The sequence below is a fragment of the Athene noctua genome, chromosome 9 (assembly GCF_965140245.1).
Source record: "Athene noctua chromosome 9, bAthNoc1.hap1.1, whole genome shotgun sequence".
Classification (NCBI taxonomy): Eukaryota; Metazoa; Chordata; class Aves; order Strigiformes; family Strigidae; genus Athene; species Athene noctua.
In genome coordinates this window covers 7689629-7761717 of record NC_134045.1, presented here as the reverse complement: position 1 = coordinate 7761717, position 72089 = coordinate 7689629, and the positions used below count along the sequence as shown (strand labels likewise).

Below are 72089 nucleotides of genomic sequence, written 5' to 3'. Positions count from 1 at the left end.
GATAATGCACGCTGTGACTGCAACTACTAGCATTGTTCTTACTATAATATAGCAATCCTGCCTCCCAGCTACTGCAAGGCTTGGTTAGTATATGCATGGAGTCTTCACTATCAAAAGAATACAGCATAACTTAGCTTTATCATAATATTTTTGATCCTACCCCGGAGACCTAAATAAGAAAGTTATTTTAAGAGGTGTAAGTTACATTCTTAAAGGCTGAATCTGTCTACAGGGGAAATAAAACATAATCTGTAATAATTCAGGCTAGATTTAACTTCCACATATTTTAAGCTCCATCTCTCTGCTGCTGCTGAAAATCAAAGGGCCAGTTCAGACAGATTTTATTTTATTTTTTTCAGCAAGAACACTTAAGGATAAGAAATATCTATGAAAAAGTTTTAGCAACACAAACCAGATTGTAATCTACTTCCTATTTTAAGACTGACTGACAAGTTTTCAACTAGAGAAACTTTCTCACTAGCGGTGATTTGTTCTTATGCCTCCTGCCTTTCAAACTTGTGAACTGTTATTTGTCATGATGATTAAGCACTTGCTTAAACTTGTGAATGGAATAGATACAATTTTGAAGGTCACTGAAAATAAATAATATGTAGAACTACAACTGAAAAGGTGTACTGTCTGTTTGCAATTATACCAAGAAAACAGACAGAATGTATCTGTAAGAAAATCAGGCATGTAGTGTCCCAGTTCTGCTTCTTTTACTATAATTACCTGACTGATCATCTTGATGTCAATTTACCAGTCACATTTATGACTGACCATTCTTGAAATATTTGCTGCTTTCTAGTGGCTTCCATAGAAATAATAAAGCACATTTCCACATTGAAAAAATGTGAACACAAAATTTTACTTTTCAAAGTAAAGCTTGAAGGAAGGAACTGTCTTGATATTCTGTATTTTCTGTAGCAAAGCCTGTTTGAAGAGTTCCCTGCCCCCATTCTGGGGTTTGGTACAACAGTTCATACGACTGCTGCATGATGAAACATATCAAGTAACTGACCTGTGTTAAAAATAATCCTTTTTCTTAGGATATTAAGGGTTAAGATAACCCTAAGAATAAGGGTTATTTTTAACACAGATAATTTCCCTGATCTATTTAACCATGTAGGCTCACAAACAGTGGTACTATTACCACCAAGGACCATGCATGAGGATAGAGGTACAGGGTGAACAAACTTTGTAAGCTGTCTTTGTCACTGGGAGAAAAAACTGCATCCATGGTCCAAATTCCTGATTTCTTAAACATTTCTGTGGACTGACTGAACAATCAGCTCTTGCTTTGGCAGTAACCAGAACACTACCAAAACTAATCAGAATACGTGCAAAACAAATTTATACACATGTTATGTTTTAAATTATTTCAAAAATGCTGTTAAAATCAGTCGGAGGTTCTGTTAACATCTTTCTGTTTTGCCCCCACCTCACCCTTACGTTTACAGGCCTCAATCAGGCTGGTCCTCCACAGTTGTTTTCGCCTGTCATCCCAATATTTCTGGCTAGATGCCAGTTTTTGCTGTTTGTTTATTTATTTATGGCAAAACCTGTCTTTTACACTAGCCCCTAAACCTAGAAAACCCTGCTCAAAATAATTAGTATTCAACTTAAAATCCAATCTCAAGTCATCTTTCTACTTTGATGTTTACAGTAAACTCCCAGTTGACAGTGGAGAGGAAGACTGTGGAGGGAATTTTGATACTAGAAACACTGTTTACTTCCAGCTTCAGGAAGTCTACTAAGTATGCAAATACTAGATTTGTTGCTCTGTGCTGTTTCTTATTTCTTCCATTAAATTAGTTTGCTACAGCTATTGCAATATACTAAATGAAATAAATATCTGTACATTTTATTAAGAACATGAGACAGAAAGCTGGCGGTGTATCTTTTCTGTTTGATACTGTGGCTGTATTAAGTAATATCCATGTGCCAGGAACAAAGTTGCCTAATTTACATTTATACTCATGGTATTGCTTTGCACAATGCACCTTTTTTTTTTTTTTAATCCTGATTTTAGCTAAATTTAGAAGCAAAGTTGTTCTTTCCTTAAAGCTGTTAGTGAGATATAGTAATAGTAAATTTTATTTTTATCTGCCTAACTTTGGGAAAAGAGTTGAATGCCAGAACAAGCTCTCTTACTTCATATCCCAAGGGAAAAATTCAGTCATCTGTAAAACAGGAAAGGAAATGGAATAGACCAAACTCTATCAGATTAGCTAAGCTTCACCTTAATAAACTGATCTGATTCTATATTATACTGTACAAGAAAGAAAATCACTAATCACAGAATTTTATAAGCAGAAACTCAGTTTATTCCTGATTTCTAATATACTTTCTGTGCACACTCATACACACACACACACTGGAAAAGGGCTGCTCCTCCTGTGAATGTATGCCATTTTTGCATATTTTCAAGGGAATCTATAGACCTGCAGGGTCTAGCATTTTAGCGTATTAAAACTCTTCTGAATGTCAATAGATCAAAACAATCCTTTAGCACTACTATGTTAACGATTAACAGTGGAAGCATTACTTATGTACATTGGCCCAGAAAACATTGGCCCAGAAGAGAACTCTTTATGGCTTGTTACATGAATAAATAGCTTGTTAGGAGGTTTTTTGGAATTCCTGTCTCATTATGCCAGGGATGTACGGGGTCAATAGACATGAAAGCTTCCATAACCTTTCCAAAAGCACTTGTGGTCTACTCAGCAGTTAGTTGAGACATAGCTTATAAATAACAAACATTATTACTGCAGTAGTACCTCACACAGTGTTAGGAGGTGCGAAGGACAATTCACAGAAACAAAGAAGATTCATTTTGTAGAAAGATTATTAAATTTGTGCATGATGTAATGCATTTATGAGGATGAAAGGCAAGGAAATAGACATACAAAATACTGGGCAGAATTAACCATCTCTGTGTCACAGTATAGCCTCTGTTGTCAAATACTATGTGAGTCTGCTTTCATTTGCAGATTCAGGTTATGACAGAAGGAAAATTTATGGATAATTTTACATGACACAGACTTAGCAGGACTAGTATTAATGCTTCACTAGTACAATAGCTCAAACCCATATTTTTTTTATCCCTCTACCAATATTTTATATTGTGAACTTTCTTATGTCAATAGTCCTGTAAAACCTCTTATAGAGGTAAAACCACTCATAGACTTGAGTGACTGAAAGATGTGGCTGAGAAAACAAGAGGATGGATGTAGGAGAAAAAAAAAAAGTTTAAAAACCATTATATATATGTTATAACTGTCAGGAAAGATACATATATATATACACATTGATACAAAGGACAAGTACACCAAAAGTGTCAGTGGAGTAGTACAATGTACATGAGAAAGACAATCTAATGGGAAAAGAGCTTGATTCTACTTCCAAATTACCTACTGTGGTTCTAAAAAATCCTGAAGAGGTTAGTTAATCTACTACATTTCCTGTCTGTAGAGCCAGAAAGAATGCTTATCTGACAGGCAACATGGGAGTATAAAAATCTGTAAGTAATCTTCAGATCTATTAAGTTTCATGCACTGAAATTGAGATTTACACAATTGCTTCCAAATTGCTTCTCATACAGCCAGACCTCCACACATTTGCTGAGCAGTGCTGCAGCTTCCCTTTTCTTCCCTCATCTCACTGCAAGACAGACACATCTCAGTCCCAGTCCCAGCCTGCAACCCATCAGCCTGCAGTCCCAGTACTTCCCCACAACATCTGAATGGAGGCACCTGTGCCGTGTGATCTATGGCACGAGGGCACACTGCTGTTCATTTGAGGGGGTCTCCTGTTTATCAAGCTACAGATGTAAGATGCTACAGAATGGGAGAAATTAAAATCCCTAGGTTGGTGGAAATGTCTCTGGAACCAAATATTTGGCTAGATCTGTAACACCAGGAAAAAGTCAAATCTCTGACTCAGACTATTTAACAAGGGTTAAACAAATGAGTGAACGAGTTTGGCTTGATAAAGTATTGTCTCTTACTTTTCTGGAGGCTTTTTTCCTATTTGCTAGTGACGTTTTGCTCTGTTACAACCTCCTGCATTTTTTTTCTATTAAAAAAGGACTGGGGAAAAAAAAAAATCAGAAAAATACCCCAAATTAAATGTCATACAGAAAATAAGCAACTGTCCAATAGCAAACAGTATTTATAGCAGAAAATTCAAACAGATGTAGCCAAAGTAACTACAGAAGAATGCAAACACAATTATATAGCTAGAAGTGGAGTAATAATAAGAAAAAAAGATATATTGTTAATACAAATGGAGTAGGAAAAATTATAAACAAAAGTCACACACTGAAAGAAAACATCAAAATAAGTATTGAGTTGTCCTGGTTTCAGCTGGGATAGAGCTAATTTTTCTTCTTAGTAGTTAGAATAGTGCTGTGTTTTGGGTTCAGTATGTGTTCAAAGAAAAATAAAATTTAAAAAGCGCCCCACACCTGGAAATGTAAACAAAACGAGTACTGAGAGGAGAAAATGTCATCAGAAAAATGAGAGAGATGCCAAATAGAAAAGATTAACAATGGAAGAAAGTCATTAAGGGCCATAGAGTATTTTCCAGCTTGCTCTGGAGGTTGGATTTGGAATAAGGCAGATGAAGGTGGGGTATTTATACCACATAAAGTCCAACCTTTAGTTTAAGAAGATAAATTGGGGAAGTAAGCACTTTATTTTTTAATGTAGTTGATAGACAAGTAAGATCTTCCTCTAAATTGCTTCAGGAGTTACTTACTTCTTTCTACAGGCTAAAAAAGGTGTCCAGAGGGTGACAACTGCCTGAGTCAAATTAACAGTTCTTGGAGGCAGGGCATCCAGTCCTGTCCCTCCTTCCCAGCTTCATTTTCTCTTCTCCCACATCTTTCTTGTGTTGCCTCTGGAGTATATCTGATTGGTCTCAAGGTCAGGCAACAAAACCCACTAACCTGGCAAAAATGTACACCTTTGGAAGGTGGGCAAGGGCAATTTTTTTGCTGTTTTGTCAGGTTCAACAACCTGCAGTCAGATGAGTCCCAGAGGTGGCTCAAGGTAAGCAGTGGGATCACGTAGCCAAGAGCAGAGAGGGTTATAGAAAGGTGGAGGGAAGAGGGAAGTCCTTTTTGGCAGCATCAAGCTTCTAATTTAATTTAAGACAATTTACATGTTCAGTTTCTCACGTCTTTTCTATTGATGTTAGCTGAATCATGCCCCCAAAAGTTTGAGTAAAGTAGAATTAGCACTGTCCTCAGCCACCAGTCTCTCCTATTTTGCTCCACAGCACTGCTTTTTTATTATAGTACTTGAGGTAGCATGCGCTTTCAAGAGGAAGATTTGCACACTTGTGTTTTTTATTCCAAATATCATTATGCCTGTTGGGTTTTATTTTCAGCCTCAAAACATTACATTATGCAAAGAGATCAGAATCTGCATTTTCAAATTTTCATTTCTCAGTGGTTTTCACCATTTTCTTGTTTATACTTTGGTTATACATTAAAAATTTCCCTGCTTCTTTGATATACCTTATATATACTTTGATATGGCTTAATCAGGAAGGCTTTGTATGGTATTCAGACTAAATTTATCCAATTTAATACAATTTTTTTTCTCTTTCTACTATCCTGACTCTTATTAAATGAAGTTTGAGCAAAAGGTGAAACAAGGATTCTACTGCCTATAGGTACAGATGTATAAACAAGCTACTACAGGGCATGCTGTGAACACGCAGCATATCACATGCTCTGCAGAAGCTGTCTGCAACCTGTTCTTTCTCTAGTTTATTATGTGCTGTTACTACACAAAAGCGGGACTTTATGACATTTTGTTAGCCAACAGGAACTTGTGTACATGTATGTATACATATTCAGGCTAGGGACCATGCTGGGCCCTTCTTTCTTAACACACAAAATAATTTCCTTCTGGAAGTTACAACTTTTAAATATTTTTAGATTGTAGATGCATCTCATATTTCAAACATGTATGCACATGGAAATAGACTACATATGTAAAGAAACTCGTAGATATCAGAAATATAATCAGGCAGATAAAAATACATCTTAGGAAATTCTTCCAAAAGAAAAAATCGTTGGAACTAGCTTTCTGTTTAGGAAGATTTTTATACTTTGGTTCCTCTGAAAATCTAAACAATCAGCACATACTTAATTTTAAACTTGGGAGTGGTCATTTTAAAATCAATGAGAGTAAATAATGCATGCAACAGTTATGCAGGAACAAACTCCTTGAACAATTAGGGATTTTCCTTGCTTTTATAACATATATATTTGATTGACTTATAACTTTAATAAAAACAATTTATTTATCCTGTAAAAACCCATGAAACTCCATATATGCAACCTTTCCCTATATACAACAGTGTATGCGCATGCATAAAGATGTGTGCACACAAACACAAACTGTTGTTGTGCACCCATTGGTTCCTTGTGTTGATTAAGCAAAAGGTAAAATGACAATTCAGTAGCTCATTAAATCTTTTCTGAATATGTAACATCTTCTCCATATTCTAGTGAATATGCGAATATTGTAGGTTATAAAAGAAATAAATGCCAGAGGCAATGAGATAGGTGTGTTACATAAAACTGAAAGCTAAGTGAAAGTCCTGTGTGTCATACGCAGCATACGCCCAGGTCAACATACTGAGCAACAGGGTGAAAAATGGAGAGCTGTGCAGGCATGAATAACACCTCAGCAAAACTAGCTTCCCATTGGACTGTTTTTTCTAAATGCAATGATTCATAATGGGCAGTCCGACTTGGAGACAACATTTAGACTCCTGAAGAAAGCTGTCCATGATAAATACCTAAAACTACATTAATACCTGAGATAAATACATTATACGTGAGAAGAAAATCCATTCTAGATGGATGTATAAAAGATGTGGCCTTCACCTTCTTTGGTTTCCCCGAAGTTGTCCAAAATTAAACTCATCTACAAAAATCTGTCCTGTACTATTGTGCTCATTGCATCTAAATGGAAAATACAGAACCAGTTTGAAACATAATTTTAGAGGTCTGATGTTAAAAAAACAAATAATGACACAGCATGCCAGAAAAAACACTTTCAGAAAGTAAAAATCAGGGACAATACAACAGAGGTCTTAAATATATATATTAAAAAAAAATAAATAAAACTTGTATTATCAGTGAAAAATGCTAGGCTTCAGAGTGCGCTTCTAATTTCTAATTTGTTACAAGTCTGAGTCTACAATGATTTTGTTGATTCTAGTTTAAAACCAGAATAAAAAACACTCCTTTTTTTCTATGGGCTTCTATGGCATCTTAAGGTAGCCTCTGAGTTTTCTAAAAGGAGGGATTATATGTGATGGACATAAACAACTATTTATGTATGAACTTCTCTAGAAATGTAAGAAATAACAACCTGGGATTCCATACTGACCTCTGAGACATGTTGAAATCAAACACCTAAAGAGTACAGTTTACTCTGGAGACTGTTATGTTTCAGTTTCTGCAAAATTTTTTTTTTCATATAAAAATTGCTGTTTGAGATTGCTTTGTGACTATACATTCCTTGCTGTTGTTTAAAACTTCTTTAGAGACTTTTGCAATCAAAACTTAAAACTTCTACTTTAAACAAGATGTGAGAAGCTTTTTCTGTAAAAGCAATTATTTATATACTTAATATATACTTTATATATGTAACTGTTCATTCTAACTACTCTGAGAAAATGTTAAATTTTAATGTAACTTTCTCTGTTATTATTTCTCCCTTATTCTCGATCCAGGAAGCCATTTGCAAAACCCTACTAAGTTTAATTCCATACTAGTTTAAGAAGTCTACCTTCCTGAAATACCAATTCTATAAAAAGCCAGCAAAGTCTTTTAATAATAAAATTTTTGAAGTATTTTGCCTACCTGTGCTGTATGTATGTTGATCATTTTGTTAGACTTATACTTAACTGTGTCAATATATTACTCCACCTTCCTAACTCTTACCCTGACACCTCTTGTGTAGCTTTGGGTACCTCCCTTCACCTTCCATTTTCCTACCTGTAAACAGGGAGTAATAATAGCATGGACTAGTATCACAAATAGCACAACCTCTGTCAGTTGTGTAGAGGGGTTTTGCTTGCATGCAGGTCATCAAGGTAACATCTGTAATCCATTCTGACCTTTGGTTTGCATTTTGAGGTATGATGGAATTTTTACAGAAATGTTTTCTATTAAATACAAAACTAAAGTCTCTTTGTCCCAAATTGTTAACCATCTAAGTTTCTAGGAATGTCAATTCTACTCAGAAAAAGCACAAACAAAAATCTTCTGAGATACATGTAATGTTGGGGCATTAAAAGGAGTGCCCTCCTGACCCCCAGCTTATACCCTGAGGCAGTAGATAGGGTTACTTCGTATCATTGCCTTAGCTTGTATAACTGGTCATAAAATTAAAGTGGTTTAAAATTCCTGCAACACTACTTATTTCCATGAATGCCTGCAGCCCTGGTTTCCATAGGCCAGTTACAAATTTAGTCGAGAAGCATTTCTTTCGTTTTGCTGCCTTCCTTACTATGGCATCCCTCTATTTTCTTGTTGATTGAATGGAGTCCCCTCAATTCTGTTAATCACTGCAAAGAGGCTATTTTCCATTTCCTGAGCCTCTTTTTATACATGTTAAAATCCTTCTTCCTTACAGAAATTTTTATGTTGTATTGGTTTATTTGCCATCAAGTAATTATTAATTATACATCCAGAGTTAGTGTTTAAACAACAGATTTTAGAGATAGATAATTAACTGTTCAAAGCAGTTCATGATGTTATAGAAAAAGAGGTAAATCCTTAGGTTTTCCTGCCCTTGGAATTTCTAGTAATTATTATTCCTTAAATACAGCTCTTTGAAGAATTGAATAAACTATATTAATAAAAACATGGGAAATTGCTAGCTTAAGAGGCTAATCTTTATTTTCTGATTCAGATAAATCAAATTGGGTTTCCCTTTTTTTTGTGGTCCACTTTACAGAAAAATACTGATCTGAGTCATGTTTCCACATCACAGTTACAGCCTATCCCAGGGATCAGACATCCCATCATACTTCTCTTTAAACAGGAATGATGGTGAGCTACTTTGCATGTGGAAAGGGGAAGAAGTAGAAAGAAACGGAAGTGGTTTCGGCTAAGGTGAAAAGTAAGCCTGTATTTACACTTAGCCTGAGAGTATGAAACTTCATTTCCCATGCTTATCAATGTCACAATCTGTGTTTAATTTTGACTGTACGTGTAGAAAACTAAAGTAATGGCAAGGTGGGACATTTGGGGGTGTATCTATTCTATATCTGTCTCACTATGCCACTCCGACATGCTGAAAAAGAGCTAGAAACGAGTACACCTGAAATCAAACTCACCACTGCAGAGCTGGGAGGTCTGGCACAGGGTGGAGCCACACGGGCAGCTCCCTGGCCTGGGGTAGCAGGATCCCAGCTCCTTCAGAAATGCTGTTTCCAAGCTGTTGTAAACATTTAGGAACTAAGCAACTATAATAGCAGCTGAAGCACAGAAAGGGTGTTATCTCCCCTGATGTAAGGAGGAATTTCTGTGAGGAAAGTGTAAAACAGACTGCGCTGTCAGGTCCACTCGGGCTAGAGGCCTGCTCCCCTCCTGCAGTTCCCTCACCTATTGGTAAAAAAGGCAGGAAAATGCTCTTAAACAGTTTCATTCCCTTTGACGTAGCTTAATACTTGTGAATAACACCAGTAATTTAAAACATTAAAATAACATCACTACCTCTCTCTGAAACTATCAGTGTGCCTAAAACTATTTATGTGTATAAAATTATATAGCAACAAGGAAACAAGTATTTTATAGCTAATGCAATATGAATTTGATGCTTAGGAAATGCATCATCATGTTTTTAAACACATACCAAGCATTTTTTCTGTTTGCTATTGTGCTCAGGATGCTAAATATTTAACTTTATTCAATCAATGGCATTCACCTAAATGAAATGAAAGATCATATCACATGGCCAATCCAACAGTTATACCGGGCTATTTAATCGTCTGGTTAACTCCAGTCAAAGTTCAGTGATCCAAAGCAGGTGAAATTCTCAGTGATACCATCTTTGTGATCAGAACAGTGTATGCTTTCCTAGCTCCTTTGCTCATAGAATTTCCATGTATTTCCAGTGGTGAAAAGTTAAGACTTAGTTTTCTATATCTTGGAGGAAGCAAAATATCTACCTGTGTTTCAAACACAGAGAAACTGTGATAAGACTTGAAGGCTTAAGAAAAGGGTTAGATGTAATAAAAAGACTCCAAAGTTCTTACAATGAAATTCTTCTTCGGATGTAATACTTAATTTACAAGGAACATAAGTATCAGTGAAAAAGTGGCAATTGTGAAAATTTAAAAAGCAAAACCAACATATTTTTTTCTTTGAGGCTCCTCATCTTTATACAAAGTTGCCCAACTTAAGCCACTACATAAAATGGCAATGAGGTTTGTGGGTATTATGCCATGAATAATCTGCATGATCCCGTTCTTTGGTGTTTCCATTGCTGCTGAGAATCTATCAGGCCCCTGAGTGCAGTAATAACCCTTAATGACCCTGATTAGCTCCACCTGAGGTCCTCACTCCACAGACACTGCCCGTAGGTCCTGGAGTTCCTATAAACTCAGCCTGAAGCAGCAGCCCTTACGTGAGCTATGCTGTTGAGGTGCCTGTTTTGATTTCTGCCGCAGCCGTGATCAGCCATGTACCTTGTTGATCCAGGCCCTGACCTACAGACTGATTTCCTGGCATGACCTTGGCCCCGATTAACTGCTGCGGTCCTGCTTACTGATCACTGGGCTGTATCTGATGCTGGTAATTCTTAATGGACCCTATCCTGACCCTGACATACAGGTTGACTTCTTGGCCTGACTTTTGGACCAGCACTGTCTGCATAACAACAATAGGAGCCCTGAGTGAACTCACAGAGAAAGAAAATTACTTTAGTCATCACAGAGCAAAGTAAGGTGTGTAATGTAAAATGGCTGGGTTTTAGTGTAATAGACAATGCAAGTCTTAGGGTAGAAGGGATATTTAAGGGAAGACCGGTAGCACACTCTAATTCATGAGCTCTTCTTCCTAGAAGTACTTAGAAAAAGTTTTTCGCAAAATCAGTTTTCTTCTGATTCTGATCTTTTTAAAAGCGGGATTAATCAATTAGTGTAATGCTATTCAATGTGACAAATATAAGAGGATTAAGCAAAGCCTTGTTCATAGAGACTCTAAAAGCATTACATGCAGAAATTGCATGTAATAAACACTGCAATAGAGTAAAAAGGGAATAAAATCTCTTTGACTCTGTTTTCTGCTTTACTCTTAACACTTCTCCTTTTATCTTAAAGGCAAAGCTTTAGAGTTTTTCTTACCATGGACATCTTTAAGACTTTAAAAACTGTTCCCAATTTTATCACAATGAAGTCAGGTCCTTTTGGAACTTTTTGAGAGCACCTCCAAACTTCCAAGAGCCTAGAAATCAATACTATCACCTGGGATGAGACATGAGCTACTCAAGTTCAAGAGTCAGGGTCTAGCTCAACATACCTACTGATGGCTTTGTTGGGGGGGCAGGGGTGAAAGTAATTTTCAGCATAGACTTTTCACAAACTGGCACGAGGTAATTATATTGCCGAAACTTCTCAGCCTGCCTAATTTATGCAATGTTTTAAATAATGTGGGCTTGGGTTCCTGAAGGGTAAGAAAAGAACCAACTAGAACCCTCTGAAATGAATAGAAATTGGATGCTTAATATACTGTTGTGGTTTTTTGTGAACCTTTCTGTGACCTGAACCTTAAAATATCGTTTGCAACTGAAACAATGAACAAAGTACCTCACCAGTAGTTTCAGTGACTTTGAGTATTATAATTAGGCCTAACTTTAAAAAATGCAATAGCCACATGGTGGCAGGAGAGAACAAGGCATGTAAGAAGATTGCTATCTAACTGCTTCCTTCAGTTTTAACTACATAATGCTCTCTTTTACAGCATAGCTGAAGGTTCATGGCTGTATTTTATATCTAATGGACACAAACACAATTAATTAGTTATGATGTTTAAAAAAATGTCCATAACTTCTAAGCTTCTGATCCTACTCACCAAGTTCAATAGGGAATTACATAGCGAATGTTATAGTAACTGTTGAAGTTATGTAGTACAGTTAGGATACAGACTGTGCAACATGTTTTTAATTGTCTGCGCTGCCACATTTTACCGTAGTATAAGGTGTCAATGATTAGAAGTGATCTTCACATAGCTAACTGCCACTTTTATGGTGACAGTACCAGGTTAATGACAGGCCATAAATGATGCTTCAAATTCATAAATCTCTGAAAATTAAATATTTAGCCTTCATTTTTTATGTAATGTGCTACATGACGAACAGGTCTGCTATACAAAAGCAAAGAGTCGGAATTTGCACTTTAAGATCTACCAAGAGCAGTCCAACCTACCAATCCTCTATTCAGGTCCATCCGGACATACACTTCACTTCATTGTAATTATGGATGTCCGTAATGTTTCTAGATGTCTCAGTCCTGTTAGCATTGTTTTCTAGTTAATAGACAATGGAAATAGTGATGCACTTGGTTTTACACAATTGCAGCCAAAACTTGAGTGTAACCAGTTACCTTTGCAATCAAAATGCATTTCAGGTAGCTAATTTCAATTAAATTAAGAATAAGTAGATTTTGCAGTTGTAGCAGATGTATAATCCTAATGTAAGAGCTATGACTGTTTAGCCTGTACTGGAAGACTTTATAGCATCCTTTCCATTAATTCCATCACTTAAATCATTGACTTCACACATTCCATAAAAAGAATTTTCTTCTAATCTTAACCTTTTTTCCAACTCGAATGCATCTAGTTTAAAAACGTTGGATCCTTACTAAGAACCACCAGCATGACTTTTAAAATAATTAAGGGGAAAGAAGATAGGAGGGAATCAAATAGTATATTGTTCCATTATCTCCATACCTATCAGTGCAAGAATTTTCTTAGTTCTGTAAACAGTGTTGTAAAGTCTCTGAACTCCTAGTGGCCACCATCATAGCCCTGGTCACACCCAGCTCTTAATGCTAACAGGAGCAATATAAGCTACTCACCCTTTCAGAGGACAGTCTTAAGTCTCTCTAAACTGTGTTTTATTGGATTTTTTTCTTTAACCTATTAACAACCAATGGAGATCTATCTGAGTTTTCTAATAAAGAACTCTTTTTAGTGATTAACTGATCTGACAATAAAGCATTTGAAAAAACCTGAAACTGCCTTGCAATAGAATAGTTCTCACTTCCCTCTCTGTTCTCTTTGTATACTCAGCTTTCAGAACTGAACTTCCCAATTTCATTCTATGGCCATATTTTTCTTAATGATCTTAACTGATTTATTTCTCATTTGCTTTTCTACTCCAATCAAATATAAATTTTTTCCTTTCTCTTCCCTTTTTGCTATACATGCAGAAAAGGGAGTAATACAAGAGTCCTAACATATAAAACCAGATAAAAATGTCACCATTGTTAATATTTGCCAATTCTGCATCTTCTAAACTATTTATTATGGATTAGACTCTTGCTTGAATGTGAAAGAATTTGCATGCCTGTGTGGTCTCCAGGTTATCTGTTAGCTTCCAGGTTCTTTTAGTCATTTCACCCAAGTCTTGCATGAAAATCTTTCTTTTAGTCCTGTTGATAGTAATCCTAAGAGTTCCATAACTGCAGTCTTTAAAATATCTCTTAACTTTTGTTCTACCTTCTCCTACACAATGTTCTGCTGATTTTTTTCAATTAAAAAAGTTTAGTATAATGAAGTTGCCCTGTTTCTGCCTGTCAATAAGTACCTGTGATTGCTCTTGTGTTACCTCTTAAATTACAAGCTGCCTCTAAATATCCACAAAGTTCCGCTGTTTTAATCCAGACTTCTGTAATAATTCTTTTACCATGATGTTTACAGAAAACTTCAGAAGTCAGCAGGCAACAAAAGGTGTAATGTAAGACTGATACTTTTTCTTTGTGTTCTTTTTTATCCTTCTTGTATATTGGCTGTGCATGGACTGTGCATGAAGGCTCTCCTTCAATCTGTTAATACAGCATGAATTCACTTTATGCAGCGTGATCCTGCTACAGTAAATGAGATAAATTCCTGATGTATACCTATGGAACATTCACAGCAAGTTTCAGGCTGGGTAATCTAGAAGATTATTAATTTTTACAAACATGAGAAATTCAAACCACCTGGTCACCTCCTAGTACTCAGTGTTCTAAGCAATGTTGCATTGATTCCACACAATGTTCCCTGTACTTCAGTGTAATATGAGGTGATTTGACTCAGGTGACTGAAGCGGCCCTCTCTTAGCTCAGCCTTCTTCCTTTGCTGTGTCATGAGAAATAGCTGGACACTGAAACCACAGAGACAGACTTCATAAACAAGAACAGAAAAGTTAGGAAGTAAGAAAAATAAGAGGAACTAAAATGAGTTGAAACCTCATTTTTCTCAGAATAGTCTGAGTGTCTCAAGAGTTGTAAGATTGCTCTCATCTGCAAGTCACTGCTCTGAAGTAGGTTGAACAATCAAGAAAAGTCTTTGCTTTTTATCATTCTTCCAGTATAATCTATAAGATGTATATGTAATGTAGTCAGCAAGAAGCATTAAGTAACACTACCATAAGATGCAGCATGTTGGACCAAATCTATGCTAGGTCTTAGGTTTGTCTGGGACTCAGTACTTTAGGACACAAGAATATCCACTGTCTATTGTCTGAATGGGCCTACTGGAATCCCTGTAGTTTTGTGATAGAGCATGTTAGCGTTACAGAAGTGGTAAATCTCCCTACATTGATACGCCTGATGGCTACCTGCTAAAGAAAGAACCAGTCAGCCATGTCATCAGCTTATGCTTCTACACTGACTCTTACACACCCAGTTACATCATGGCTGTGTTGCCAAAATCAGTGGTTTTTTATCTGTGCATACTAACATTTGCAAGAATTAACTGTATTTGCTCTGTAGAAAAGTAAAATTAGTTAAGCTTGCTGTTTTAGCATCTTTTACAACTCCTCAAACAGCCTTCAAAAGAAACAGTTCTCGAAGACGACTGACTACTGGAGGCAGCTGTCCAAGGCCACAAATATGAACACAAAAGGACAGTTCTAGTTCCTTGGTGGACTGTATGTTTTACAAGTACTTTAGTACTGAACTAGTGAGTAAAAAGCACTGGAGAAAATGTGTGAACTGAATATTGATGCAGAAAATTCATACTATCTACTGTCAAAGCTCAGAAGTAGAATATTGCTAATGGGCTGCTTTTTGGTTTAATTTTAGTGAAGGAATTCTATTGATGGAAAGCCCTCCGTGGTGTGGACTTTTCTCCTATTGAGTAGAAAAAATCACTTTTTCATAACAAGCAGAAATACATATGCAAAGTTTAGAGAAATATTCTTCCATTAACAGGTAAGGATTTTACTTCCCCAGGTTTATTTCAATTTATAAGCTAAATTAATACAACTCAAATCCCCTTGGTGGTTATATAAACAGAATTTGAAAATTTAAGTTCTAGTTAATATTCATAATTTCTTTGTAAAGATGAGTAACATAGCTATTTAGCAGCTGTTCAGAGCAATGCACAGGGACTTACAATAAATTTCACAGTAATCAGCAGTTATCTTGATCTTATTACAGCTTAAAAATAAGCAAGAGTAAGCACAAAAAATTTGAGGCATAATTTTCTTACCCATAAAAAATAGTATCAAGGATGTCTCCTTCCCTCCCACCAGAGCCTGATCCAGTTCCTCCATAATTTAATAGGCATCTTGGAAGATTAATGGAATCGAATGTTTAGAGGATACTCATAGCATGTGTATTTAATATATCAATAGTTTAATTGCTACTGAAGTGTGCAATGTATTCGACATCAAATATAGCCTGTAATAATGTTTGCCATACAACACAAAATTCTCGTACCTCCTAGTTTTTTCTGGAGGCATGTCACACTTCACATTTTATTTGTTAAAACCTATTAACACAAGCCAGTTCAGTAAATGAGCTTGCCTGTGTAACCAACCCTTATTACTTTCAAACCTAAATAAAGCAATGAATAAACATAACTTTATATTTTTCATCTACCCCAAAGAATTTTGTGTTGTTAATATATTTTAAAACCATTACCTGTATCAAGAATTTAACTATGCTCTCTTAAAACTTTAGATTACGTAAGGACTTTTGAGCATCTAACATTTTTTTCTGAAGGAAAACTTAGTTTTAAACTTTCAAAGCTTCTGTTTTCCACACATGGTCCTTTTCTGTTTTCTGCACACGTATTTTCTAGAAACGACAAATAATTTTAAAGGAAAATAAAAATGCTGTAGTCCTTGCACTTTGAGCTTCTAGCCACCTTGCTGAGATTCTCAGCACCAGTGAAATAGTGCTGATTTCATGATGTGGATAGTAACTCAGGAACCGGACTAGGTTATCAATGCCAATTCTTTTGTAACATGCAAAACAAAACCGAAAAACATTTACCTGTCTCTAGCTTTACTTGGACTGCTTAATAAATGAAACCGAGAGCATGAGGAGAAAGAACTACTGAAGGAATGACACAGAATCACATTATTCACATTATTCCCTAAAGCTATGTTTGTTAGAGATTTTCTGTGTTTACTAATGTATCTTCTTGTTTGGTTACAACCAAACTTTTTTTCTTGTCTTCCTCTGTTACAGTCTGACTCATCTGTTCAAACAGCTTCGATATCTTGGCAAATCTCAGGTGATTCTGAAATCTTCGTGCAGCAAACGCATAAAGTAGAGGGTTAATACAGCTACTGATGAATACAAGTGCTCCAGAGATGTACACTCCTCTGCCTACAATTTCATCCAATGTCAAAGACATTTCCTCGTTAGAGAGCTCTATCTGAATTGAAATAATATCTAGGATGTTAAAGAGATGATGAGGGAACCAGCATAAAATGAATGCCACCACAATGCTGGCGATGAGCCGTTCTGATCGCTGCTTAGACTGGTAACTCATTCTGCTTATTCTTCTTGCAACACACATGTAACAAGTGCAAATAATTAAAAAAGGGATTACGAACCCTGCAAGAGTCTCCAGCAAAAGATATGACACTTTCTGTCTATTAGAAGAGTAGTTGCGACATGTGCATAGTAGTCTGCCGTTCATTTCTTCTGTCTCTTGAAATGGAATGACAGAAATGCCGAAAGTAATAGACAGGAACCAAATGAGGAACATGACCAAAGAAATCTTTTCTTTTGTTTTGTATCTTTGTATTGTGAAAGGGTAAAACACAGCCATTAACCGCTCCAAGCTCAGTGCTGTAATTAGAAATATACTAGCATACATGCTGCAGTAAATAATGAAAACCAGTATTTTGCAGAAGATGACTCCAAAAACCCATGAATCGGCGAAGGAGTAAATCCAAATTGGTAAGGTAATCAGTACAAGGACATCTGCAATGGCCAGGTTCAGGATCAGCAGGACTGAAGGAGATACTTGTTTCATTTTTGTACAAACAGTCCAGATGACAATGCAATTTCCAGGGGTCCCAATAATAAATGACAAGCTCAGTATTATGCAGACTACTGACCTCACAATATTCCATGTTGAGTGGATGCTGCTTTCCTCAGCTTGACTCATTCTGGAAATTTTTCAGTTCTTCTTGGCTGCCAGTATCCTCAGTGCTTTGCACTCTGCTTTTATTTGAAGATGACTACTCGAGAGAAAGTTCTCTGATATTCTGTAGACTAGTATGTCATATGAGCTCACAGCCTAAAGCTCTCTTTTACAAACATCTGACCACATATGGCAGTTCCTGTTGTTTAGGAAGACAGCGTGCATTTCTGCATACAAAGCAAAAATAAAAACACAGTGCAGCACCTGACTTTGCTTTTAGTTATACAGATGTATGTACTTCAGTAGCTTTTAAAGCATGTTGGTGGTCTTTCAAAAGTGTCCCTATTCAAAGCTTTGCTACTTTGTTAAAGTCACTGATCTAATGAACATCTATGAGGAGAAAGAAACCCGCTTTATGCTTTTCTACTCTTGCTTGTATGAATAAATCAGCATTTTATATAAGCCAAAAAAAGAAGGGTGGCAGATAAACCACAAATGTGCATGATGTATTTGACATGAAATTCCATTTCAAAGCATAAAAAACTGTGCTTACTGCTTTCAGGTCATCTTTTTTAATTCAGCAGAAAACAGTCAATCATGCCTTAGAAATACACTGGCATAACAGAAATCAACATTTGTCCTATAGTGAGACTGTACTGGTACAATAAAGCAGGTGGGAGTTGTATTTCTAATGCTCTGGGAAATTACAGTCCTTTAGCCAAACAATAAGCATCAGAATAATCTGAATATAGGGTTATAGGAGAAAATGCTCAGTGCCAGACAAAATATACATTTTTACATTGTCTTCCTGCTGCACCAGCAGCTTTATCTCCTTTATCTTCTAGGAAACTTGGTAGTCCGTGCAGTATTCAAATCCTGTGTGAATCCTAAATTCTTCAGTGTCTGGCCAAAGAATATGAAAATATTTTGTTATCCTGATGTCAAATCATCTTTTGAAGTTCATTTTAGAAAAGTTAAAAGAGGAACTAAACCGGCAGCACGAACAGAAATGTTCGAGTCACAGAAGTGAAACTGGAAGGGTATTTTCCATAAAAAAGATGCACAGAAAAAAGGAGTTATACATACGCTCTCTCTTAAATTTAAGACTGTGATACAGATTATGTCCCTAAGCGTTGAGGTAAATTTTACAAACCAGGCAAATGTAGTGCATAATATTAAGTTGAAAAGTACCTTTCACCATGGAGAAAGGATTGCAACACCACCTTCCCCAAATCAGCTTAGCTGGTTTTGATCTCATAAGAGTATAATGAGATCGAAAGCAAGTCCAGAATAACTCTACTGAAGTCAAGTATTATATCTTCAAAATACTATTTGTGTAGCAAAGATTTTAATTTGGATTTAATCTGCTACATGATTCTAGTTCCTTTTATTTTTAACTACATTTAGGACAGATTGGGTCGGGGAAAAACCCAAACCAGTTGTTTGTATTCTAAAGGGAATTTTTGAAAACCGCTTGTGAAAATCAACTAATAAAAGGAAGTGCTGGGCAATGTCTCTTCTTCTAATGAAATCACCTTTATACACATCATTATTTCTCCAGAAGCAACTTTGGAAGGGCTCTTTAGTGATTTGTTGCCAGTGGCATATCTAGATTGAATGAAGTTGCAGGTTTTTATTGGGGTGCGGGAAATCAAGGAAAGAGGCCCAGTACCTCTTGTCACCCAATGCCACAGGTACAGGCAAGTTCTTTTAGGTAAAGTCTGAATCTAGATTATGATTATTGCATCATACTCTGATTATTAAGAATTTGAACTGATCTGCAGAGGACCCAGGTGACCAAAAGCCTAGGTAACTACAGACTCTAAATAATAAGAAAGCTATACTGATTACTAGAAATTCTGCTTAACTGAAAGCTACGATAATTGCTAAAAATTCCATGTACCAATAAGCTATGCTGACTTCTAGAAATTGTAGATAATAAGCTATGCTGATACTAAAAATTTTAATGTCATAATAAAGCTCTAGTCGTAACTATAACCCTGTGGCCAGTCTTCATTCTACCAAGGATCCCTAACAAAACCCCTATGTTCCTGTAGCACTGGGTGACACTTCTGTAAGATTTTCCTCTTTAAAACTTTACTTTTGGTGGCAAAGAGCAACTGCCTGTACAACTATTGGTATCAGCATTAGCATAGTCCTGATCCAGTGGTGTATGGATCTGGTTGAATTTCCGAAGTGTCTGCCCCTACATTTTTCAGAAACATATTTCTCCACTTCAGTCAAAGTTTACTTGCCAGATGGCCTCTGCCTCTGGCTTTATCTTTCATTTAAACAAGAAAACAAATTAATCTTAGAAATGCAGCAACAGTCTGGGATTTCTGTTTCAAAAAAGATCCCAGACAGGTGTTGAAATGCTAAGACTTCCTTGAGTAAGACTCTGAAGACAGGCTATTAGACTTAATATTACAGATATTAGAGTTAACATTAGCTAGGGAGCATGTTTCTGAAGAGCTCTGTGTGACTGCTGGATTACCGTGTAAACTTCAGATTATTAGTTGTCTTTAATAGTCTCTAATAGTAACTGTAATTTGTCGAATTTACACTAGTACACAAACTAGATGGGAAATTTAACAAATATACTCATTAACAAGGGGAGCAGTGTAGTATGTTCAATAGCATGCTAAACACAACAGTGGCTAAACAACTCAGTATCTTACTCATTCTCGTGACCAGTTGTGGGTGGGGCTTTTAATGTAGGAACACGCAGTTGGACTTCTGACCACATAAGCTTTGGTCTAATTCTATTAGCAGCAGTGAAATTAGGCTGCATTTCTGTGTTTAAAAAAACCAATCAATCTAAACCTGTGAAGTTTTTTGTGTGTATGTAGAGCAACAGTTCAGGCATTAACACAGGAAACTTTGTTACCTTTAGATTGGCAAATAATTTCCAAGCTCAAGAAGTCTATGCTACTGCTAAGAAACATTTTGAGTAGAATTTGCTTTGGCTTGAATATTAGGGTGGTGTTTCATTCACCCTTTGAATTATTTATTTTTCTTTGTATGCAAGTATGAGCTTCCCTCTGGTGGGTGATCTCTTAATTTACCACTGAGTATTTTCAGACAGCTGTGTTAAGACCACAAAATGTAAATCGTAATTGATATTTCCAGCTTTTCATATTTATTTTGAGAATCAGAATTTCACCTCAAGATGCTGAGAGCCTTTGGGCTTACAGCCTCTGCTCAAAGTGCATCTATCCCTCCACGCTGTAAAGAACATGCCTGCAACAATTTACAGCGTAGCCGATGCATGGGAAATCTGTATAGCATAACTTGAATGAATAGCTGTACCAAAAAAGACTTTTAAAATCCTAATTTTTGTCTTCAGAAGGATCCCCTGGATGTCTGTCTGCTAAGTGATTGTAGAATAATGATCACCAAGTATCATATATCTGCTGAGATGCTGGAAACTGATGTTAGTAACCTTGTGTGCCTGCTGATGCTGAAGGGAGGAAGTTCCTAGTCTAAACCCCTTAGTCCTTCAGCCATGGCAACAAGGTAGTATTTGCAGGACTGCTATAGCTGTTTTACAACAAACTCAGTCCAATGGCACTAACAGTGTGAAAGTGGCACACTTTGCCTTGGTCAGAGAATTATGGGCTAGTTCATAGCTGATTTAAATGTTGCTTTCTGGATTACAGAAGGGTCTCCTATATAATGGGATCTTGCGGTGGCGTGCAGCAGCTTATCACGTCTCTGCTCTGCAACTACAGCAGAGGGAAGTGCAGTGTAGGAGTAGACACGTACCAGACATGTCTAAGCTCTTTCAAAACACTGTTTGTGACAGCAGCCCTTGAGGTAGCAAGTACAAATGAGAACGCTCTCAGTGCTTCATTATCACCAGAGAAAATAGCTTAGTGAAGAGCTACCCTGGGATGAGTTCCAGAATGTAATAAAAGATGTGTACCTTGCACTATAAATAGAAAGTCTGAAATATTCTGTGCTGTGTGCATTGTTGTTAGTCAGTCTTCTAGTAATATCACAAAATTCTATCCCTTACCCAGCTCAGTAGCAAATAACAATAGTTTTATATGACTGGCCAGAGAAAAGATTTCCTGTTTGTTATGTTCAGGGAAAACTGCTTTTAAACTTGTGACAGGAGGAGTGCTTACAAGGCACCTGTTGTACGTGCACTGATAGTGTTGGTACCTTTCTTACCCTAACAGAATGATCACAGACAATCAGAACATGTTTTCAGCAGTTGTGAAATTATTTAAGTATATGGTGAAATATTTCCCTTGTACAGACAGGTTCATGAGAGTAGAGGTGCTAATTAAGATAGTGGAGAACTATAATTCTGACTACAAGCAGGAATATGAGTAACAATTACACAGAGATTATGGAAAAACTTAAAAATATTTTTTCTCAACATTATTATGTATGTATATAGTTTTAATTTCCTGTTATTCATAGTACAAGCTTTCAAAGAGTAAATGTATAGATTTGTTACAATTTAAGGTGAGACTTTGGCCTGTTCTAAATCAGTTATCACTAAGTTGCTGTTTGTATGTACACAAACCGTTGCTAGCCAGAATCCTTATCTACACAAGCATATCTGGCACCACAATTGCTACTGAGTAAATCAAATACATTGTTTACATACTCTTCCTTTTGAGTAATTAATTACTGATGACAAATACTGCTTCGATGATTTGCTGACAAATGTTATTTGTTTTTTCTTTATTGTTTAGCTAAACCTACTGCCATTCCTACCTCGTTTGCTGGGATTGCATGTAAATATTATATAACTGTAGCATCAGTCTCTTTTTGTTATTCAGCAGTGTAATGAAAGTCTTGAGCAGTGCACCTCTTAGTGAAGGACCTGTGATTAAAAAAACCCCAAACCCATACTTCGTTGTGCACGTGCTGCAGATGGTAACTGTTGTTTTGCACATAAACCGGTCATACACTATTTCCTATAGCGTACACTTAAGTAAAAGGATCTGTCCGTGTAGTTACGTATTTTCAACACAGGGTGGCCCTGCCGAACCATCGGTTGGCTTTCTGGCTAAGACTGCAGGGCAGAGAGGCCCAGCCTCGCTCCGCACGTGGTGCACAGCGTGCCAGGCTGAGACCCATTGAACTGATGCTTTTGTGTAAGAAGGTTAGATGATTGTGACTTAGAGTTCAATATTGTTTCTACTTTATTGATAACTTTATAGATAAAAATCACAGCGTCTTTTCTGTCTTGCAGATAATGTTATTTTCTAAATACTCCTATTTCCAGCTCTCTTAGTTCTGTTTTGCTATATGTCCAATCCTAATGATACATTCTGCTGGAATTAATACAATAAGGGCAGCTCCCTCCACTACAAAAATAACTTGGAAGCTGATTTAAATTTTTATGCCTCTGAAGTAACAAAGTTCAGAAAGTTTGGTAATGATACTAGCAATTGTTCCTTCAGTGTCATTTCCATTGGTGTGTTCTTGTAGTCTCTTTGAAAAGCAGATCAAATTGTGATCTCATGATGTGAACTAACCCTGCTCAGCAGATTTGAGCAGCTTCCGAGTCTTCTTTAATTCCTTTAATACACAAGCATTGAGACACTAGCTTGGGCCCTCGTGTGACATGAAGTCTTGTTTTGTGGCCTTACATCAGGAGGCTGGTTAACTGTGCTAAAAGTAGAAAGATTGTACTAATTTTATGAGGAATACAAGGATTTTTTTCCTGCTCTATAGCCACCATAGGTGTGTTAGCTAAAGAAACTTGCAGATGAACACTGATGCCCTCAGATACTTAGTAATTAGCATACCCGGTATGTTGTTCTGCATAGCTAGAGAAACTAGCACATTGTACCATGCTGATCTTCAGAATTATCTTCTCCAAGCATTCTTAATCTGAAATAAAAAGTAGCCAGGATTAATTCTGAGATGCCACACACAGCTAGAGTAACAGCTATTTACTAAACACACATACACACACACACAAGATATTGTGTGGAAAAACTGTAAGATATGCCATCTTCAGGCACAGATAATTTTCTATCATCCTGAAATTTGATTTATTTCTTCTGTAGAATTTTTATTTAATATTAGAAATGGCTGTGAATAATGATAACTTCTCCATTAAATGAAGCAAGTGTTTTCACTGGCAGAAAATGATAGAACCATTTTCTTAGTTAAAAATCTAATTACCTATGGATTTTAATAGAATGTAATACTAATAGACTCTAAAGTCATCTGATCTCATATTATTCTTGTATTTGACTCTTGACCCTAGTAATATGATCTGGGTTTAGGCATTCTTATGTTCTAGTGTTGAGTCAGACCAAAAAATCCTTTTAGCCCAGTATCTTGCCTCTGACGGCAGCCAAAACCAGGTGCCTACGGAAGAATGTCAGAAGAAGCCACATGTGACTATACTTGCCCCACATATTCTTTGGCATTTAGTCAATTACAGCTGAGGAGTTTCTTGAGCCAGGTATGGTTTCTGTGTGTTTAATAAAGCTTTGTGGAGATTTACTCTGTAGACTTCCTACATCTGCCCTTGAACTCAGGTAAACTTTCAGCTTTGATATATGCTGTGTGAAGAATCACCTCCTTTTGTTTGTTTGCTGGTCTCCTCTTAGCTTCATCTGGCTTCCCACAGTTCATACGTTGGAAGAAACAGTGAAGAGTTAATCTCTGTTCATCCTTTCCATAGTCCTTATTTGACTAAACCCTACATGTCAGTCACTCATTTCCAGACTGAAGAGTTCTTGTATGCATGACCAATCCCTATATAGAAACCGTTCCACACTTTTCATCATCTCTGTTGCCTTCGCTCTTCATTCAGTTCTTTTATACCCTCTAGGAGGCAGAGGAACAGAACAGTTCTGAAGTTCAAGAGTTCAAATAAACTCCAGTGTGCTGCAGAGGAAGAATTAAAAAAAACAAGGTACACGGAGGTCTAAAATCCCTAATCTCAAATTCATTTCACCCTGCTAGTGTAAAAAGGGGATTAGCTTGGCTGTCTATACTTAAACTACTGTCAAAAATGTCTTCTTTTTTTTTTTTTTTTTTTTAAGTTGGGGATTAGTTTAGTTTAAATTCAAACTACAAAAATAATAATTAGTGCTTTTTTCTTTTTCCCTCTCTTTCCTCAATGCCAGTCTGTGCTCTAGCATTTAGAAGACTTTGTTCCAAAGGTCACTGTGTCATTCTTCCTTCATTTACTCCAGATGCTCCACGATCATAGAAATCCTCATGTGATGCAATTACCTTGTAATCCTTAAACCATAGGTTGTCCTCTGTCCGGTAGAGCTTTGTATCTCTGTTTGCTGTGTGTCCTATTCTGTGCTTAATACATTAAAGTCAAGTATGATTTAAATATGTCATTATTTGTTAGTGTATGAAAGACAGTTTTAATTGCGTACATTATTTTTTCTTGGTAGATTTCTGTCTTGTTATGCCTATCTGTGTGGGAAGCATTTAGTCCTCAATGGTATTGAATGGTATCTCTTTAATATCCATTCTTTCCCTACACAGCCAATATGTGACTACTTTTCCCATGATTGCTGTCTTCCTGTCTTTTGAGTTGCTACGTATTAACCAAGTTGTGGGGTATCTGACCGTGATATTACTGAAACTATTGCTATAGCTCTGCTGCCTTGGTTCCCCCCCATATTACCTGGATGTACTTCATGTTGGTGTAGCAAAATGTTTGCTATGTGCAATATAGCCTGATCCAGAGTGCTCGTGTTTGGCACATTTTGAGGAAAAACAGACTACATAGTAGGGGAACATGGCTAGGGCTCTTGCTAGACACTGCTGCTGAGTATCAGTTGATCAAATTATTGAGGGTTATCCTGCCTGACAAATCATGGATCCAGTCACAAATTGTATCCAACTTCTAGTTCTCTGATTCAGGTTTTAAACAATGTTAGGCTGCATTTATAGTTTAGGCAGTTTGCTAAGTTATTGTTTATCATCATGTAATATTACCATCTATACAAGGTTATACAGATATCAAGAAGACAACTCTAAAGCATATAAAACCAGAATTTAAACTGTCATTTAAACGGAACTTAATTTTTGAAAATTGTTAGCCTATGTTATCTGAGAACAGTAATCTGTAAGCACAACAGAAAAAATCAATACTCTCTAGCAGCTTGCCAAAATGAGGAAATATCCAACAAAATCAAGTCAGATAGATGCTTTGAGACAAATGCTTTCTCCAGCTAATCAAGACATCTTTTCAGCCCACAAACACAGCAAAACTGTTTTCACAAGTTATGTTAGGATGAGGTCCAAGTAGAAGAGTTGAAATTGTCTCATAATGGTATATCCTTTAACAGGAAATCATGAGACCAATTTATCTGCCACATGAAAGCTCATGTATTTCTTGCTTTCAGCAGAAAATTTTTGTGTCACATGATAGCAGTATGCCTTTTCTACCACTTCTGCAGCTTGCAATCTGAGTAGCTTCACTTCCAGCTGCCAAACACAAATGATTTTCAGCATAGCATGAAGAAACTCTTAAGAGTGTTACTCTAGTACCATACTGATAATGTAGCATGGTAGCAATATTTAAAGTATCTCAAGCTGTTTATAGCATGTTAGTTTAACAAAAAAGTTGTTCCATTAAATCAATTTTCTCACAGGCAGTCCTTGGCAAGCTTCCTCTTTCTAACAAGTGCACAAATGTCTCTAAAGTATCATTTTGCCGTTCAAAACATGACAGGTTAGTTCACTGTTGCCTGTTCAAAATGCATTTCAGGCAGTGATAATCCCAGAAGTGGATTAAAACAAATGGTGGAATTTTATTTGAATTGTCATTTGATATTCTCCTTGTATTATTTGCCCAGTAGAACTATCAGAATAACTGTCCTGATCTAAGTTTGAGTCTATCTATGATTTGAACAAAAGTATCAGAATAATGACCTTCAAAAGTATCTTCCAACCTTAATTTTCCTACAATTATATTTCTGCACTGGCATGTTTGACACAGCCTGCCACAATGCTACTCACGATGCTGCTGATTAAACCATTTTCCCATGATTAACCATTCCCAACTGCCTGTGCCCCTCAGCCTAGAAGGGAACAATGTCCTTACAGAAATCATCAAACAATACTTTTTAACTTAACATGCCCAAGGAATGGGATAGTAAGTGTCTGTGCACACTACAGAAGCATCTGTAGGCTATCTATCTCTTTCTTTGGAAAGTGGTATCAGCCAAACAGCAGATCAGGCATTTATTTTTACATGCACTGACAGTTGAAACTCAGATCTCAACGATTTGTTAATCCTGTTACTTAATTTTGTTTGATTTTTAAATTTTATTAAGGAACCTTGCTAAAATTTGCGTCTTTCTTAGTTGGTTCTTAACTGTAGTCAGTTTTCCTACTCATACCTAGTTTTTAGTGTGACAATCTGGATTTAAAGGATAGTAAATAAATGGGTGGACTATCTACATTATATCTCCACATCTAAGATGACTGTTTGCTTTATAGATGCATCTTTTAGTGGGTTTTCATACACATTTCAGATCCAAAGAGCCATAATTATAAAATGAAGGAAAAAAAATATTTACATTTCCCTTAAACTCATTTAAACTCTCATTGGTTCATTTTTTAATGCAGCCATCAAAGAGGACCTCTCAGATTGTTTCTTATAGGCTGAAGTGAAGTTTCTCTACAGATCAGTCAGACATTTTTCTATCCTTTGATGTTTGAACAATTTAGCACTAAAAATGAGTGAGTGAAACCTTAATGAGACTAGATAAAGACCAACATTCCCCTAAATAAGTTACTAAATGACTGACAAGAGTTTCAGTTCTTCCAGACACACGTGTTTCCAGAAATGAGTTCCCTTTTGTCAGAATCGGTTGGATCTAGTAGTAGCAGTGTTGTGTCTTTTTGGAAGTAACTTTGAGCTAGCAAATTTCCTAAGCCCTGTATTTCTCAGCCACTTCCCTGACACCCTGCCCAACTGGCATACCAAACAAGGTGTGACACTGGATGAAATTGCTTATTAGACAGAACAGTGGTCTCCTTGCCTTTTCATTATATGTGGGCTAGAATCCTGAAATGCTGCTGTTTGACTCATGCCACATGACAACTAAGATTTCTTTTGCTTTCTTTGACAAGTATGTCACTGTGCCCTAGCCACTCTTACAGTCTTGTGAGATTTACAATGACATAAATAGCCTTACAATAACAGCATGCTGACTTGTGTTTTTTCTCCACATCTTCTCTTCACCTGAAAAGTGTCCTGCCTGCAGATCAAAACCACCTTGTTAGCTTTCTACCTCAGAGGGTGCAAACAGTTTCTCTGCACAGCAAAAAATGTCAGGTTCTGCCACTCATGCAACATGCTGGGAAGTTGTTGTAATTTATGGGAACTTGTGCAAGACATAAGCTGTCCCTGAGGGTTCAACCTACTCAGTTTTCATCACAACATAATTATATTTTCAACTCTTTTCCTCCTATATTCATCCTACACACAGTTGTATCTCCCCTTTCCATCTTCCTGCACCACTTTTTCTTATTTTTTTTTAATTCCATGTTTTGCCTATCTTAAAGTTCTTCAGTGGTCTAACCCAGAACACCAACTCTGAGTAAATCTTGAGTAAACTCCCAGTACCTTAAGTCTCAGCATTCTTGCTAAGAATCTCTCACTCCCAGATTCTAACAAATATCTCTTTGAGCAGGAATTGTGCAATTCAGCTTGTTAGTCATTAGATCCTCACAATTTACTATGAAGCTCTATTAGGTGGATGGTTTACAAGGATGAATTGATTTGCTTTAGCAAAATGTGAGCCAAAAGAGTAATATGATCTCTATTACACAGATTAAAGATTTGAAGATAGGAAAGATGACAGTGACAGGATCTATTAATTGTGGATATCCTACCCTGGCGAATGGCTAGGCTTTGTTGTTCTAGGCTGATAATCATGTAAGCCTGCATTTCTGTACTCCCTGTTCCCTTCTTTCAGGACCTGGTCTGCACAGTAACCAAATTTAGCCTGAGACACACTGAGGAACTTATTTCAAGTCTTGTTTACTGTCCTAATGTTATTGAGCAGCAGCATGGGGAACAATGTGGAAGTGAATGTGAAGTGCTGAGGAAGCAGATAGACAGGAAAGGAAGGGAAAGTATCTTTGCACCCCGGGTTCAAATGCATGTCAGATTGTGTTCTGGGACTATGCTACTGCGGTTATGTGCACGTACAGCTTGAGTTTAACAAGTGTTGTTTAACAAGCACTAAGAAGTCTGCTAACTCGTCCAAGAGTGGATTTAAAAAAAAAATTTTTAAAAATCTTTGCTAAAGGTAAGAAATCAATACCCTCTTCAGGCAGTCCAGAAGTGGAACCCTTGTTTGGCTAACTTAACAAGACTGAGCTATAAATTGAACTGGATGTCTGGCATATTTATGCAATCCTCTATATTTAAAGTTTTACTCTGAAGAAATACGATTACATAACCCAGTAGTGCTATTTAAAAAAAAAAAAAAAAGCCTCCTTCAAATGCACACTCAGCTCCTCAGATAAATACATGTTTATGACTGTCCACCTTTCAGGTCAGCTGCAACATGTAAGTATTATTACAGGTCAGTCACAACTGTACTAAAACCAAAATACATTGTACAGGTATGACTGACTTCAACTGGGCCTCAAACCATTCTTGAGAAGGAAAGGATTAAACTTGCTTTTTGCCTCCTGAGTGGAGTTTTGAGGGCTAATGTTTGTTTAAAAAAAACATAAACAACTATCTTGATCTGTAGACAGTGTGAAAAACAATCATATTGGTGTTGTATTTTATTTTAGTGCTACTTTTTCAAAATAAATTCAAGTTTAAACAATGGCCAGGATTCCTACTGAGGTAGGAAAACTTAGATAGGTAAATCTGTTGTGTCAAGGAGCACTGGAAATCCTTGTGGTATAGATAGAAGAATTATTAGGGGAAAAAAAAATTCCCAGCTTCTTAAAAAAAATCTGTATTCTCTAATGAAGCTTAGAACTGAACAAGCGTGCTGTTCTGAATGTGAACTTTATGTAATCAGACCCCTTGTGGCAAACTAAAACAAAATGTATCACTCTCATTTTCCTAAATTCCTTATACCTCCGTATCTGTTAGTTTTTATCAACGCATTGGCTTATGTAGGTTTCTGGGTAGGCCTGACTACACATCAGTTGATTCCTTCCTGGCTTTAGGCAAAAGTTCAAAATTGTGCAGCTGAACATAACTTATTTAAAGCTGAATACCTAGTCTGATCTGTGATGTTTGGGGGTTGGAAGGAAAGAAATGTCACAGACCTGTATTATAATATTTTCCAAAGACAATTTTGGGGAATTTAAGAAGAGATGTCATGCTAACATCTGCAGGAAAAAATGAAGTGGGCAGCAGATACTGTCTGTACACTCAGTAACAAGGAAGATGACTAAAGCAAATCACTGAAAATTGACCCAAATTTTATTTTTGTATACATGATAATAAGCATCTTATTAAATGTTTTACCTTCTTTCTTCTGCAAGTGTCTGTATTTCACTTCTCACTTTTATTAAGGATGGATTCCAGGTCTCAGTGATAATTTGTATTGGTGCAAATACAGATGCAAAAATTAGGATGGCTAGTAAAATTCTGTGAGGTGGTAAAGTTAAGATAGCATGTTTCTGAACTATATGACTGACGATGATTGTGTTAACGTATTCTGAAATCGGTAAATTCCTGAATGAAACAAATTAACAATGGGGAAAGTGCTGACATGGGCTTCTGCCTGCAGTGAGATCTGTGCCAACACTTTGTTTGTCTTCCCATCTTTCTTTGAAACTTGCTGGTTTTCTACTAGTGTGTCTAGCCTCAGCACAATCGTGTTTGGGGGTATTTGAGCCAATACAAACACTTCTTAGATGGCAAGGATCAGAAGCAAACAGAGAATTCTGTTCAATCAAATAAAAGATGTTTAAGTAAATATTAGATTTCTGGAAAGGATTGTTTCTCTTAAATAACCAGTGTGCAAACTCATATCCAATTAATGGGTTTTGTCAGGTTGCCAGTGCAAGCCCTCAAGGAGTCTTAAACAAAGATAATGCTACTGATATTGTAGTTTCTGGGGTTTAATATAGTTTATTCCTAGTGGGTTTTTTTGAAAGAAGTAACAAACATTTCTTAAAAGACTGATTATGTTTAGTAAGAAAATTCTCTACAGTGGTACCAGACTGGCTCGTTTGAGCATGAATAATGATTTTTTTTCACCTTGTGTAAGTGAAAAAGGTGCTGTACTGCTTTTAACAGTAGTTTCAACTGTAACAACTTCCTTTTTCATTTCTAGCCAGTTTTGGATACAAAATGTGAAGAAAGCAGGTATATAGCATGTACTTTGTATCTTAACAAACTTGCTGGCATTTTACCGGCTGTTCAGACTTATAGTTGGTTCTGTTTCTTGAATTTGCCTTGGATGATGACTAGCAGAATTCTGTCGTGCGGCTACAGCATGGTGGTCATGTTCCCGAATTGCTGTTAATCTGCAAATGTCCTATTGTCAAGTCATTCTTTGTGGAGAAAGAGCTGGATTGCCCTTCTACCAAAACAGCACTTAGAAATAGTTACACCAACTGGATTAATAGCAGGGTATCATCAACTGTAATGCAATGCTAAGGGGCTCTTCAGTGTGTCATGGTTCCTCGTGTTTGTTGGTGTGACAGTAGGACCAGGCACTCAATGTGAAAACCACCTTGCAAAGGCAAAGAGTTCAATTTACTTTTGGTTTTGGCCCTGATCTCCGAAAAGGAGACAACAAAAGAAGTAACTAACATACACTACTTGATTCATTAGCTGATAGTCCATTATCTAAAGAGCCTGGGCTTGCAAAGCAGGAGGAATAGCAATTATGTGCTTTAGCAGGCTTTCCCTGGAGAAGAGTAAGTTGGAAAGGTTTTCAGTGAAGTGTGAAGATATTCCCAGATGCCAGCACGGCACAGAGATTTGGAAAAGAAATAAGATTGGCTTGAATTGCATACGGAAACATCTCAAGTAAAATCAATAAGGCAATGGTTACAAAATGACACATATGTGTCAATCAAGGGCACAAATAAGAGCAATCAAACCGGCAGTGCAGACTACAAGACCAAAAGGCCTGTGCTCTGAGACACCTGCAGCAGAAATGCCTTATCAGCAGAAGACCTGCCTTCTGGTAGGTAACAGGAAGGTGGCAACAAGTTTACAGTAAGTCATACAGGCCATTCCTCTTTCTGTTAGCTCAGCAGGTAGCTGATCGCTCAGTATCTATCTTGATACTTCAAAAGAAGGGAACAATGACAACAGACAGTGAGCTTGTCCAAAAATTTACAGAGTGAAATAAAAGACTGAGACAAAAAAAATATCACATCGTAATAACTCACTCCTAAAGGGCATAGAAAATCTGTCAAAAATCCACTTTGATGCTACCCAAGGGAACCCAAGAGAGGTAGTGAGGACTTGACAGCTGTCATTCCTTGAGCCTCGTGTCATTGCACAAGTGATTCTGGCCTGACTTTTTGGACATGTGCATTTTAGGGCCTTTGAGTACAAGGGTATGAGAGTGGCTGTGAGTGACTGAAATCAGTTGTCTTTAAATAACGTTTTATGCTTCCATAAGGTCTTTTGTTGACTTTTGTAACATTTAATTCCTACACCAGGATCAATGTTGCAATCATTTTTACAGTCAGTCACCCTTGCAAGCCCTTTGCTTTAGTAGGAGGTCATTTCAAGTCAACACTTGCATGGTGACTAAGCACCTGTCTTTGGGACAGCCCTTTGAGTTTCTTGGATGTTGACATCTTTCCACTCATTGTAAATATACAAGGTGTGGCAGGTGCCTTCAAAAAGGCAAGTCTACATTTAGACTTAGCCTTAGCTTCCGTGAGTGATTTGTTGCATTTTCTTCCTCTGTCTTATTTCAGGAGGAAGATGTATCCTCCTCCATGTCAATGCCAAGCCACCCCCATCATTTTCCTAAACTTCTGTCGATAGACTGTGTATCTGTTTTACCAGATTCTTCCTTCATGCACAGATCTTTTAGACATGTCTTTCTGCAGGAATTACAGACTGTTGAATACTGAACTCAGTGAGGCAAAACCAGCTTCAATTTTATACCTTGTAGTGTATATAGCAGTAGGAGTTACCAAGTCAATAAGTAGTTTTCTGCTTCTACTTATCTCTTGCTCCCACGCCTTTGTTTGTGATATATTGTTCATGCTAGTGTATTAACCATTCAAGGCAGGAATACTTCTGTAAATGAGTAGACACACTGAGGGATGTAGGAAGCTGTGAAGCAGACACTTTAGTGTCCTTGATGCAAAGTAATTCTATCAGAAATAATATTCCCAGCGCAGGAATTGATAACACCAGGCTCAGGTGTGCGTCCACAGCAGGAGTAGGTAGATACATGAGTGAACCATGGAAACCTTGTCTTGCTCATCAGTACAGTCATGACTGATCATGAAATGTGATTACACTGGTTTTAAGTGCCATTTTTTTTTTAAATCCATTTAGTTTTTTCTTCTGTGGATACCCTTCTTCCTCCCCTCTCCACAACCAGACACCCACCAAACAACACACACTTCAAACTGAGCACGTAACTCCTACTAACTGGTATTGCCAAAGCACAAATGCTTCTATCCCTTCTGGTTTTAAATTACTGTAATTACGAGTCTAGGCGTTCTTGTTACATGTATAAAGGTCTAATGATTTTTTTTTAGTATTGCCAAACGCCTGACCTCAATGATACTCTGTACCGATTAGCCATCATGTTAGCAGGTGTTGCCTGAAGCACAGCTATGCCCATAAGCTTTTCTATCAGATGCCCAGTCTCTTGGCTGTGTAATACTGAAATTCCCAACTCTGCCAAGTATTTTTGTGTTTCCTTAAACCGTTCTGATCACGCTCCTTATGTGCTATCTATCGTTACGCGTAAATTCTGCGGCAAAGGCCCCTGACTTCGCTTTTAGAAATCGTCACGATCACACCAGTGTCGCTGCAGTAACGTGAGATAAAGGTACACCTGCCAGCGCGTCTCCCTCCGTAACCGCGGGCCCGGAGGCCTCGGCCCGGGCCTGCAGGAGCCCTGCCTGCCCGCTCTGCCGCACACGGGCGGGGCTAGGGCAAGGCCCGCGGGAGCCGCGGAAAGGCGGGGCGGTGCCGCCGCTTTTATAGAGGTTCGGGCGGGCCGGGCACCCGGCGGGGCCGGGCGGCGGCGGGCGCGGAGGGGAGCGCGGGCTCGCCCTCTCCGCAATCGGCTGCTGACGCCTGCGGGGGCGGGGCCGGCCGAGGGGCGGGGCGGGCTGCGCGGGGCGGGCTGCGCGGGGCGGGCGGGCCCTTTTGTGGCGGGGCCGGGCGGCGGGGCCGCACTCCGGTGGCGGCCGCGGCAGCCCCGGCGTAGCGACGCGTCTGGTGCGGGGTGGCGGCGGCGGCTCCCGGCCCGGGGTTATGCGCTGGGGTGATGGTCCCGCCGGCCGGCGCTAGGCTCCTCCCGCGCTGGGGAGGGAGCCCCGTCCTCAGCCTCCCCCTTCTCCTGCTGATGCTGCTCTGCCCCGGCGGCGGGTGCCTGCCGCGCCGCCGGCCCGCGGGGCCGCCCGTGGTGCTGGGTAAGAGCCGGGGGGCGGCGGTGCGTGTGTTTGGCGCCGCGGGACCGGGGCGGCCCTCGGCTGCCTCTGCTGTCGTACCCCTGGCAGGGAGGCGGCGGGAGGCCCGGGCGCGGTGGGCACAGCCGCGGGGGTCTGCGCCCCGCCCGCCCGCCGCCGCTGCCCGGGGTCTCCGGGATGCTTCGCCGAGAGACCCCGCTTGGGAGCGCCCCGGCTGCTGCTGGTACCGGGGGGCTCCGGCGCTGGGCACGGAGCGTCTTCGCTGTAACACTGCCCCGGCACTGACGGCCCGTCCCTGGCCCGGCCGCGACAGCGAAAAATCCAGGCCCGGGTCGGGGGGGGGGGCGGGCACCTCGCACCCCGCAGGGGCGCGGGCCTGCGGAGAACGCTGGGTCGCCGTTCCTTGCCAGTGGGCGTGGGGGAAACAGGGCTCGCTGAAATACACTTCAGCTCATTAACTAAAGCAAGGCTTGCTGAAATACGTTTTTAGCTCACTAACTAAAACTAGACCCTCGCTTGCCAAGTTTTTACTCCGTATGAACCTTTCATAAAAGAGGTTGGAATCGGATGCGGGGAGGGGAGTGACTGGGTTTTACAGCAGTCAAACTACAAGTAGTCAAAAAAATGAGGCTTATTTCATCACACAGCATGAAAAATAAATATTGATTACTGGCTTGTGGTTTCACCTGTTAGCACTGAATAGCTTGTAATAAATATGGGGAAAGTATTCATATAATAGTCACTGAGTAACATATTAGATGCTTTTAGTATCTATTGATAAGAAGAACAGTAAATAAATTTTAAATGCTTTAGTAACTTGCCTACTGAAATTGTAATTCTTAAGCATTCCAATACCCAAAGTGCATTTGGTGATATTAATGTCAGTAGTCAGTCCGTGAATGTACTCACTGTGTTCCATGTTCTTCTTATGCAGTTACCCTTTATGATAAAGAGACAAGGAAAAGTGAGAAAATTGGAAAAATACTGGGAAAAGGATAACCTGTGGCATGTTGTTCAGTTTAAGCTCCATTTATAATAATGTAGGCTCTGCTGTTGACTTTATTACTACTGTTACAAGCTTCTGACATAAAAGGGCAAACACTAAACAAGAACTTTTTTAAAAGATGCTGTGTACCTCGGGACCACCATGTACAAATTTGCAGTTCTTAATAGATGGATGAACTCATGTGAGAGGATGTAGGTTTGGAAGTGGAAACTGCAAAAGGATGGCCTAAGAGGCCGGAGTAGAAACACAAAAAAAAGTTTGTTGAGTTCTGTCTGTGGAGGTTAGAAGTAATCTTTCATCACACTTCTCAGCTCTGTAATGCTGGGTTTTAGCAGTGAGCTTTGGCACTTACTCCAGTGCAAGTTTCTTGATGACAAAGGTGATAGTGTTTTAGTTATTGATCCAATATTCATCTCAAGCTATGAAAGAAAGAAGATTTAAAAGCAATGGGGATAGAGATACTGATTATAAAAGCATGAAGTTACTACTGATGGATCTACTGTAAGTATATACGTTACCTAAGGATGCTTTTAAAAACTATGGCTGACGTACATTTTCTTTTCCTAAGAGACCTTCTGGTAAATACTGCATCGCTGAGTACACACATACATCAGTGAGTAGTTTAAAACACACACTACCTTGCTGTTAAAGTGAATTTTCATCAAATGCTACAGAACTTTCATTGCTTACTATTCTAGTCAGTGTCTGTTTTCAAATGTGCTGTTTTCTGCTGTCCGGTCCTGACCTGTGAAGATTCACTGGGTTTTAACATAAATAATTTTTCTGGGTTATTTGTATGTTTGAGAAAGTAGGCACTCTTAGGGAGTGATTTGCTGAAACTTCTTATTGTAAAATACCATGTTTTTCTGATGTATAGAAATGACTGTCATTGTAAAAACACCTGCACTAAGAGCTTAGCTTCAGTTAGCCATGACATGGGCAGTGAAGGCCAAACAAATAAAGGAGAGGAAGGAGTGATTGTCGGTCACTCACTGATTCTGGATGAAATGTTCTCATCTTGATTCTAGTTAACTTTTCATGACCTTTTCTTCATCCTTCTTGCGTATGTGACATGTTAAGATAAGCTTTTTAGGAATTACTGCGATGAGGATGGTAGAAGGGTGTAGAAGAATCATTTAGGGAGGCATTCTAAGTGCTGGTTTAACACAGGTGTTTGGGAGACAGGAGAAAAACACACATTGCTGCTCTGGAATCACAAATGCTCGAGAGGATTGAGAGGTGTATGTAAGGCTGCATTATACAGGCCTATACAAGCCTGAGATGGTTTTGGAGCCCATGTGAGAGGGGATACAGAGTTGATCTTCCTGACTTAACAGGTTGGCATCTAGACTCTCAATTCCTCACTTGTGTTCAGTTTCATCTCTGAGTAACTGTCTTGTGAGCGTAGCATTCACTCTTAGTCTCTCTGGAAACTAAAACTCTTAAATTGAAAGGGAAGTTCACAAGATTAATCCTGTTCTGTGTATGGCAATTTTGCCATCTGATCTTAAGGAATAAAGAAAGAAGGAATGCTGTTTAAAGGAATGTTGTCAACATAATGATCACTTTGTAAAGGTGTTAGACGGTGTTTAATGGTCACAAGATGCAGGATAACTTGTTCTCAAATTTTTTATGTAATAACCCCACTTGCAGTTGCAACCTGTGCTTACCCAAGTAACGGAGGAGGAAGTAGAGTAGTAGTTTGCAAATATGGGGTGTTGCTTATATATGGGTAACTTCATTGTGCTCCCCAGGTACTAAAAAAATACTGCTTCTAGGAATCTCAAATCTGAAAACAGATGAGCTGCTTGAATACAGCCTTGTAACTACTGGCTGTAGTTGCGACAACAGGCAGAGCCCCTTAACTGGCTCAGGTGAAGTGTGGTTCTGTGACACAGCTAAACCAGTCTTACAGCTCATTAGCGTTCCCCCAGCTTTCCTTGTGCCTGCTTATTGGACACTCTGTGGAGTCATTTGTCTTGCTAGAGCATGAGAAAATTAACCTGTTGAGGAAGAATTGATTCATTTTGTAGTTGAATGACCTTAACAGAGGAGCTGGCACAAGGAATGTGGAGAGTGGCACCACTCCACTTGGATTAGGTTATTTTTTTAAACTGGTTTGTGCATCAGTAAATGGTGCCTTAGTAGCAGGAGCTACTATGCTGAACATCATGTTTATGTGTACCAAGGGACCAGACTGACATGGGTAGTAACTGACAGCAAAATACTGCAATGCAATTGCTCAGTTTTCCCTGAGATTTAAATAACAAAGCATCAAAGGGTATTCTATAATAGTGCTACTAGAAAAGAAGAAACACAAGGTAAAAGTAAAAACCTTATTTCCAGACTCCTGCCTGAAGGCTTGATATCAAAGAGACAATGCTTATTAAAACGTAAGGTCTTGGAGTTCCTCTCTCAAGTATTCCTGGGGAAAAGGAGACTACTTAAGATACTGAATTGCTTTCATGCCTTTTTTTGGAGTTTCCTGTTCAGCCAGGACCTCAGATTCATAACAGGAAAACCTCCTTTAAGAACCAGGACAATTTACTGAATACCTCTAGTGACAATATCTACTAAATATATATTATATATATATTCTGTGTAAGTACTTCTGGATATCTGCTTCACGTTTACAGGCAATTACAATATTTTCGTACTTCTCCTATCAGTTTGGTTATATATTCAACACTTGTCTCTTAATGCTTGCAATACAAAGTTCCTTTATTTTGTGGCTGTTACTCCTCCTTCATTTTCTCATATAGTCCATCAATAATCACTGCGTACTATCTCATGTCTTAACAATTTTGGGAGCTGATAACCTGTCCTTATAAGATCAGCGGCGGATTCACTGAACTCTTTACCTTTTAGAGCTGACTCAACACAATTACTATATCAATGTTCTGATACCTTCTGCAAACAATTTGTTAGGTACTTGGCTAAAGTTTTCTAGAAAGACACCTAAATTAAGTTTGTTAATAATTGATTTACATGCAAACGAGGTTTGTCTGTGAATTCCTGCTCACTGCTAATTGAGGTGTGTGTGTTTGTATGGTCAGCTGGCTAGATATCAGGAGTGATTTAAATGTTTATGCCTCATGTGATCTGAGGTATCTATAAGTATCATGTGAGATGTTGTTTGCTTTCTTGTTCCTAATTTTAAACACAAGCCTTTTCTGTGGCAGTCTGTCATTGAGTCTGTGAGCCATGTTGAGACATTCTCCTTGGTGGTCAGAGTTTAAAATTAATTTTCCAGAAAACTTGGTTCATTTTAAAGGAAGGCTAATTTATAGAACCAAGAAGATGACAAGTATTTAAGGACATTATACCAATTAAAAATTAATGATAGTTGATATATATCCAAAGGTGTTTGCATTTCAGATGAAAGTACTAAAAAAAGGATCAGCTGATGGCTTCTTTGCCACACAAACAATAGCTCCCCCCCCCATTATTATATAGATAGTAATTTTGTTTTCTAAATGAAATTTAAGATCCCTGTATTCATGGCTCTTGAAGATTCTTTTCTCTTTGATTCATGAGCAGTATTAAGGCAAGTCACTTTCCAGGGTGCAATCTGATTAATGTCTTTGGCTGTAAACTGTGAATTGGTCATTAAGGCTTAAGGATAGTGATAGACAGGAGTATCAGTGTATCCTAAAACTGTTGTAGTTCCCAGACTTGAAAAAGTCTGTATCCTCTTTTAAACTCTCAAATGAAATTTGTAACTGCACTTTCCGTAAAGTTTAATCAAACAAGAACACATCCCAGAAGGAGACCTACTAGTTTTGTCAGGTCAGCTGAGACAAAAAACCCACCCAAGGATACCTAACAGTGGAAGTGAATTGGGATTATCGCTGTATTAGAATGAGTTCTGTTGGGATTACCATCTTTGTGAAAAATGAGCATATGCTAGAACTGACAGATCATCAAATTTGATGGAAACACATATTTCCAAATGTTGCAGTTCAAAAGTCAGTACATGTATTGCAGAAGTGCAAGTTAGGGAAGCAAGGGTACTGCTTGAGATTTTTCTTGGACATCCAGTTTTAACTAGTGCAGATATATTCTGCAGAACTTCACTTGCCAGTTAATTTGTACATTTATGGGGCCTCTCTGCAGGGTTTAAAAAGTAAGAACTCTTTATAGTTTCCAGGAAAATGGCTTAGAAACTACAGATCTTGGTAGATGAGAGGATAAGGAGAAAAATTGCTTACAGATTACTCTGCTCAGAGATGCTTTGTGTGTATGGTCTGAAAGCAAAGGGAAATGTGTTTTTTCTACTGCTTTCAAATGCCATCACAGAAAATTCAGAAAGGTATGTCTTTATCTTACAGAATTAATCTTCAGTGTGATCTTTTTTAACCTGTTACTTATCAAAAAGCCACTAAGTAGTTCTCCAGCCAAAATGTAAATCATTAACACTGTTAAATTGTGTGGGGTGAGGACTGAAGATCTTGCATGTTTCTTTCCATAATTTGAAAAATCAAAATTTGCATTTTGTTCCCTATAGCTTCACTGTGAACCCTCTTCAGTTTGCATAATATACTTTAGGAAATAAAACACTAATGATAAATTACAGCGATTAACAGTTTAACTGTTAATTGGAAATGTAAACCTGAAAAAAACCTTTTCTGGTTAATCCCTGCTTTATAAACAAATAGACATCACACCTGTACATGAAACTTTATTTTTCAAGTCCAGTATTATGTCTTGGCACAGGTAAAACTTGCCCTTATCTTTTGTTTAGAATTACATAAAATTACCACTTTTCAACTTGTTCCTTATCATTCTTTAAGTCAAAATTAGTACATAATGTTTCTCATCTTCTGCTCTGAACTGAACACAGGAGCACAGCCTCTATCCTTGAGAAGCTTGAGGATAAAATACCTTAACCAAATGAAACTTGCAGTTAATCTAAGATCACTCCATTAAGTCCAAGTGAGACTTTGTACAGTTCCCTGCTTTCTGTACTCTTCTTGATAAATGTATTTGGATTATAATCTTAAACTTCTTCAGTTCTTCTTCAGTCTTCCTACTCTGAGTGGGAGTCCTTACAGTTATTTGAGTGGTGTTTGGAAACCTCAGTAAATTCTTAAAACCCTGATACTTTAGGTGTTTGTCTAAGTCTTTGAAAAGTGTCTTTGCTGGAATAACTTGATTTTTACCCAAGGAAATGAGATTCCAGGGTAGACCAGAATGTCACATTTTTACTTTGTTTTGCATTGAAACTGAAGACAAAATCAACCTGTTCTGTCCTTGTGAAACTGGCCAGCCACAAATGATTGATATAAATAGAATTACATTCTGTTCCTTTTCTAATTAAAAGCACTGATACAGCACAGGCATGAGACTGTGGAATAAGCTGTTCCTTTGTAGTTCTATAAGCAATAACTAAACAGCATTTTGTGGGGCTTCAGGACTGAACTTCAGTAAACTCTTTCTAGGGTGTGATGCAATACTATAATCTTCCTTACTATGCTTTCCAGTATATCGGAGTCCTTGAAATATGACCTGAAATAAACTGTGGTCAGCTACTGGGTCTTTTAACGTTTCACTTGAGACTACAAAAATAAAACCACTAAAAACCTAATGCGAAAGTAGGGGTAGTTAATAAGGAAATCCTGAGGTATATCTTTTCTGGTGGGGCATAATGTGCAGTGGCTGAAGGTTTTAAGAGTAGTTGTCCAGGTCTATAGTCTGAAGTTCTGTCCCTTTTTTTTTTTTTAGTTTGCAATAAGTGTTTGAAAGCATATCTGGCTTTCCAGTTAAATCAGGTGTTCCACTAAAAGATATTATCTCTTTCTTTAAGCCACTGCTAAGTATCAGTGTTTTACAAAACTTAAACTGTTTTGATGAAATAATTGCCTGAAGTGGCCACAAAAACCCAACAGTAAGAGTAGGCCTGCATTAAAAAACTTCAAAATTAAACATTGACAAGTAAACAGGATACAGTTATACACGCCCCAGAAAGGCGTGTGTGTAGAGCTGGAAGGGGTGGGGGGACCCTTAAGTGCTTGACTCCTATATTTATCTAATACAGAGAAACATTTCAGTTACTTAAGTATCATTGCATTTCTGTTTCTTGAGGGGAAAAATGATTAAATATAACAATGTTAAGCTTCTCTGGAAACTTGGTGCTGAAAAGTGCGAGAGCATTTTTTTAAGCTTAGTTCTAACTCAGAAATAATATTCTTGTCTCCATCTAGTGTTTAAAAGAAGGGAAACTAAAACTTCATCAAAGGAATACTGGCATTTAGTGTGTGCCTTAAGAACAGTGAACTTCAGAGAAGATGCAAATACAAGACCCTTCCTTCCAAGTATTACTGATGTACTGTATCAAAAAAAAGAGTGAAGATAAAACTTATTGCATCCAAACCTGAATGCAAAGCACATGAAACTATGTATTTGGATGGTTATGCTAGCCAACTAAATCCTGTATATCAAAAAGGTAGTTGGAGGTGAAGAAGTGAAAATAAACATAAATGGAGCTGCTTTCACTTTTCACATTTTTTTAAATGTCAGATTGATGGTTTGCGAACAACTGTTTAAAGAGAATAGAAAGACTTGCACGTGCACCTGTGATAATCTGAGGAAAATATTCTTTCAGAAAGATTCAGTTTGCACTTTAAAACACAGATAACTTTGACAACATCTGAGACCATCTGTTTTTCATACGCATGACCTGTTCCTATACAGTCTGCTCTTTGAAGTTATAAATCGTTGATCCAGAATTATTCTACATGGTGGCTCTCCATCTAATGATTTTTGAAAATCCAAATATTTTCAGTGGAAAATGTGCATGCAGTACTTTGTTCTTATGTAATATTTTTTTATCCAGTAACAAAACTTAATGGTATCTCTGGATGCAGTGATACTGCATATGAGGGCTACAGTATTAAGATGTGTATATTCTAATGTAAAATGTTATATGCTTTAATTTTAAGTGTCTCATTTTTATATCTTTCAGTTCCAGGGGATTTAGGTAATCAGTTGGAAGCCAAGTTAGATAAGCCATCAGTAGTGCATTACCTCTGCTCTAAGAAGACAGACAGTTATTTTACACTCTGGCTGAATTTAGAATTACTTCTGCCTGTTATCATTGACTGCTGGATTGATAATATCAGGTGAGCTCTTTGCAGTTATTGCCTTTCCTTAGACTGACATGCTTTGTACAGAATGGCCACCTTAAACTTTCTGTTCTGATTCAAGACCAGTGAGAGAAATGACTTGGAATTTTGCTAGGTAGAATAATGGGATGGATCAGGAGATGTGGTGCTGTTGCATCTGAGGTAGCTGTTCATTTCTGATGGAAAACAGAGGTTCTCTTTCTTCCACTTTGTCTCCTACCAGTTACCTAGTGTTGGTTTGGGCACTTATCAGGCACTTCTGTAAGTTTATCTAAAGCAGAACATCATCTGCTTTTTTGATGAGTTAGTTAAGCTTTGACGAGGTAAGGGGGAAGGAGGTACTTTGAGCACCACGATGGGGGGGACGGGACGGGACAGGGACGACGGGATGGGATGGGACGGGACGGACGGACAGCCAGGAGGAATGTGAGCTTGCCCTTTTGCTGGCAGTGTCATTAGCAAGCAGTCTTACAGGCAGCTGAGACAGATGGGGTCCATCAAGGGCAGTCTGGAAGTCTTTCCAGAATTATTTTGGTTTAAAACATTACCTAATTTAAAGCTTCCAGACTATTTAATCATTCAATCTGCTTCATTAATGTTCCTGTAAAAAGTCATATAAATATCTCTCTGAAAACAATGAAATACTTAGCTTGTGCAGTTAAAAAATATTGTACTGGCATGTTGCTCTTTTATGTGAATATACTGCGCTGTAGTGAAGTTGTACCTCTGCTTTAAGTCTTGCTATATATGCCTTACACAGGTTAGGGAGACTTGGTGTGTGAAGATTTGAGTTATCAGTTAAGATTCTAAGACTTCATCTAGGGTAAAAACTTGCATTCAGAAACAGCAATTGTATTAATATAGTATTAAGAACAAATTAAAAAAACCCCAATAACAATAATTAAAAAACCCAACCCTGACCCAATCCTCCAAATCCTTCATATTTCAAATCGATTTGGAATATGATCTACAAAACACTCAATACCTCAGTGCTTCCTGAGGTTATTAGTCAAGAAATGTCAAGTACTCCCTTAATCTGGTATAGATGTTCTAGTTAAACAGAAATGAATTATTTTTTATCTAGGAGAATTTTTCTGATATCTGATTTTACAGGTATTTTATCTTCTACTCCCGCATTCTTATGTTCTTGATAAGTTTTCTCCATTGTGTGGCTTAATGCAAAGTGAAATGGTTTCGAACTATATAAAGTAGCTTATTCTAAAGCTGAAGTTCAGCCACAATTCTGTATACTTGGTTTTATAGAGAAGATAAGTCTCAGATTCTACATGTAAAGCATTAAACTAATTAGAATAATTGTTTGATTGTGTAAACTTTTAGCCATTAGAGTACTCCTACCATGTCTGCCTTTTTGTGTGTGTGGGGGTTTTTTACCTTCTGGATAATAGTACTTAAAGTTCTTGTTACTGCACTCAGACTATAAGAGTAGTTGAGAGCTGTCATGTGGTAATATGACATGTTTCATGTTTTTCTCTCTCCTTCTTTTTTTCTTTCCCCCCAGGCTAGTATATAATCGAACAAGTAAGATTACAGAACCCCCAGATGGAGTGGATATCAGAGTCCCAGGTTTTGGGCAGACATTTTCCCTGGAATTCCTTGACCCAAGTAAAAGGAGCGTTGGTATGTACAAGCTGTGTCTGAAGTGCTTTGTCACTTGTAGGATTTTTCCAGTGTGTCTTTACACAACAAGCTACTGAAATGTGATTTCAAATTACAATTGTGTTTAGAAGTAGAAGTAGTTTTTGTTTTCATTGTATTGTATTTTGTCTGTTTGGCCTGATACACTGAGCTAATTCCATGTTATTTAGTTTTGTGCCAAATTTAAGTTCTCTGGCTGAAACCTGAAAATGCAGAAAATTCTGTGACTGGAGCTTGACAAGCAAAACTAAAAATACTTAATTTTAGCTTGGTTCTGAGTAAGATGATCTTTGGCCTTAAGAATGAATTAATAAGAGGTTTTAATAATGGTATTCCCTTACTTTTGGGGGACAGCGAGCATAGCTCATGTTTAACATGCAGCTTTCTAGACTGTCAAAGATTAAGACTACAGTTTTAATGTCTGTATATATGGTATCAGAGATAATGCCTCCAGAACTTTCTTTTGTGATCGTGTCTGACAGCTGCTTCTAATGCTAATATTTTCACTGTTCTGTTTCTCTTATTTGATGTCTATAGGCAGTTACTTTTATATGCTGGTGCAGAGTCTAGTAGATTGGGGCTACAAACGTGATGAAGATGTAAGAGGAGCACCTTATGACTGGCGAAAGGCACCAAGTAAATAACATATTGTTACTTGAACAGAACTTTCTCTTCCAACCAACAAATAATGTTTTGGGTCTCTTCTCCCATTCCACCTGTACAATTAAACTTAATTTTGACTAGTTCTTGGAGCCTGAATACCCCCAGACTCAGATGAAAGCTCTGTGGTGTGGTTTGTTTTTTTGCTTTAAACAATTTGCTACTTAAGACTTGCTTAAAAACAGCAACACGCCACCAAAACGCATCCCCATAAAAACACCCACCCCTCCTGTGTAATACTGGAATTTCTAAGCTCTGCATTATTAATTTGACAAATGGTTTGAAAAAAAAAGCGCCTTTTAAAGAATTGTGTTGAAGTTCAGCATTCACAGTCAATAATTATTAACTATGTAACCTGTGTATGTTTACTTTAGATGAGAATGAAGACTATTTTGTGGCCCTCCGCAAGATGATAGAGTTAATGTATGAGCAGTATGGAAGTCCTGTTGTCTTAATTGCCCACAGTATGGGTAATATGTACACCCTCTACTTCCTCAACCATCAGACTCAGGATTGGAAAGACAAGTACATCAAGGATTATGTGTCATTAGGCGCTCCGTGGGGAGGAGTGGCTAAAACTCTGCGTGTGCTGGCTTCAGGTAGGCAATTTGAGACCTTGCAGTGTATTTTGTTAATAGTGCAAGGTCCTAACTAGGCTGTTAACTGTAAGATTGAGGGATGAGAGTTTAAGATACTATGAAGTTCTTATCTTTTCATAAGTGGTGGCAACTTGATGTTTCAAGCCCTGTGACCAGACTGTCATTCTTCGTGTTCATGGGAGTGGACTGAATTTTGTTAGATCCCTTAACCAGGAGCTGTGTCCCCTCTTGACCTTTCCTAACCTCTTTTCAGCAAATTGTTGTGTCATCTGCTGTTTGGCTGGTGTCTTCTATTTCTGTCACTTCAGCCTCCAGCCTGATTGCTCTCTGTTCTGCAAAGCTAATAAGGACTCGAGCATTCTGTAGTTTTCTTTGATTAAAGATCACACAGCTGCTTGAGGTTAACATTAAGGGAAAATTGCAGACATGTGCAGTGGGCACTGCTTCACCACCCAATGCCTGTCTAAAGTTATAACCCTTTTAGTTATAACTTAACTAAAAACTTAGAACTAATCAAAAGTTATAAGGAAAGTGATTCTTGGAGACCTTGGTTTTAGTATACTGGATATGCTTGAGACTAAAAAAACCAAGTAACTGCAAATGACTGATGGAAGAAGTTCATTCACCCTGTCATGTGAGACCATAATTATTTCATGTGCTTTGACACTTATTTCATGATGTTTCTGGCTTGGTTTTTTAGCTTGTTTCTACTTGTTAGCTTCAGATATCACTATTTTCCTAAACAAAGCTGACATCAGAAACAACTTCATCGAAATGTAGAACATGCAGCAAGTGCCAGCCATGCATGGACAGATCAAAGAATGATTTGTTTAGCAAAGGCATTTGATTCTGAATAGTTGTGCACAACTCAGTTACTAATTAGGAAACTTAAACTGGATGTTTGTATTGAGTTATATGTTGTTAAATCTATTGCAATGGCACCTTAAAAATTGATTTATCTTTTCTGACAAGCTTTGACACATTTGTGTGCAGGAAATTAGCAACGTTAATATCACCTTCATAAAATTCCACATGATTACATAAAATTCCAGTCCCAGATTTTTGTTGGATTAAACTTTTGTGCTTCATATATTGTTTATCCTTTATAATGCATCTCATCCAAAGTGGCTAGCTATACAAATGCATAATGAATAGTTCAGTTTCTATACTCTGTTTTGGAGCAGAAACTTAAAAATCATGTAGAAAAGTTAAATGGACAGAACATAATATCAGAATGCACCTTTTAGGCTATTTCTGTCTCAAATATCTGTAGTACATCACCACCATCAGGCATTAACACTTGGATTACATTAGTCAATTAAAGAGTTTCTAAAATTGACGCTATCAGGTTGTTAGTATACAGAGGAATTGTTGCTTTAAAGAAAAATACTGTGTTGCTGCAGGAAAGACAAGGCAAGCTATGAATGCATTCTTTATGCTTTCATTCCTGTTTATAATATGGTAATGGATAGGAACTTCATGTCCCAAATAACAGATGTGTTATCAAAGTGGTAAACAGTACACAGATGGAATTATTTTCTCTAAATCTAAACTTTCTGCTACTTCAGTGCTTTGCAGGATCAGTACTTACATCATTACAGTTCCAGTGCCAATAAAGGGAGGATGTTCTGCCCCCTACAGCAAGCAGACACGAAGTTCACTGTGGTGGTTTGGTTGGTTGGGTTTCTGTCAGTATGAGATGCTAGCTGTGTCTTCCTTAGACCTAATATTTTGTTCACTATTATGTCAGTGTTGCACCTGCTGACTTGAGCATGGTCTTGGCTGTAAAGTACTTCCACACTTCAGAGAAACAAAGGATTTGATAAGCATATTGTAACAGTTCTGTAAGAGAAGGCTGGAATAGTAATGTACTGTGTTTGATTATTCTACTGGAAATTTGTACACATTCCTTTCATTGTTCAATTCAGAACTAGAGCTTTCTTTGCTGAAAACTGCCACGTAGTATTCAGTAGCTTAGTGGTGAGTGTGCACAGTTAAGTATTTATACCACACAACATTAAACACATTTCCCAGGACCTTTGTGATTCTTGCTGTGCTCTTAAGTTTCCTTTTTATCTGTTTCAGTTATATTAGCAATGTCTCCATATAGTTCTCCTAAAGATGGCATTAAAGACTGTGCTTTAGGTCTCCTTGCTGAAGCAATAGTGCCACCTTACGGAATAGACAAATATACTTTGCTATTTCAAGAATAGCGGTTTTCGGCTTGGTATTTCAGTGTTTATGGTGTGATTGATGTGGATCACTACATGCTGTAACCACCTGGACCTAATAATGGAAAATCTGATTCAAGGTTCAGCTGATGAGAATTGAGGTGTGTCAGCCATTGTGATAGTAGGTCTGATCAGATAGTCACCATGAAAATAAACTCAGATCTGTCTCAGGGCGCTTTTTTCCCCAGAAAATTCATTTCTAGTAATCACTGTATCTGCTATTTATGCAAGAACAATGGTTAAAATATGAAGAAAGATGCATAAAAATTATAACTTAGTCATGTGGTAGTTTGAGCCATCTTTGGAACAAAATTACTAAAAAACCAATGGACTTGATGTCTACAAAAAACTCTTGAAATGTTTTGGCCAAACACTAGTTCTGTAATAAGAGTAAGTCTCAATTTGGTAAAATGTAACAATTTTGTCGTTTATTTGGTATCAGATAACTAGAGCTTATTATCAATAAAGGTCTTAAACTCTCTAGATTTATATTATTAAGAAAATGCCTAGGAAAAGCTTGACCAACTGAAACCATTTCCCACATAAAGTAGTTATCAACTGGTCTTTTTAGAATTGTTGGTTTGTTTTTGTCTGTCCATCCATGTGTGTTGTTCACCATTGTTTGTGTGTCCCCTCCACAGAAAAGATGTAGTTTAGTTACCAGAGTTGCAAGAAAATATTAGTGCTACATTAGAGAAAACCTATGCTCTGAGCAACACAAGTATTTAAGCAGTCTTGAAATGCTGACTGGAAGGAAAGATACTGATACTGGCAACTTTTTGTGGTTCCCACCAGAAGCTAACAAGCTCTAACTCTTCTTTTGTTGAAGTACTATGCAAGGAATGACTTGGTCATTGAGTGCAGCATTCTTTCTTGATAGCGTAAGCAGAGACAGTAATACTTGTTTGGCTTCTGTTTCCTTTTATGACAGTTAGCTTTTTCGGTAACTATTAAGAGTCTGCTATTTGCTTTCAATTGTAGGCATGTTCTGGTAGGCTTTGTTATGTATGAAGGAAGTGCATAAACTGGTAAAACACTAGGCCAAATAGTAAATAAACCATATAGTAACCTTTATAACTATACTGAATGAAATACTGCTACTCTGCTTATTTTGAATGTGCAAAACTTTAAACATTTTATTGAGCCTATAAAGTCTCTTCATGAGTTCTTGCATGTGTCTGGATAGTAGCATTTATCTGTTCTTTCAGAAAAACATGATCGAGGTACAAAAATCACTGTAAAACACACTTCCAGAAGTGCATTTAAGACAAAACTTGCAAGTGGTATAAATAATGCCTAATAAGAGCTGATTTCTTACTTTGGTCGTATAGGAAATATTTTCTCCTTTAAAAAGGAACTCATTGGAAAGGAGCAGTGTTCTTGGTTTGTCTGTCATCCATTCAGTAACTTGTATTTAAATTTGTAAGTTATCAGAAGTTAGTTTGCACAAGTTAATCATCAAGACAATCATAAATGATGAAAAATTTCTCAAATTGTCACTGTAAGCAAAGGGAATAATATTTTTATTCACGTTATCACTGTGAGTGGTATTAATTGCGGCTGGTTGAGATTCATGTTTTGCTTTATGTATAATGAAATTCCACTTTTTTTTAAGGTGACAATAATAGAATACCTGTTATCAGCTCACTCAAGATTAGAGACCAGCAGAGATCAGCCGTTTCCACAAATTGGATGCTCCCCTACAACTACACATGGCCTCCAGATAAAGTCTTTGTAAGCACACCTACAGCTAACTACACTCTTCAGGATTACCGAAAATTCTACAGGGACATCAATTTTGAAGATGGCTGGCTCATGAGACAAGACACTGAACCCCTGGTCTACCAGATGACACCACCTGGTGTGCGTATACACTGTCTTTATGGCACTGGCGTGGAAACACCTGATTCCTTCCATTATGAAAGCTTTCCTGACAAAGAACCCAAGATTCTTTACAGTGATGGGGACGGTACAGTAAACTTACAGAGTGCCTTGCAATGTCAGAAGTGGGTGGACATGCAAAAGCAGGAAGTGGTGATATTTGAGCTTTCAGGAAATGAGCATATTCAAATGCTATCCAATGATACTACTATCTCCTATGTGAAAAAGCTGCTTTTTGATTTGTGATACCTTGTGTTGATGGTTATTTTCCTCACCCGTGATGCCTTTCCTTAAATATGGGAAAATGCCTTTTAATCCCTTGATATTTAGATTATTTATTTTTTTTTAAGGCTGTGTTCAAGAAGTTGTTTGATGTCCTAAATGATTGTTTGTCTCTGATTTGTGTTTATGATGCTTCATGGTATCTTCACATTCTGCAGATTTGGTCAGATACGCATTTTGGTGCCTCTGGTGTTGTGTCCAATATTCACACAGACTTTTATTTGGAGATTATGCAGCCCCTTGCACATGCTACATAGAAACATAGATACCTGAGTTCCTTTGTGTGGTCTTTGCAGGGTTTGGAGTGGGAGGGCTAGGAAGTATGGCAATTTCAGGTGCCCATAAAACAAGGGAATGATTAATTTGGGAAACACAGTAAACTTTTTAAGGCGTCTTGCATATTCTGGTCCACAGTTCCCAGTACCTTAATTTGTAAATGTGCATATCTACTAGGCAAGATAGGGAAGAGGTCTGCCTGGTACTGTACTAAGTTTGTTATAATCCAGCCTTTCTTTTATTACAGCTTTTGGGGGAAAAGATAGATGTGTGAATTAATTGAAGCTTCTTATTTGTACCTACCTTTTTGGGCTTTTGTTAGAAGAAGAAGAAATTGTTTGCACATCAACTTCTAGAACCTGATTAACATACAATCTGGAGGCTGAGGAATTCTCAGCTTGTGTGTTATTTATCAATGAGGGGAAGAAGCTAAACAGTGGTTGGTGCTTGCAATAACCATAGCTGTGCTGAGTAGTACATAAATTAAAGCTAATCAAATATTGGCAAACAATCTATACAGTGCAGAATTGCATTTCTGGGTGAAAAATTATCTTCTGTAAGGGAAATGATAATGGATGGTGGGCATTAATTCAAAAAGAAAAGTGAACTTCCTGAAATGGAGTGGGGAATGGAAGCCAGCATAATAGAGTGTAAAGTATAAAGCTTGTTCTCAGTCAAATACTTAGGCTGTGATCCAGTTACTGACCAAATAGTGATTGGAGCAACACTGCATTCAGCTGAAAAGGAACTTTATATTTTAAGACTAAAATTAATTACCCATAGATTACAAGTTTCATTATCGCTGTTCCTTAAATGTTTCTATAAATTGCTGACCATGCAACTCTTAAATTCCTACAGTATTGTTTTACTTGATGTTTTAAAAATTCAACTGAACTCCACAGAAATGATAGTCTAAAGGCCATCATATTTGCAGCCTTGACTACCAAAGTCCCACTGGAGAAATAGTTTCACTTGAAGATTTTTCATTTGCTTGCTTTAAAACAAGTCACCCATTTAGACTGCACTTAGTTTTCTGAAAACACAGTTTTGAATGCTTTCAAAATGCTGGGTCCTCCAAGAAAAATGTTTTAAGAGTTTCAGAAACTCATCAGAACCATTGAGGATTCATTACTTAAGAAACTGATGTTGTCTAAAGGGTAAAGTTTTTAACTGTTTTGGTAGCATGCATAAAATGTTTGTTGGCATTAGATATATCAGTAAGGTGTGTTGAAATTACAGGCTTGAACTGATGTTACTGTAGAATGCAAACATTTTGGAACAGGAGGTAGGCTTAAGGCTTTATGTTTTAATTCAGAAATGCCTAGTAAATCCAGAACAGCTTGAACTAGGGTCATGAATAAGCTAAATATCTTCTTAGGTTTTAACTTCCTTATGTAGCTTCATTTATCCTCCTCCTTTTTCCTATTACTTTTGTTGAGGGTGAGTACACATTTTTCTGATTTTTAAAATGGTACATTTGTCTTGTTCTGGGTTGCCCAGGAACCTACAGTTCAGCAGCAATATTGCCTACACTTTTCCAGAGTTAAATACTGAGTTGCCTCAAGCCACTTGTAATTGGTAACTGTTGGAATGAAAAAAAAACACAACCTCCAGACCCCCGAACTAAAAAACAACAACAAAAAACCCCACAAAAAAAGTCCTTTAGTCAAGGTTTATGCAGGGCTGTCAGTTGGATAAGCTTCAGGCTTGTGTTCCAAGACTGCTCAAAGATGATAAAGCTCTTCCTGTGGTCTGACTCAATTTTTGAATAAATTGCTATGTTACTGGTTTATAACAGAAAGAAATTACAGAAACCAGTTAATCATAATACGTATTTCTTGCTGAAGTAGAATGTCTGTTAATAAGCAATGGAATGAGGGCTGGAGGCTGTATTGCAGGATACCAACATGGGCATCAAGGGCTGAAAAAATGAGAAAATAGTTCTTAACCTGATCTGGAGAATGTTTCTAAGCTTCATTTAGATCCTTACCCATTAATCAGTGGCATTTTCAGGCTCATACCAAGACCAGCTTCAGGGCTTTTTCTGACTTGAAGTTCCAAAATACATGACTTAAATATGCTCTTTCTTTTTTAAATTATTTTTCATTTACTACTTTTAATACTATTTTTGTGCCCCAAAAGGAAAAAAAAAAATCTCTAATTTTGGAAACCTAGTACTGTGTTAGTTGACTATCTTTTAACCTAAAGATTTGTAAGTCAGCTTTCCATTAGTAGACAACCTCTAGAGTGTGTCTCTTTAAATAAATTTGTGTTTAGTTAACCTGGTAAAATGAAGCTGAAAGTTTTTCAGGGCTGCTTTTTGTTTTGTCACTATAAACCCTTGTTGTGCAAGAATGCATGTACCTGAGTTCTAAGTACAGTGCTAGAGCAAGCACAGGGCTTCTGGTGAGATTCTGATTGGATGTGATGGTTCTGCAGGCTGTAGGTCTATTTTTAATGTCTAGAAGTTGTGGTTTGGTTTTTTTTTTCCTACCAAATCATCTTCAGCCCTTTCATTTTCAGCCCCTTGCATATTAGGATGGAGTTCTCATTGAAAAGTGAATGCAGCAAGTAAATTACATTATTCTAGTTGTTGAAACTGAACCACTTCATTCAGCATGTCGAAGTGCTTATTCACTACAGCGTGTTCCTCTGCAAGGCAAGAGGATTTAGCATTACCGTTACAGGCCTGCGAGAGCCATGTGCACTTGAGCGTTCTAGATTCTTGTGGGGAGAGAGGTCTGAAGAAATAAATCTGAGAGGATAATGTGGCATTTCTGTAAGAGGAGTAACTCAGGTGCTTTGCCACACTGCACAGTTGAAATGTTTGAATTTACTGACATATCTTTGTTATACCTGATACATATTGATCCTGTCTCTCTTTCCATAACTTGGTTTTATTCTTCCAGGATATTTTCAGAAACCAAAAACAGTCTTGAGGACCAAATGTGTTTCTTACTTTTGACAAAATGTATAGAAAATGCTGAAGAAGCTTTCAGCTGTCATTGTAATACTTCTGAAGAGGTTCAGAGTCACTATGTGATTCTGTTTAAAAACAGAAGGCTTCAATAACTAGCAATAATTGCAAAGGACTTGCAGACCAAAGGAAGGAATGTTTGGTATTAAGGTAGTTCTTGGAGCACAGTGTGTTCAAGGCCCTCTTAAATTCAGGGAATGTTTGGCAATGACTTTTGCTGCTCTACTTAACAGTATTTTGTATGGAACATATTCTGAGACCTAGCATTTTATATGCTCTTTTTGTGTATGAATGTGTTCAATAGATTTTGAATATTTTATTGTCAAACTTTGATAACATAATAAAGTTGATCTAATACAGCTTGTCTCCTGTTGTGAATAACATGTCTCACTGCTCAGATGGAATGCCAAATTCTTGTTGTTCTTTCCCGTGGATTCTTGGTATCTCACTTTTTCACAGTAATTGCTTCTTTGGTTCATCTTCCAAATGTACCTACTGTCTTGTGGTACATTTGGAGTTCTCTGAGTTCTCAGCCCCACATTTCTATAAATTACAATTTCTTTTGTTTGCTTCTTTCTTGCTCATCTTCTATGGAACAAAAAAATGTTCTTGGGATGCCTCATTCTTCTATTCAGATAATCACTTTGAAATTAGCCCCTCAGTCCTCAGGTGTCCTAAATGCTTGCAGATGCCTTTATACTGTTGGCTTCCAAACTATCCAAAAACCCATGCATGCTGACCATACAGTTTCATGGTTGTATAAAACAATCTTTTGCAATTAAAAATAGTGCATTTGTGGCTCTGAAGAAACTTCAACGGTAGACAATCATTCTGTAGGGCAAAAACCCCTGGGAATTATCTCCCTTATCAAAGTAACCTAAAAGCCTGTTGGGCAAGCATAAGTCCTCTGGTGGCTGGCCTGGGTGCTTCCCTAACCTATAGTACAAATGATTGTTTGTAGCTCTTGAGAGAAAAAAGAAAAAATGATGAGGCTGAAACTTGCCTTGTAGGGGCTTTTTTTTTTTACATGATAAAGATTGTAATACAAGGTAAGTGTTAGTGACTGCTGCTCCTCTCTGCCATGTATCCTCATTAATTGGACATCTTGTCCCAGTAGAGTTCTTGTTCATGCCTTCCTCAAGGTTCATTGACCCCCATATGATTGTAGGAGAAAGGGGAATGTGGCCTTCCTCCAGCTCCCTACTAAAATGAGGAAAGTCCTGCACTAAAGCACTGTGCCAGTTCTTGGAAGGAGCTGGGAAGGCTGAGAGTGCAGAACAGGGGGGACAGAATGATAATGAGGCCTGGCTGGAGTGATGCCAAGCTACGTGAAACACTGGTGTCCTGGGTAATGCTAGAATATTGATGTAACACTGGTACTAGCTTGAGTTGTGCATCTTTCAAATAAAGTTAAAGTTGCATGTTGCCTGATGCTATTTTGCTGTGCTATCTTAAATTCTTACTTTAATGATGGGATTAGTTTTGAGAAATTATGTTGACTTTCTCTCTTGCTTGAATTACAATTTTCCTCTGAAGTTCTAGCTTAATAGTTTCCTTTGTTTTAAGACTAATATACTTTGTGGTCATTCAGAGCAACAAATGAGAGTGAAGTGGAATGTTTAGTTGCCAAATCAGCTTTCTTCAGGCAAAAGTAAAATGTAATATAAGCCCAGGAAATCCAAGAAATTAATATGCAAGGTCTTACTCAAAATATTAATGTTAAGTTTGTCTTAATGGTTTGCCTATATTGATGTGGCTTGCCAACTTCTTGTTCTAAACCATGCAACATCTGAGAAGAATATCCCAATCCTGAACTCTTTTCCTTCTCATGTAAGAGGTGATCACTAATTTTGGGTGAAATAGCTTGGCAAGGTACCTTCATTTCAGGTTTTAGGGATCAGTTATCAAATAGTTGAAGTCTAAGTTATTCCTCCCACCCCAGCAGCTTTGGAAGCAATAGTGGTGTGATACTAGCACTTCTAGCACTTTTGCAGGTTCTGTTCAGTTTGTTACCACTTAAAGCACATCTTACCACTTACAGTATCGCTTGCACTTTCTCACCATTTAAAGGTGCTTGATGTGGATCAGTGTCACTCTCAGCTAGCAAACAGAGAAAATCTGTTATTTATAGAGCAATCTCTGTGTACTGGAGCAAATTCTTAAATTTAGGTTTTAACCAAAGATTGCATAGCATGTTACCAGGGCTGTTAAAGAGCTACTGCTGAAAATCTGGAAAGCGGCAGGTAATTTTAAATGTTAGGGTACAGGAAAGACACATTACATATAAAAAAAAATATTTCTATAGCCTTGTAAACTCTAACCAAGTGGCTAGTGAACAAATGAACCTTTGTACTTGTTACCTGGATATATAAACACTTGGCCCAGTTCTAAAATTATTTTTTTAATGTGATGGCAAACAAATTTTGCAATGCAAAATAGTGAAGTGAGCGGTCTCCTTTTGTAGAAAGAACGTGTAAACAAATAAGGGGTGGGGAAAGGCTTAGAAACTAGAAAACGTGGAAAAGTACAGTAAGCTAAAATAAGATGAACAGCAATAACAAAGTCCCTAATGAAATTTGAAAACTGAATCGCTTTAGTAAATTAAAAAATGCAAATAGATTTTGATGACTTTGACAAAGCAATCCAAGTAGAAACTTTCTCTTACTGACTGATGATTAACAGCCCTATTTATGCAATGACTAGGAAGTCATATGTTATGCACTTGATATATAAGCCTGAGTGACTACTGTGACTTCAACAACTTAAAAATGGAGGCTGTTGAAAAACAGGGCCATCTGACATTGTGTGTACATCTTGCATTTGTGTGTACAGCATTGAGCCTTTCTAGTGAAAAACACTTGATTTTGCTAGTCTTTGCCAACTGAACTAAAAAGCAGCCAAAAACCCCAAACCACAAAACACCACCCTCCCCACAATCCTTCAACAATATCTGACCGCATCTTGAATGTCTCTTGATATGTGTTAAGAGAATTAAGAACAAGTTATAACTTTTCTATCTGTTACACTTCAATGGCATTCTTATCACATGCACCAAAGACTGGCTGCCTCAGTGGAAAATGTTAAAGCCACTTACTCTTTCTTACCCAGGCTTCACAACCACTGTTGAACTTCCCACTTCCTGCAAAGCAAGGAAGATGGTTGAGCCTCTGTGATTGTGCCTAAGAGATCTTTTCTTTATACACAGCTACTTATGTTTCTCATTTTGCCTCAACTAATACCCTGACAGCAAGCTACTCTGTCAAACACGAATATGGAGGTAACTAATGCAGTGGATGTCCAAAGACACAGACTTCCAAGACAAACTGGTTTTATCCATCATCCCCAAAGTGGTAAATATAACAGGACAGCTGTACCCTCTGAGGATATCAATCTGACAGCTATCAAGACAAAATAAAACAGACCTATTTTGAACAATAAAACCAAATCAATGCAATCCTTGATTTTTGTGTGTAATCAAAGCTTAGGGGAGAGAGAATGCAAAATGTTGCTTCTAGCAATTTTCATCATAGTTGTAATCCTGTCTTTCTGGTAATCTGCTGCATTGCCTTGAGCAGAACTTGACTATCAGTTTTACTTTTTCCTGCTTTCTGCTAATTCCAGGGATACATTAAATTTATTCAATGTTTATACAATGCTTTGGAATATGCTAGTATACTCAAACATTAAAAAATCAAACTACCTTTCTTCTTCCCCCAACTTCATGTAATTGTAAAGCTTGTTTACAAATTCTGAATTCATAACAAAAGAAAATGGGATTTTCTTGTGGTCAGTGGCTTTTGAGCTTTTTGTTTGTGTTCATTTTGTAATAAACTGTTGTAACTGATTTGCTAAGTTAAGCAAGGCGGGTATGATAGGTTTGAATGTTCTGTAAATGTTAAACCACACTATCCTGCTGTCTAAAATATTGTAAAAATAGAATATGGTACCCTGTGTGGGTTTTGAAATGATTTGCAGTTACTATAACCTATATTACAATGAATGTTTGAATATATATGGATAAAATATAAAGTATGCCATTCGGTTGGAAAAATGTAACTACTTCTCGGAAACCCCATCACCTAGAGCTGATAGGCAAATCGCTTCTCGGAAAACCCATCACCTAGAGATAACATGTAACTGCTGCTGGAAGAAAAGCCCGCCAAAAGATGGGATCATGAGACTTTCAAAGGATCCAATGGAGAAAGAGCAGGACAATCATCTGACAAGAAGAGGATTGGTTAAGATGGTGGTACAGGAGTATAAAAGATGCTGCTTTTTAGAACTTTGTGTGTGTCTTGGTGGAGTGGAGGCTCCCGGCACGCCCAGCGCTGCTTTGTCTATTGTTTCTCACCCTAAATCAATTGAACCCAATTAAAAAGATATTTATATTTAAAACTGGCTTGTTTGATTATAACAATTTAAATCTTCTGTTTTAAACATGAGGGCTTAGAAAGGCCATGGATTTTTAATGAAAACTCTGTGATCTTGAGGCTGTAACTACTTCATCAGTTTCTCATGGAAATTTTTAGAAAGCAGACATCTAACTTTGTCTGGAAAAACCTGGGAAGTTTGGAATTCAAACATTGGTAACAGTATCTAAAATTCTAGCTTCCCACCTGGGATACACTGCTGCCTGGGTTAAAATTCTGTGTGCCAGGGACTTTCTTTGCCATCGAAATGAGTACTTACTTCACTTCTGGGAAATAGCCGTAGGACTGTAAAGATGAACGGAACTGTTTCATTCAGACTTTGGTTCCGGCTTCACGATACAACTAACAAAGTACCCGCTAGAGGGAGGAGTACCTCAACAAACGCTCAGGTGTGGTGTCCTGGCCATGACTGGCAAAGCTTGGTCATGGCAGCGAAAGCGAAGGGGAAAGAAAAACATTCCCTAGCACGATGGCATCAAGGAAAGTTATTTACCGGACCTTAATCGAATATATTTTAATGACAAATATGCAGCACTGTCTTTCTACTTCAATCTTCCCATTCTCTAGGAGAAAGGAGTGATGCAGAAGTACACAGAATGCTTTGTAAATGTTGGAGGAACTAAGTTAAGTCTGAAGTGCCTCATGTCCTGCAGAAATCTCTTTCTTATACTGAAACAAAACATCAGTTCCCGGGGAACTGAATTAAAAGGATTAACACCTAGTTTGTTCTGATGCCATTTATTCCAAGACGTATCCTGGATTCGAGTCATGTTCAATAATCCATAAACCTCAGTACCTGGAAAAGAAATATGGTTGTGTAGTCTCTTATACTGGTAGACGTCTTTAGCAGTCAGTAGCATTAGAGATTTGTGAACCTCGGGTAATACAAAAGTATCAATAATAGTTATGTATTTCACATTTCCTAAAGGTTTTGGGTTTGTTTTTTTTTTTTTTTCAATTTGCATTTGAGCAGCTAGAACTGACTGGAGGGTGCTTTTAATTCTACAATCACTGTGATGCTGTGTTTTTCATATGTAGTTAGGAGGTGAAAGATGGGAGATTTAATGAATACAACTACACAAATACTTGGGTTTTTTTTTTTTATTCTCCCAGTTCAGACACATTGCAATTTTCTTCCCCCAAACTTTGAATACTTTTTGTTTTATAGCTTTGCTATACAGGTGGGCTGGTGGAACAATGACATGAATGATCCTCATGAACCTGACAAGAACTGTGACTTGTCTGGTTTGAATTGACATGACATATACTTTTATGATCTATATTAAAAATGCAGTAGGGGGCAGTAGTATTTAAGATACAGAGGGGGTTTTGGTAATGTTGAATGGCATCTGTGTTAATTTCACCTGAGAAATCCAGGATTACAGGGAAACGAAGGCCTAAATTTCATATCCATGAAACATTTCCTGTCCTGAAGCAATTGTCCATATGCAGATTCTGCTTTTGAGACAACTTTAAATAGTAACTATAGAAACAGTAGTAGTAAGATTCTTTTCTATAGAAATAGTAATGTTCTTCTCTAACAACTACATGTGTAAATCTACTTGGTGTACAGTACTATGATGTACAAAGCAGATCATGTATTTTTAAAAAAGTGCTGCAAATGCTGCTGGATCTATTTTCTTACTGTACTGCTGAACAAATCTTGTACCTTGAAGCTTTCACTTTGCTTGTAACTACTGACTCACACCTAGTAACCTTTCTGGGAGGTCAGAATTATTGACCAAGCTGCAATTGCATGTATAATTAAAAATGTCACCTTATGTGACTAAAGTGTAAGTATCCACAGAGTCATCAGGCCAGACAGTAAATTCAGCTGCATGAAACTACTGTGCCTACAGGCTAAGCATTCTGACCACTATTATTTTTTTAAAAATTGTGTTGTGTCTCAGGTAGTCAAAGAAGGATTCTAGTACAGGTCTAAGCAATATGATGAAGATGAGCAAGGTATACTGCTGTTATCTTAACTGTCCTAGCAGATTTTTTGTACTGGTATCAAAAAAAAAAAAAAAAAAAAAGGCAAGATAGAATACAGGAAATCTCACTAAATACTTAAATTGTCATGACCAGAGCAAATTAAAGATGACAGTGGAATCTGAAAACAGAGCTGGGAGACAAGGCTGGCAAGGGGCAGTAATAAGCGGTTCCTGCCTACCCATATGGCAAGGGCATACTTCATGGACCAAACCAAAACATGTACCTGTAAGTCCTAAAACATGGATTGGTCACACCCACTTTACAGAGTGCAGGTGTTTAGAAGGATCTTTGGAAGGTGAAATTGTGTAGTGAAGTGTTAAGAGGTTTTAGTGAGGGTAAATGATAAAGCAAAGAATGTAATGATCTCTGGTATGTGTGTGAAATCATCATTTCTGTTGTACCTCTGTGCTTCAGTCTTGAGCTTTTGCAATATTTCTAGATGATGGCAAGTACTGTTGTCCCTGTTTGACACAAAGACGCAGGTAACTTGTTCAAATGCCTTTAGGCAGAATCTAATCACGTACCTTTAACTCCAAAGTTAGTGCTCTTTAAACCATCTTCAGTTCACAGAACAAAATATTTGCTAGAGAGTGATGGCAAAGCTGGAATGCTACCCTTTGATAGAGGAAAGAATACTTGAAAAAACCGTAGTGTGTGAATAAGGCATTTTCTGCCTCACATTTTTTATTAGTATTTTCATCTCGTTGAATTTACTCTAGGTTCCAAAGCAGTTAATCCCATGTGAAGATAATGCATTCTTAATTTTTCATCTACTGGTAAGTTTTGTACTGCAATAGTTACTTATGTCACTGCACATTTTTTATGTTTCCATCACGTCTGTTTGTACTTTTATGCCAGACTATGATACAATGAAGAAAAATATTATATAATAGAGAACATAAAAGATAAAACAAACAAAAAACATTCCATTAAAAATGCCTCAGTCTAGTCTGGCTCCTAATCCGGTAACTGAAACACTCTCCTTCCTGCCTTTGATTCGAGCTGTTCTGACCTGGTTCTTGTCACTGAGCCCAAGTTTTTTTTTTTTCCCCTGCTTAAATGGTTAGCAAAATTTCAGCACCTTAAACTCAAATAAACCTTCCAAAGCCAAACACTGTATGAAAATCTTCCACACAGACAGAAGCAAATCGACAACAATCAAATGTTATGTATAGTTTCTTTTTGGAGATAAACCAAATGCTTCAATAATAGCAAATGAAGTTTAAGAAACCCATGTTTTCTTAGCAGGGATGACTATGCAAAGATAGAATTTAGCTCAGAGCTTAAAGGTATCAGGAAATCAGAAAAGAAATAACTGAAATGTCAGAAAGGCAGGAGGAGGAAGTGGGAGGCTGGGCTGGTAGAATGATATCTGTTCAGGCTATGATGTATTTGTATTTGCTTTTAAAGAATTTGTATCTGCTTCTAAACTTTTTACTTCATCAAAGAAGGAGGAAAATCTGACTCTGGGGGAGAGAGGTAAAACCAGGTTGCTAGCTGGACTGCAGTTACTGGTATTTGACTATCCTACATCAAAACCTGCTCAGCAAGTGTTAATTTAAAGCTGCCTGGACTCTCAACTAGAGAGCTCTGGCCAGCAGAGACTGCTGTCAGATTGAACAGTAAAGATTTCAGCTGTATGGAAATCCTGAAGTTATCAAATATTTGCACAAGATACTTGTACAGATCACGTGTCTGAAGAGCATGTTTCCTGTGACAAGCAGCAAAGAATCCAGATTTACATGTGGAAAAAGAGAAACATAATGAGACATAATGTTTGCTGTCTCTACCTATCTGAAAGTAATTTTAATAGAAGGCCCTGAACTGTGTGTGACTTCCACGTTTCAGAGACCTCTAGTATTCACAGTGGCTAACTTGCCTAGCTCTACTCTAGGCTTCAGCTCTGAAGGTGTCTCAAATTCCTAGCTAAGGAATTGAGACTCACCTAAGGTCCACATGCCTCAGTGTATTTTGCCAATTTTTTCATGTCTTCCATTTGAAGAGCACAGACTACAGCGTATTTAATTTCCCAGGTCAGACTCTGTGCGATAATTTCAAGGTCATCATGTTATTCCTCATTCAGCTGTTTTTGTTATTAACTTTCTGCAGATGATCACTGATTTATTACCACTGAGTGTATCTGAGACAAGGACATAAACATACATGACAGTAGTGTACATCTCAAAAAAATAAAAAGGAATATCTCCTAATTTAATAACAAGTTGTCTCTGTTGCAGTTTGAGTAGAATGAAAGATAAGTTCTATCACCTGTACTCCATACATTTATTATCAATGTAGAAGGCTTCAATTTGTAAAGTAAAATGTATATCTTTTGGGATTAAATCCCATAGAGTTTAGGTGAGGAAACAGTTTGATCCATATCAAAAATTAGAGAGAGTTTTACCTATCTATTTCTAAAAAAAAAAAAAAAAAAATCCCAAATTTTGTTAATCCATAAAAAGATTAAATTTTTTCAAGGTCATAACGACACCTGTCAGATGCATGTCCAAGTATGACAAAGTAGTAGCAATAAGTTCGTTTTTTTCAAAAGCACAAAACAGTGAGGCACCCAAGAAGACGTACCACTGCTATGATTCTCCACCCCCAGTCCTTGTCAGGTAGATTACAAATGTATTTAGTTTTTCAGCTAGATACAGTTTTTGGAATACTTCTTATGGTTTAACATAACTATATTCCTGTAGAATGAAGCATCTAGAATTTGGGATCAAAATCTTGATCTACTTGAAAAAGTAATCTTAGACTTATGTGGGGCTGTTCTTGGGAATAAATATTTAGCATCAGGTCCTTAAGAAACAAGATACATAAATGGAATAGAATAAGGTACGTGCGCTTATTCCTTTTAGAAAGGTTTTTGTAAATGCTAAGTGTATGTTCAGTCAGTACTTTTTCCTAAATGTTTCAGATCAATAGAGGAAACAATTTGTTACCATTTGTTGTTTGTATCTATTTCCTGTACTCCAATTAGTAAATTAAGAAATTAAACTGATTTGTCTGGTTTCACTAATCAGTGGAAGGTACGGGCTGGCTCAGACTGACTTCTCAGAAATGTACAAACACATGATTCATAAAAATATTTTTTTTGCAGAGAAGTGGCAGGTTGAAAACAGGAAATGCCACATTTTATCTGCTGAAATTAGTCAAGTTGTGATAAATAATAAGAGCTGTAGGGTTTAGACCTGACCTTACATTCCATCTGTTTTTCTGTAACAGCTCTGAACTCCAGTTGTGAGCCGGGAACCTATGACACCAAAACAGACTGGAAAGCTCTGGCAGATAGGAGTAGTCAGCTTCCTGTAAGACAAAAAACTAACTGAAGCAGCCTAAAGCATGCATGTTATTGAAAGCTGATGAGACGTCACTAAGTTCTACTGATAAGCTGTCAATTACTTGTTTGGTGTTGACTTATGTAATCTTTACTATATTACTGTTATGAAGTGGTTGCAGAGAAATCACAGTTTTCTCCTAAGCAGTGTGTGTGTCATCAATGCAAGCACTGAATTAACACTGGAGCACATTTAACTTCACTGGACAGCATCCTTTGCAAGGTACTTGTTTCAGGATGCAGCATCTAGTTTTCCAGTCCTTGGCACAGTACCACCTTTCTCCATGTTACTGACTGCTCATAGTTAGTGCACAAACTTGTCACAGTAACAAAGTTAAAAATGATGAAAAGTCAAGTAATTCAAAATGGATGTAACAGGTAATTTTCAACCCACTGCATTTGTAGTTTGGGATATAGCTATAATACTCATTAACTTTTCTAAATAAGGGACCCTATTTCAAAAGGTGTGTGGGAAGCTATGCACAAATGCAGTCAGGAGGAATTTGTATGCTAACCTCCCACATTGCATTAAAATGTCCTGCACCACAGGAGGTGGTATGTAGGAGTGGGTGGGCAAACTTCAGAATAGAGGAAGGTACTGAATCACTTGAAAAATTCTCCTTGCTCTTTATTTATGTATTAAATGACTTGTTCCAGTTTTTACCTCCTAAGCACTCTTTACTTCACAGGGTTATTTCAAGGCTGAATAGAAGTGCTACATTCTTGATGCAAACCTGTCTTTACTCCCACTTCCTCTTCTCTTTAAATTTTACTGAAGGATGATGAACCCGCTCCCAAAGCAAGTTCCAAACCTAGCTTGTAGTTGTCAGTTACTATCCAGGATTCACAAAGATGTACAATTCTGCTACAGTTGAATTTAAAGACAGACATTAATATTTTATGGTAGACCAGCAAGTACTGTTATGCTACAGATCACATAAAACAGGAGAGATAATCAAGAGCACAAAGAGCTTGTATATTTGAAAGACAAGCAAAAATAAGAAGGTAATGGCCAGTGCAGAAAATGTAATTAAAGGTGGAAAAATGGACATGGCTATTTTGAGTTAAAACCAGCTGTAACAAACGTAGCTGGAAAATCCCTAGTTCTGATGAAGAGGGTTTAAATAAAGAGCTCTATAGCAAGGGTGAGTCTTGAGGTGGTAACAATGACTTAGAATTCATCAGGGAGTTTTTCCTATGTATAATGGCAGGAATGCAGCGCAGAGCTTTAAACCCCGTACTTTTCTCCTAGAAAAGGAGTAACAAATTATCATCTTCACTAATGTGTGAAAAAGATTGCTTCATACAAGCAGCATTATTACAGCCACTTTTGCCTACTTGTTCCAAGTAATTGCTATTCATATTAATTTATAAGGTAATTTATATATCATATATAGAGCATATATTGTAATATAAGCTTTCAGTGGATGAGGCAAGAAATGCAATGTTTCTTAGTTCATACAGGTGTTAGAACTGCCTAAGAGTTAGCAAGTGTTTATTGGTTAAAAAGCTATCCTCAAAAAGGTAGTGTTTGAATCCTAACACTGCACAACTATAAAAGGGGAAGATAGCTGTATGTCTACATGGTTCTAGAGCAACAAAAGCATCAAGGCTAGCTCTTTAGATAGACTGTATTTATACCCTGACCAATGACTGCATCTTTAAGCACTGACAATTGATGCCAAATTTGCTTTTCTCCTTTTACACAAAACTCAAACCTGAGATTACTACATTTAAAAGTCTCATTGGCTTTACTGTCAGTTTTGCTCACTGAGTTGGACTCCAAGTATAGAAAGAAGCATGTCATATGATTTGTTACTGAATTCTTTGTTTCTGGTAATCTGCAAAACTTCTGCCTGATAATTAGCTTGTGGCTTTAAATGGTAGTTCTAGAATGGCAGGGTTTCATTATAGATGTTTCCCAAACTAGTAATTACCCTCTTAATGAGCCCTTGATGATATTGTTTATACTTACAATTCTGTTTACAGGGGAGACTCAATTAGTTCAAATACAGTTGGGTGCATGTGTTCTGGCTGAAGCAATCAATTGATCTGAATGTCCAGTCAGACACAACTGCCTTTTGACAAAGATCACTGACGGCTGAGAACTGGCATCTTGAAATCTGCAAAGCTAATAAGAATACTGCTACTTTTCATATTCCACTATAAAAGTGGTGATTCTCTGCTAGAGGATTTTTTTTTTTTTTTAACTTTAAAACTAAGCTGTCCCTGTGTTGCTGCTGAGCTCAAGAGTATCTTTGGTTAGCTGGGATTTTAGGGGGAAGGTGGTATCTTTACTAGGAAAGCCACTCACTGAGATATTTAGCCCAAGGAGAAGACAAGATGAAAGTTATTCTAATCCTATTCTTTCACTGAGAATTTTTAGAGCCCATGAGGTAATGGAAACCTTCTTACCCTATACCTGATGGCTAGCTCAGAAATAATGGGGCACAACACAGCACCAACTGAACACAAAACTACAAAATAGAAAAGAATGACTGAGAAATTCCTGATGTTTTATTTCTATGTTGCTAATAATATGCAATGTCTTTGCCTCTTGACAAACAAAATCCAGAGAGGTTAAGAAGAGAGAAATATTTATCTACTTGACAAGGTGATCTGATGATAATGTGATTCTTGAAGTATTTACCTATGAAGTGACTAAAGCTAAATATTCTTTATTGTTTAAATTCTTTCTTCAAAATATTTTTACGTGGGCTTTCTGCTCCACGTTTATTACGGTGCTGCTTTTTCTACCTACAGTACAGTTCTAACCTAGAAACGTGTCCATAAAGACTAGAGTAGCTCCATGGAAACTAAGGTATTCCTTTTCAGACTGACTAAATTTTCCTCATGTAACTGCCAGCTAGAAGATGACCTGGTATAGCTAATAGATTAAGACAGACTGAATGTACAGACAAGAATGTATTTACAAAGACTGATGTTTGCTACTTTGCTTTACAAATTACTTTCCATATTTAAGTGCTGCTATTATCTTCTGCACTTGGAAACTAAACCAGGAAAGCTATATGTTGGTTTGTTTGTGTTGGTTTTTTTTTTTCTGTTACAGTGAACATGCTCATGTGGCACACAAGCTTATGGATTTTGCTGCAGAATAGAAAGCAAAGTTGTAGAATTCGTAGTAATGTTCTATTTTACTCCAGAAGTTAACATAGAATTCCTAAGGCTGGCTGATGATCAAATTTCCCCTTTCATTTTAAGATGAAAAATAATTTGTTCTGAAAAAAGGTAAAAACTACTACACCTGCTGCCCCCAGCAAGTCCCCAACAGATAAAAATGACTAGTAAGGCATCTGAGACTGACCTGAGCAAAACCACCTGGATGTCTCTCTGAACTCAAACCAAAATTCAGAACATCACATAAAATACAGTTCAATCAGATACAGGGTAGGGTAAAATTTGTATTCCTAAGTAACAGCATTACTATAAAAATACTAGGTAAATTAGTTAATTATTTTTTAATTAGTTAAAGTAGGTTCCCACAGTTTTGCATCTGGGAGATGTCAGTTCTTCATAACATGCAGTTAACTGTCTATTAAGTAAATACTTTCTGGCATGCCTGCTTAAAATACTGCAAAATTGTGAGACAAAAATATTTATGAAAATTTTAAATAGGAAGGAGGGAAGTTTTCTTTCATTTACAAATCAGTAGTAGTTTACACACTGAAAGCAGAAAATGTAAATTAAAAAACATCAATTATTTTTTAGTATGAAAGTAAATTTCTAACTGTCACTGAGAGACATTATAACATTTTTAGTCATTATTAGTGCACTGTAGTAAAGCTCTTTTGAGATATAAGAATATATTATTTTATTATACATTAATAATTATATTATTACATAATATATTTTTATAAATATTACTTTATTATTATATAATAATTATATTAGTATAGCATATTATATTATTATATAATATAAGAATATTATTATATTATTGAGATATAAGAATATATTATTTTTGCAGTTTTAAAACATTAAAACATATTAGAAGTATGCTCTAAAGGAAATTAGGAAATCATTATTTTCTATATAACTGTGCAGTATAGTTAATCTGGGGGGGAGCGTAATGCTGTTTATATTAGCTATAAGCTCACATCAAATATTCTTTTATTTTTTGTTAGATAATGAAATTACTGTATACCATATGCTTTACACTACAGCAATGTAAAAACTGTGGAAATTTCCATTAAGATCCATATTTAAGCACAGTCTTTTTTCATTAATGTCTTCTTTAGACAAAAAACCACCCTGTTTACAAATGTCAGTTGTCCTAAAGTAGCTCTGACACAAGCTCATGGTATCTAATATCGTTATAGCCTTTGCACCCGATGGTTTACAAAGCAATCCCTGAAAAAAACATGTGGAAAACTGACCTTTAACCCAGCTGTCAAAGATTTATGACAGGAAGTGAGGTTAATACAAATACCGCTCTTGTGAGAACTGAAAATATGCCTAGACCCTCTTGGGCCTTTTGGGGCACATCCTCTTACTGGGGCATGCATAGTAGTTGTAGAAGCAGACATCTTATTTGGGGGTGCTCATTGTACAGTGGTCCTGTGTGGGAAGCAGGTGTGTGGTGGGATTCTTGCATATACAATGAAAGAATTCTATATCATTTGGGAAATGAGTAGTCACAAAATTAAAAAAGAATATAGCAAGTAAAGGGAAAAAATAACAAGCATTTAATCTCATTATCAGAGCAAACAATGAAGCATGTATTTCTGAGACTGCAACGAGTCAAGCTTCTTTGCACAGAATTAAGCAAATCTATCTTGCAGAAATGCCTAGAAAGCAAAATTGTCCACTGAAATCCAATTTATTGGCAGGAGACTACTGAAAGTAAAAAGGATTGTGATATTCAGACACCAAAAGCCATCCATTTTTTCCCTTAACATAGACCTTCAAGGACAGTGTTTAAGAATGGAAACAGGCAAATGCTCAAAAAGCAATTACATCAATTTTCAGGGAAGAGATATTGTTTAGGACTAGTGTCCAAAACTTTCTGCCTTCCTAGACATGTCCAGCAACACTGGCAGGGTGAAAAAACCCTAATGTATATGCCTTGTTTACATGAGGGTCATCTTCATTTCTTCTCTACAAACATTCAAGGCATATTTTGTTATTTAGCAGAGACTTGCCTTTCATCCTTTGCACGTCTTCATAGATAAATAAGCTAACTTGAAACAGGCAGTTAATTGCATATAGACTTGCATACAGACAGTTAATACAGCTTACATACATGATTTTTATTTTACTTTAACACAGAACATTACTGGAAAACTAACTTTGCTGCCTTTTAACATTAGTTATACAAAGAATCGTATTAAAACTGTTCATGAAATAATATATAACCTTCTAGTGTTTAACAGGAGCATCAATAAACCCACAACCTGTAAAACTCTGTGCTGTTCTTTTTTTATTCAGGAGTTTTATTTATAAACATGCTGTAGGCAAGCTCGAAGCTTGCCAAAGTGAACTTGTAACCAATGAAAATATTCAAGAAAAAAAAATGGTTCATTTCTATAAAATTTTAAGGGAAAAGTATATCAGACACATGCTTTAAAAAATGAAAATGTGTATCACAGACTTCATATTTGTCACATAGCTGAAGCAGCATGTTAACATTCAATAGTCTCCATTGCCATAGCAACACATGCTTGTCAGATCAGGGCTGATTTGATGCAGGCACCTCCCTGCAGAAACAATCTGCTAACCCTTAAATACACATCTCTAGAATTCAGGAGGATTTTAATATAATTTCTTTTAGAAAGGTAATATTGATGTACAATACAAGGTATACATCTCAGGATAATGTATCTCATCTGAATCTGTGTAACTTGCTCTTTACTAAACCAAAGTTCTGAGGTGCTTAATGCAGCTAGATACAGAAGCAGATGATGCAGGCTAGAAGTTTTTCATGTAGGAAATTGTAAATGAAAATAATCAGATTTGGATGTCTATTTAGCATTTATATAATAGTACACAAACACTGGATATCATCCTGTTCCATCTGGAGTCAACAGAGGCCCCTCTCTCCTTTTTTATCAGACAAAAAAGTTTGTTCAGTTTTGACCTACAGTCAATCATAAGACACTCAAGGAACACTATCATCATGCACAGCTGGATTAAGTGAGGGAGGGGTGCAGAGTTAAGTGATTTGTGCAAGTTTAAATAAAAAGTTGGCATAAGAAATACTATTTTGCAGCTCTGGATCAGCTATTACTATATTATCATTATTACTACATATGCTACCTTTTATATTTCCATCATTAACTGATTACAAGAAAAAAAAAGCAGTCCAAAAACCTCTCAGTTAATGCTGCACACTTTACCTGGTTCCAGGAATTCATTACATAGACTACAGAGCCTGGTTTCTACTGTGATATGCTGTGGTTTAGAACCTTGGTATACTTTTAATCAATCAAGTGTTGATACATTCAAAAATGTATGCAGATTGAAATGCTAATGTCCCTAGAAACTGAGGATTGGAAAATCCTGAAGTGTAACCACAAGTTATACTCAATACTGCATTATTCATGCTTTTTGGTTTTACTTTTTTCTACCAAAGTTGGATGGACTCCCTTAGTTCAGGGTAAATAATGAGATTTCTATGGAAATATTACCTCAGACATACAACAATATCTTAAAGAATTGCTAGAATCAACTTATATCAGGTGGTTTACAGAGTCTCTTAAGTATTGGTTGCTCAGGGCAATATTATACCAAAAAGACTCTAGTAGGATGAGAGTAATTCCCCACATCCACTGTTTTCTGTATCACACTTCAATAAAATTGTCAGCTGTATCTTTTTTCTTTTAAATAAGGCACTGGAAAATTCAAACTAATCATGCTTTTAAATCTAAATTAACTTTTTTTAAGCTTTTAAAAAAATCTAGTCTAATATTTAGAACAGTAGTTCCTCAAATATTTCCATTTGTGACCTAACAGTTGGATTTATGAATCTAAAAGTAAGTTCATTGTGTTCCTTCAGCTTGGAAATAAGCTGCTAAATGAGTTTCATACCTTAGTGGACAATTGCCTATTTTTCAGAAATGTTGATAAATTACCTTGAAAAGGTTTTGCAACACATCAATCAGTTCATCTTCCTTTATTAATATTTCTGATATGTTCCATCTCATGGTTTTTCTTTCTTTGTCAATGGCTGAAAGAAATTTATATGTACAGTCAAAAAAATCCACCATCACCACATAATTCTCTTGGATCAAGTAACATCTTTCTAGAAAAAGGAAATTCATTTAAAAGTTATCAACTCCCTACCTTAAAAAAAGCGCACTTAATTACAGAGTATTATTACATCAGCAGCTGTTATGGCTGGCACTAAAATGTAGTGTCTGGACACAGTCTAAAACTGCATTTCAGGAAACACATCAGAACAACAGAAAACCAGTAAATTGACAGGAAATACTCATCTACATTCCCCTGGAAATGAAAATACATCACATACACCTAAACTATCTGCAGCAGCTATTTATGTAATTTGGTTTTTACGTCTGTATCAAGAGAGGTTCCAATTCTTTTAAGAGTCTATTATAATGTTTAGTTACAAAGAAAGAAAAAGCCTTATACCCATCTCATACTGTAATTGCTACAAAAATACACAGAAGTTATCTTCTCTTCAGCAGATATATAAATACAATCTATCAATACTGCCTTGTACATACCAAAAGAATGTTTGCATATCATCTAAAGCTTGAAGCAAAGGACAATTGTTTCTTATTCTTGATAGTTTTCTTTATGACAGAGCAGTTTCTTAAACAATACTGATGATAGGGAAAAAGACTAAGAGTACTAGTCAGAGAGCCACTTAATCTGCTAAATATGCATTAGCATGACTGCTATCAATCATAACACTCAGCACGGATTAGATGCAGAAAGCCTTAAGCCTTAACAAATTCATAGATACTGTGATTTTTAAAATTTTATCTTATCCTTCTACAATGTAATAGTATATTTCAAAGTACTGTATGAAGTATGGAACATTAAAGCATCCAAAGCTGTTATGTAAGATCACCTAAAAGGCACATTAATGATTAGTTAATTAATCCATTACATTCACCTGTGAGAAAATAATGCACTTCTTTTGTTGCAGCTGCTGAAAAACAACTGTCTGTTACGCATGGTAAAACTGAGACTTGGTGGAGACAAGCTGTTCCTGGGCAGCTGCTGCACTTGCATGAAAACACTCAGTAGCTTTTTGAAAGAGCTGGAAAAAGATGTGGAACTACAGCTGCACTGTATTCAAGTGACTTCAAGTATGAGATGGCTGCAGCAGACTACGTTTCCTACTACTGCATACTGCCATTATATTTCCCACTAATACATGAAGGAAGAGAGCTGGTACAAAATTTATTTTTGCCCTCTAAGCTTATTGTGTATTATGTTATTACTTTCTCACTTGCCTGTCTTGCACCCTAGTATTTGGACCAGGAATTGTTAAACACCAAAACCTCTCATTAGCATTCTAGCTCCATAACGCAGTCACTGTAATTACCTTTTAAAATACTAATTTAACTCTCTCAGCTAGGTAAAATGACAGTGGTTTCTATACCTACCATAGAGGGAACCCTGATTAGATTATTTAGCAAAAAGCACAATTACAATGTTTACAAGGTGTGATCACAGAACAGTGGAGTTCTCCATTAAAGCAATCCAATATGTAGAACTGTGCAAAGCTGAAACTGGGTTATGACATTTTGACTCAAGATGTAACATACATATGGAATTAAAATGTAAATTTTGAAAGCAGACAGAATTTCAGGTTTGCAATACATAATCTTCTTCCACAGAATATTTCTTCTCTTCAAAAATATGTTTTGAAACCTTTCAAACTACACAGCTAATTATGAAATTAATCTATCGTTTTAGGTCTTCCAGCCTCAGGGTATGTGGTATTAATTTAAATGTATTTCTTCATGAAGTTGTAATACACATTTATGTCTCGATGAGAAAAGATTCCAACCAAGTGTCCTGGGTTCCAAATGATACATATGATATGCCATCCAAATGTCAGCGTAATATGTCTGTGTGTTTATTCAGTGAAAAAAGAGTATGTGCACACATAGAAATGTAAATTTAATTTGCTATACTTACATACCTAGGCTATAATGTGATAGCAATGTTGCTATGGGAACAGGTTCTCAACAAAAGTAGATCACACGTGACAGGCAGCACATTTGTGGATGTTTTTTGTACATGTCAGGGTGGACAGCAAACATGCCAAAGTATAAGGCTAACTTAAAGTTTTACACGCCCTGACCTATAATGACATTCCATTGATAAATTTGCATTACCCTTTTTATTTAAGGATTCTGCAAAGCACTACTTGCTTCCAGGTGCAGCCTTCCAGGTGTAAGAACTTTTTCCCCTCATCTTTATATTCTGTACCTTTCATTTATAAT

General features: G+C 37.2%; 2 protein-coding genes across 2 annotated transcripts; one reads left to right on the top strand and one right to left on the bottom strand.

Moving 5' to 3' along the window:
- Positions 1-16639: 16639 nt before the first annotated feature.
- LOC141963965 (leukotriene B4 receptor 1-like) lies at positions 16640-17650 on the bottom strand. Its single transcript, XM_074913718.1, has one exon. The coding sequence runs from the start codon at positions 17648-17650 to the stop codon at positions 16640-16642; it is 1011 nt and encodes a 336-aa protein (XP_074769819.1).
- Positions 17651-33940: 16290 nt separating this feature from the next.
- On the top strand, positions 33941-53237 carry PLA2G15 (phospholipase A2 group XV). The gene is made up of 6 exons (XM_074913304.1): positions 33941-34189; positions 42157-42313; positions 43836-43954; positions 44510-44608; positions 45007-45231; positions 49078-53237. Exons 1-6 carry the CDS (start codon positions 34045-34047, stop codon positions 49587-49589), a joined length of 1257 nt encoding a protein of 418 aa, XP_074769405.1. The 5' UTR covers positions 33941-34044; the 3' UTR covers positions 49590-53237.
- Positions 53238-72089: the final 18852 nt, after the last annotated feature.

Coding starts and splice junctions, on each gene's coding strand:
- LOC141963965 (XM_074913718.1), bottom strand. CDS start 17,650: ATGAGTCAAGCTGAGGAAAGCAGCATCCACTCAACATGGAATATTGTG.
- PLA2G15 (XM_074913304.1), top strand. CDS start 34,045: ATGGTCCCGCCGGCCGGCGCTAGGCTCCTCCCGCGCTGGGGAGGGAGC. Junction 34,190..42,156: donor GGGGCCGCCCGTGGTGCTGG/GTAAGAGCCGGG, acceptor TATATCTTTCAG/TTCCAGGGGATTTAGGTAAT. Junction 43,955..44,509: donor CCCAAGTAAAAGGAGCGTTG/GTATGTACAAGC, acceptor TGATGTCTATAG/GCAGTTACTTTTATATGCTG.